The sequence below is a fragment of the Lemur catta genome, chromosome 13 (assembly GCF_020740605.2).
Source record: "Lemur catta isolate mLemCat1 chromosome 13, mLemCat1.pri, whole genome shotgun sequence".
Taxonomy (NCBI): domain Eukaryota; kingdom Metazoa; phylum Chordata; class Mammalia; order Primates; family Lemuridae; genus Lemur; species Lemur catta.
The window spans coordinates 10,318,517-10,390,605 of NC_059140.1; the positions used below are offsets into that span (position 1 = coordinate 10,318,517).

A 72,089-nucleotide genomic window follows, 5' to 3' on the forward strand; every position below is an offset into this window, starting at 1 on the left:
TCACTTATCCAATGTAAGAATCCTGATTTCTTTCTAGCACCAAGTCAAAAAAGTCACCAACTCCAAGGTTTTTGTCTGAAGCGTTCTTTGGCCAGGACGTTTGTATCACTTTTGCTCACTCAGCTGGAGCCCCATCTCTCTCTCTCTTTTTTTTTTTTATTTCAGCTCATCATGGGGGTACATAAGTTCAGGTCATATACATTGTCCATGTCCCACCCATCCCCCCGAGTCAGAGCCCCAAGCGCGTCCATTCTCATTCTCCAGACAGTGCGCCTGGCACTCATCATGTAGTCATACCTCCATCCCCTCCCCCCCCACCTCCCCGGGTCTGCACCTTCAAGCATGACCCTTCCCCAGAGGGTGTGCAACGCACTCTTCATGTAGGCATACACCCATCCCCTCCCCCCACCCCCCATCCCAGTCTGGTATCCAATTGGTATCCTTCCCCGATGTACATTTAGGTGATGATCAGGGAAACCAGTTTTCTGGTGAGTACATGTGATGCTTGTTTTTCCATTCTTTGGATACTTCACTTAATATCATGGGTTCCAGCTCTCTCCAGGAGAACCAAAGAGATGTCGTATCATCGTTATTTCTTATAGCTGAGTAGTACTCCATGGTATACAAATACCACAGTTTACTAATCCATTTGTGGATTGATGGGCACTTGGGTTGTTTCCGCATCTTTGCAATTGTGAATTGTGCTGCTATAAACATTCGGGTACAGGTGTCTTTGTTAAAAAATGACTTTTGTTCTTCTGGGTATATGCCCAATAATGGGATTGCTGGATCAAATGGTAGGTCTACTTGAATCTGTTTAAGGTATAGCAACAAAGAAAATAAAATATCTAGGAATATATTTAACTAAAGAGGTAAAGGACCTCTATAAAGAGAACTATGAAACGCTAAGGAAGGAAATTGCAGAACACGTAAATAAGTGGAAATCCATACCATGCTCATGGATTGGAAGAATTAACATTGTTAAAATGTCTATACTACCCAAAGTAATCTATAGATTCAATGCAATTCCTATTAAATTACCAACATCATTTTTCACAGATTTAGAAAAAATAATTATACACTTTGTATGGAATCAGAGAAGACCCCGTATAGCAAAAGCAATCTTAAGCAATAAAAACAAAATGGGAGGTATTGATTTGCCAGACTTCAAACTATACTACAAAGCTGTGGTTCTTAAAACTGCTTGGTATTGGCACAAGGGCAGGGACACAGACCAGTGGAACAGAACAGAAAACCCAAATATAAAACCATCCTCATATAACCATCTAATCTTTGACAAAATAGACAAAAACATACTATGGGGACAAGAGTCCCTATTCAATAAACGGTGCTGGGAAAACTGGATAGCCACATGTAGAAGACTGAAACAGGACCCACAGATTTCACCTCTCACAAAAATCAAATCACGGTGGATAACAGATTTAAACCTTAAATGGGAAACGATTAGAATTCTAGAAGAAAATGTAGGAAAGAGTCTTACAGACATTGGTCTAGGCAAAGAATTTATGAAGAAAACAAACCCCTAAGGCAATCGCAGCAACAACAAAAATAAACGAATGGGACCTGATTAAATTAAAAAGCTTCTGCACAGCCAAAGAAACAGCCATGAAAATAAACAGACAGCCTACAGAATGGGAAAAAATTTTCGCATACTACACATCAGATAAAAGACTGATAACAAGAATCTATTTAGAACTCAGGAAAATCAGCAAGAAAAAATCAAACAATCCTATCAAAAAATGGGCAAATGACATGAATAGAAATTTTTCAAAAGACATAAGAATGGCCAAAAAAGTATCAAAAAATGCTCAACATCCCTAATCATCAGGGAAATGCAAATCAAAACCACAATGAGATACCACTTAACTCCGGTGAGAATGGCCTTTATCAAAAAATCCCAAAACAACACATGTTGGCATGGATGCGGAGAGACAGGAACACTCATACACTGCTGGTGGGAATGCAAACTAGTGCAACCCCTATGGAAAGCAATATGGAGATACCTTAAACAGAGCCCCATCTCTTGCACTTGACATTCCCTTAGCACCTCGGAACACGCCCCTCTCTCCTCTCCCCAGCGCCCTATTTTCACTTTCTCTCACCCCAAACCACACACAAAAACGGAAACCCCAATTTCGCCAGGTTCTGGTGAAGATTCCAAAAAGTTTGAGGCCACAGACGCGCTTTCCCTCTTCTAACCAGATTCGTTTCCTCCAGGCACTGTTTTGCTCTCCTGGAACGCGCCCGCCGCCTGGGACCCGACAACCGCGCGCTCTGCGGGTCCGCCGCGCGGGCGAACGCGGCCTCCCGTCCTCTCGCCACCCCTCGGAGCACTTTCCTAACGCTCTCGCCCGCCCAGAGGCCCCGCCTCGCGGGCCTGGCGGCGCGGGACGCGCATGCCCGGTGCGCGCCGTCTCTCCGCAGGGCCCGCGCGCGGCGTGCGGCTGGCTCCCTCCCTCTCTCGCGCAACGCGCCCCGCGGGTCGTTTGGGGGCGCGCGCACCTCGGCTTGCGGGTGAGCCCCGGGCCGGGAGGCTCCCAGCGAGCGGCGACTGGCTGCGCATCCGGCCTGAGAAACTCTGGGTGAGCGAGTAGAGTCCGTGCCAGGCGCAGCTCAGGTAAACGGCGTGGCCGGGAGGTTTGGGCGCCCGGAGAATGATTGGAATGAGCCCTGGAATTTCCGGCCCAGACTCCTCGGAGATGGAGTTGGGGCCGTGCGGAAGCTGCGCCCAGTGAATGCTGGCCCCGCGGGGCTGGGAGTGATGGGGTTCCCTCGAAGGTCAGCCTCGTGGGGTCCTCTGGTGACAGAGCGCTCTTTCTGGGCGTGATTTCGGCATCGTCTGCAGTTTCGTATTACAAGGTTTCAGCAGCTAAGTATTTATTCAAGGGTGTAGGTTTTTGTTATTTTTTCCCCTTAAGTCGCCGGCGAGTTAGAGGGTTCCACTCCTGGCTCAGCCTCTGAGCCACTCATGTGCCCTTGAGAGGATCAGTCGTTTTATACTTCAGTTCTCACACTCTAAGTGCAGGCAAAGAATGCGGTGCTTCTTAAGGCGCACTGAGAGACGCTGTAAAAAGACAGCTACGATTTTTATTTGGTTCACTGTGTACGTGGGCCCACATTTCTCTAAATGGAAGGTGACACCACACAACAGTATTGCAAAGTACTTAACCTTCATGGATGGGGGGACCTGTATAAACACAAGATAGTCACATCATCAGAAAAACAACTTTCCACAAGCACAGCCTTTTGAAAAGGCTCCTGTGAGCATTTTATGCAGGTTAAATCATTGTGGCAGTAGGCAGACATAAGGCAAAACAAAGGGCCAAGGAAAACTAAATTTCAAGGAGTTTTTTTTCTTCCCCAGATAAATAATATACTATCACAAGTTATTGTCTTTTCGAAGTTTTTTCTTGGAATCTGGTATGAAACTAACCTAAAATGATGATTACGTAATCACTTGTGTATTATACAATAGTATACCAATAACATTAAGGCAAAGCTGCCTCTTCTATATAAGGTAATAGGAATTAAGACATGTCAATGAGAGGTAATGATGGCAAATCAGAAAAGTGACTGAGAGATGTACACAATTTTCCTTCAAAGGCATAGAGTTTATAGAAATCTTTTTAGTGTGTTAATATTTAAAGTATAGTAGACATATAGAAAAGTATATGAATCATAAGTGCACAGTTTATTGAATTTTCACAACGTATACATACCTGTGTATCTGGTAACTAGTTCTAGAAAGAACATTATTTGTATTTCAGAAGCCCCACTTTGTGGTCCCAAAGGTAACCATTATCTGGACTTCTAACATTATCAATGATTTTCACCTATTATTGGCTTTATGTAAATGGACTCGTACAGTATTTAGTCCTTTGTGCTGGCTTTGCTCAATATTGTATTTGTAAGATTTACATGAGTTATGTAGCAGTAGTTTATTCAATCTCATGTTGTATAAGTACTCCACATAGTTTTTGGCTATTACCAGTAGGGCTGCTATAAACATTTTTCTAAGTATTTTGGTGAATGTATGTATACACTTCTGTTGTGTACCTTCTAGTGAAATGACTGTTATAGGATACGCAGATGTGTTTTTGTGGTATACACTACTGAAAAGTCTTTCCTTTCACATTGATTGTGTCAGTTACACTCCTGCTGGCAGTGTATGGGAATTCTGTTTCCTCTAAATGCTTTGAACACTTCACATTGTCTTTTTCACTTTAGCCTTTCTAGTGGGTATATAATGATATCACATTGGAGTTTTTCCCTATTTCCCTAATGACTAATGATTGCTCTATAGAATTTCAGTTAACCCGGTACTGTGTGAAGCTAGGACTACCTGTGTTTTAGGTTTTATAGGCTGCAGGCTGTATATGATCTCTGTAGCATTTCCTTCCTCCCACCCTTCCTTCCTTCCTCCCTCCCTCCCTCCCTCCCTTCCTTCCTTCCTTCCTTCCTTCCCTTCCTTCCCTTCCTTCCTTTCCTTCCTTCTCTCCCTCCCTTTTTTCCCTTTTTTTTTGAGACAGAGTCTCACTCTGTTGCCCAGGCTAGAGTGCCGTGCTTTCAGCCTCACTCACAGCAACCTCAAACTTCTGAGCTCAAGCGATCCTTCTGCCTCAGCATCCCGAGTGGCTGGGACTACAGGAATGCGCCACCATGCCCGGCTAATTTTTTCTATATATTTTTAGTTGGCCCGCTAATTTCTTTCTATTTTTAGTAGAGATGGGGTCTCGCTCTTGCACAGGCTGGTATTGCACTCCTGACCTCGAGTGACCCACCTGCCTCGGCCTCCCAGAGTGTTAGGATTTACAGGGGTGAGCCACCGCGCGCCAGGCACTTTTCTGCTTTTTTCTTTTTTTCTTTTTTTGTCAGGGCCAGGATCTTGGTTTGTCACCCAGGCTGGAGTACAGTGGCACAATCATAGCTTACTGCAACCTCAAACACCTGGGCTCAGGTGATCCTCCCGCCTCCGCCTCCCAAGTGGCTAGGACTACAGGCATGCACCACCACGCTGGGGTAATTATTAAAAAAGAATTTTTGTAGGGATAGGGTCTCACTGTGTTGACCAAGTTGGTCTTGAACTCTTGGCCTCAAGTGATCCTCCTGCCTTCCAAAGTGCTGGGATTACAGGTCTGAGTCATTTCGCCTGGCCTTCTCTCCTCTCCCCTGTTCTCTCCTCCCCTCTCTTCCTCCCTCCCTTCCCCTCATATAAAAACCATTCTTAGCTCATGGGCTGTTCAAAAACAGTTGTTAAAAAATAACTTAGGCAGTAACTTCATTCTCAGGCTTTCCGCCCTTGGAACACCGTCCTCCACAGGGTCCAGGGAGTAGCGGGGTTTGGGATAGCTGCCTCCTTGGTGATGGGACAGAGGCCTCTGTGCCCCCTGCATCCTATGATTTCTTCTCCAGACCCTGGGAATCCAGAGTCGCAAAATAAACACAGCCGAGCCGCTAATCGCCAGTTCGGAAACAAAACAGCGCTGTGCTCGGGGATCTGGGCAAAATCAGCCCTCTCTCCCCCGGCTCCTTCCCGCTTCCTCCCCTCCTAGCGCTGCTCGGCTCGCTCAGCCGCCAAGCCGACGCAGGCACGGTCTCCCAGTCACCAATGCCAGCTCTGAGCTCCCTCTCTTCATCCGGGCTCCGCCAGGTCTCCCGTCCACGGGGACCACTTTGGGCAGGAGTCTCGTGGCGAGGGCCGGCGGCAGGGCACAAAGTTGGGGGTCCGCGAGGATGAGGCTGTCCCTGGCGTCGCTGAGGCTGAGCCTGAGTCCGGCGCTGCTGGCCCTGGCACTGCCTCTGGCTGCGGCGCTGGCCTTCTCCAAGGAGACCCCGGACAAAGCGCCAAGTCGGAGGGCTACTGCAGCCCCATCCTGCGCGCCCAGGGCACACGGCGCGAGGGCTACACCGAGTTCAGCCTCCGCGTGGAGACCGACCCTGACTTCTACCAGCCGGGAACCAGCTGCCGCGGTAAGTGGTCCGGGGTAGCGTTGGGGGCGCGGACCGACCGCGCGGTGCCGGAGGAGGGAGCGCGGTCCCCGGGCGGACGGTGCTGGTGCAGCCCCCCAAGGTCCTGGCTGCCATTTTCAGCCGCGAGCTCGGTGCGGATCACAATCAGCGTCTGGGGCCGTCGCGGGCCGTAGTAGGCAGGCAGCCTAGATGTCCGACGCGCGGCTCCAGGGCGCGGGCTGTAGCGGAGCCACGCGTCACGCCGGCCTGACTGGGAGGGAGTCCCGCTTCGCCCCCGGCGGTCTGCAGGAGGGACGTAGACCCGCCTTCCTCCAGGTCGGTCGTTCTCTAGAGTGGAGGGAACCTCGGCTTCTCTCAGTGGGGTCCCAGGCAATGCAGCGACTCCAGCTTTCCCCGCTTCCAACCGTCAAGGGGAGGGTGCCAGCTTCTCCACAGACTGGCTCCGTGCGGGACAGTCACTCCAGCTTGCCTGGCTAAGTCCCAGGGACTCCGGCTTCTCCCTAACCGGGCCAGGGCTGGGAAAGGAGGGAGAACAATAGCCTGAAGCTCTTCGAAAGGATCACTGGAAAGAACCCCAAATTATCCTCTCATGGTCCCAGAGGAGGTTGAGGACCTTGGATTTCCAGGACAGGTTCCCAGTGGGAATGGGGTCCCCAAAGAGCTTTGGGTTGGCTCCGAGCGGGAAGGGGAATTGGATGAAGACAGAAGGTAGAGTCCTGATTTCCGAGGCCTGCTCCCTGGAGGCCGGAGAACCTTGGCTCTGGCATCCCGGAGGCTCCGCGCCCTAGGGATGTCGCGCCTACGCTGCTCAGCTGAGAGCGGGGTTTGCGGAGCACTGAGACGTGTCCAAGCAGCCGAGCTCCTCCTGGGCAGGACAGGCCGCTCGACGGGCACAGACCTGAAGACCCCTGACTCCATCTCCACGGCCCACCACCTCCCTCCTCAGCCGGGTCATCTCTCCAGACATCTTTTCCCCATGCAGCCGCTCTCTGAGACAGGACACCTTGTAGGGAAGGAAGCCTGTCTGGCATCACCTGGGCACCCGCAGTTAGGCGTGTCCCCTCACCCTCGCCTCTTCATAAGTCAGTTCTGGGGCCAAGCAGGGAAAAGTGGGTCACTGGGGCCCCTGGTGGGGCAAATGGGCTCCCAGTGGCCGCCCTTCCATCGTCGCCTTCCTGGTTCCCTAGAGCGCAGCGGGCAGAAGCCGTGGGAGCGACACAGGAGAAAGTTTGGGGCAGTGTCAGCTGGCGCTGGGGCCACCTGGCAGACCAGAACCAGGGCGCCACCCTTCTCAGACGGGCTTCTCTCGTTTTCCCGGGATCTTGTCCCCGACTTTCTCCACCCTGAGCTACCCGGAGCCTTGGCGCGCTCAGCACTTGGCGAGAAAGAGTATGACCCCGGCGCGCAGACCCGCAGGATGCTCGGTACTCCACGGAGGAAGACGCTGGGCGGAGGACAGCCCGCCCAGCCCGGCAGGGGGCGCGCGGCTTGGCGCCGTGGCTGGAGTGAGCCGCGCTGACATGTGGCCACAGCCACTCGATAGAGCCCGTGGATGCCAGTCCTCCCCGGCGTGACCTCATTGGCCTATGCAATCCTCCCCAAAACAGAGGACCTAGGCTCACTGAGGAAACTGACCCAGCCCCACGTAGCAGGGAAAGAAGTGGCTCTGGAGTCAAACGGACTTGGGGTCAGTACCTGTGTGACCTTGTGCGAGTCATTTAATTACAGCCTATTTCCTAGCTGTAAAAATAGCTGTCTAACTTCTCTTGGTGGTTGTAGGGAGTAAATGAGTTTACAGAGGTGAGCTACAACAGGTCCACAATGCTTGTTAGTTTGAGTTGAATGTGAAGCCTTTGATTTAATAATCTTGTCAGAGTTTTGTTTTGAGTGTGTGTGTGTGTGTGTGTGTTTTAAGTTTGGAAGTAGGTTTTTTCCAGCACTCCTCCCGACCCATCTACCAGTGAATGGTGGTTAGCTGGGTCCTCAGGAATTAATCAAATGAGTGAATGAGTGATTTCTCCATGTTAAGAGACTTTCCTAAAACTGTCCCTAATTTAGGCCCAGGACGATTGTTTTTTCAGTGATTTAGGCTAGCCTGGGATTAGCCAAGTGTCCTACCTGGCAGCTCTTCCCACACTAATCCTCCGTGTTCAGTTGAGCATTGGCAGCTGGTGGCCCTGGCACTGGGAGGGATGCACATCCACTACTCATGTGTCTGGAGAGGTTCTGGAACTAACAGTGTGGGGTCAGCAGACAGGGAACTGGGACTGGAGGGGAAGGGCTCTGGACTTTCACCCTACAGGCCACTTCAGCCTAAACAGTCAGCCTTTTGGACTTTGACCCACTCCCCTCACCCCCCACTCCCAGGTTGTAGGTTAGTCAATCCTCTTTTCTCCTTTCTTGTGGCTAAGAGACCTTGAAAGAAAGATCTTGCAGGAACCCTGCTAAGGTCTTCTAAGTAAATATTCTGCAATTAGCAAACTGGATTCCACCACTCAAAGTTAGGAAAGAAAGGGCTCTGGCCTAGTTTGTGACATTTTCTCTTGGCTTTCACTTTCTTAGAATAATTACATTAAAAGTAAATCTAACACAGCTTGCTTGGTGTATTTATTGACTTAGGGCTGTGGAAGTTATCATTCCTGTGGTGTTCAATTTGCCTTTGCATTTTTTCCTGAATTGGGATTCCTCACAATCATTGGAATCAATGGCTTGTTTTCCTGCTTCAAATCTTTCCCTGTAGCATTCCAGTTCATCACCAAATAGCTTCTGCTGTCCATGTCCCCCATCCAAGTGCAGTCTTTAGGTATTCTAGACTGGAATAAAATGGTCACCATTAAAATAATACTGAAACATGGGGTTTCTTCCCCACAGCCTGAGTCCAGTTGAGATTATCATTTCGCCTTTTCCAAGTTGTTAGTGCTATATTGACTTCCTTTTCTCTCCCACCAGGGCCTCCTTTCAAAAGGAGATTGCAGTGATTAAAAATAACAAGTTGAGGATCCTCTAGGGGCTTCCCTTATAGGAGGACAATTTGCAGGACCAACTTTTCCCATATTACAATTTCAAGCCAAATAGAAGAAAATCCGCTGAAATGTTCAAGAATTAATTGAAAATAAAAGAGACTCTTTTGTCTGACCACAGGTCTGTTTATTAGGAAAATAAAGTCAAACCCTGGCTTATGAGAGTGGCTTTTCCTAGATGCCCTTTAAAGGGAAATTTCAAGGAACTTTATGGGAAAAGACTGTCCAGTGGAGATTTTCTTTAAGCATAATTGGGGGATTTATCCTAACGCAAGAAGTTTAAAGACCCCCAAAGCTGCCCTGCTTTCTTTTTCTTTGTCCCACTGTGGAACACATACTGCCTCTAGGAGTAGGTACCTCAGCCTAGTACAAAGAGCCCAGACTTTGATGTTGGATGGGTGGGTTTCAGTTCCTGCTTGGTCTCATATTCACTGTGTGACCTCAGGCAAGCCACTTCACCTCTCTGAGCCACAATTTCTCCATCTGTGAAATGAGGGTGTTTGGGTTTTTTCCAGAATTTCTGTGAGAATTAGAAATAATCCATATCAAAAGAAGTTGATAAATTTGCTAAAAAATATGTTATGAGATGATTATTTTGGAAATAGACAAATATTTATCAGGAAAGTACTGGATAAGATATTGTGTTCTGTTCTTCCTACTCATTTTACTTATTTCTTACAGTACATTGAGGTAGTTTATTATCATTATTATTTTACAGATAAGAAGACTAAGTCTCAGAGAAGTTTAGCTCCTTACCCATGGTCACACAGCTAATAGTCAGTGGAGTCAGGATACAATCTCAGGTCTAGCTGATTCCTAAATCTGTGATCCTAACCAGTCTTCTATGCTGACTCTGTAAAATTAGTGGGGAGTAGAATGAATTCACTGAGCTACCCTCAGCCTTCTGGATGGTGAGTCTTCCTTGAAAAAAACACAGCTGACAACAAATCAAGATAATAACTGACATATCTCAGGACACAAAGTAATGAAGTGGTGGATCTTTATTTACATTTGCATTTTTCTTATGGTTTCAGTATTGAATTTCCCCATAAAGCAGAGAATTAATTTAGAAACACGAAGAACCATGTCATTCTTTAGCCAATTCCTTTTGTTTGTGGGGAAACAGAAACAAATTGGACAGGGAAAAAAAAAAAAAAAAAAAAACAGATTTGACTGTTGTTTTATTTTTACCTATTATATATCCATGGCTGTAAAATTGCATGTTTGAAAAGAACATCGATAGGATCTGAGAAATTTAAGCTGAGTGTGGTCTTTTAAATAAACTATTTCTTAAATAGTGGGGTTTTAAAAATTAAATACTGCTTTTAATAGTATAGTTGATTTAAGTCACCCCTCCTACCTCTCTTCTCTTCTTCTACTGGTCCCCTCTTTTTAATTATATAATTTTATTTTTTTAACCCTTACTCCTTTTCATAAATATTTAGTTCGAATGAATAAAAATTAAAAGATGAAAAAAATAACTTAGGCACATTAAAATGTTAAAGAATTTATTTGAGCATTCAGCGATTTCATGCATTGGGCAGCACCAAACTGCTAGTGGTTCAGTGCTCCACCAAGGGGGCTTGAGGGGACAACTTTTATGAGGTATTTTTGAAAGCAAGACAAGGAGAATATTTGATTGGTTTACAGTGGAAAGTCTTTAGTTAGAAGTCAGCTGGTGGTTTCTGATTGGTTAAGCTTAAGTTTCATCTTACTGTTTACACTGAGTTGAGTTTTGGTTTGCTTATGGAGGATCCCAAGGTACTGGAGCCATCTCAGCTTAATGGCCTCCCAGTTAGCTATTTTAACACAGTTCACTGGGTGAATTTGGGCTGTGGGTCATAGTTTGCTAACCCCTTGCACTGTTGGTTGTTTGTGAAATGAATAACTGAGATGGGCTATATTGGAGAAGTATAGATACATAATAGTATTAGGCAGGATGTGCTATAGTGTTTTGGGGTTGAATTTCAAATTTCTGAACATACTTTCTTTGCTTTTTACCAGTTTTACCTCAAGTCTAATTAGAGACCTGTTTGAGACTTCTCTGAACTGTTCTTATTGCTCCTACTTTCTCCTATCCCTTTAAATCTAAAGAACAAAAGAGAAGCAAGGAGTGAGAGAAGAAAGGAGAGACAACCCTTTATGATATTTCATAAAAGGCTAGGAAAGGAAAGAATGAATATCTAAACAGTTCTGGACACTTTGAGTAAAAAAGCATTAAAAAATATACTCTTTGTAATACTTTGAGATGGATATTGTCTTTTGAGCTTTTCTATCTTGGGATGGCTCGACTGAAATTTTAATCTACTGATTGAGTACATTCATGACATGGGAGTAATAGCCAATGATTTGGACCATGAAGCTCAACTGGGACACTCCTGCCCAGCATGGAGGTCCTCTTTTCCTTAAATGCCCCATTGACTGTTAAGTTCATCTTCTCTTACTCTTGGCCTCCTGCCTTTTACTCAGTACCACCCAAAACTTTCCTTGACTACTGTCTCAGCCCACTACCCATGTTAACATTTTTAACTAATATTTTCTTGTTTTTAAGTAAGTTACAGAAGTGAATTTAGTATGTATTTAGATATGTGGTAATACTAATGAGGGGCTTGAGGGTAATCTTCCTCAGTGTGATCCTTTCTTTGATGTGGATAATTAAGTTTTATTTAGTCTTACCTGATTGATTTGCAAACAGATTTAAGATAGGCCCCATCTTTTACCACCAATCTATTGCTGTCCTTAAGCTTTTCTTATATAGAAATTCTGGATCCAGGACATTGCATTTGTACAGGCACACACAGACACATACACGCACGCACATACATTATGACTAATGTAAATACTTTCCTGCTTTATAATTGACACACAAAACGATTATACTCATATGCAGATGCTCGGCTGGCCTGGGGGTGTGTTTGCAGGGGGCAGCTATGGGGCTGTTTCTCACATCTGGGACACAGGTGCAAGGATGCTTGAACAGCTTAGGGGTGTGCTTGCTAGAGGGCAGCCTGCAGGGCTGTTTCTCAGGCCTGGTGTGCAGACGCATGGGTACTTGCCTGGCCTGGGGTGTGTGTGCTAGGGTGGCCCATGGGGCTATTCCTCAGGTCTAGAACATGGGCTCTTGGTTGTTTGGCTGGCCTGGGGGCATTCCTACAAGGGGTGGCCTGTGGATTGTTTCTCAGGCCTGATGCAGGGCCACTGGGGATGCAGGGCCATTGCAGTGTGTCTGGTGGGGCAGGGGAATATGAGGCTGTTTCTCAGGTCCTGAGTGTTGGTGTGTAGCCACTCTGCAGGCTCAGGGTGTTGTCAGCTGCTTGAAGGCTCAGGGGCCTCTCCTGCTTGGGGGAGGGTGTACAGCACTTTGGCTGGCTCAAAGGCAGGTTCCCTCTGGGTGGGTCTGGCAGACTGTTCCTCTGGCTGGAAGTGTGGTGGGGGTTGGTTTACCTGCTCTGCAGAACCAGAGTCACAGCCAATCCTGGGCCCAGGCTCTGCCCAGCTGGGGTTGTCATTCAGCCACCCATGTGGGCTTGGTGTAATGAAGATGGAACCCCAGTGCTGGAGAAGTACAGTGGCTACTGGCCCCCAGAGCAGGGTACACTCCAGATGTGACTCTGGTTTAAAGATGGCACTGTGTTGCAGCAGCTTGGCTCACAGGAGATGGGCTGGGGGGTGGGGAATGCATATCTTGTGCTTCTAACCAGGACAGTGCAGCTGCATGGATTCCCAGCTGCTCTCTAGACTGGGCTCATAGCTTGCGAGGATTGTGGGAATCTCCTGTTGTAAGGACTGTAGGTGTTTGCAGTGGCAGTGAGGGCCGGTGGGGGTCTTCTGCTTACCTATTCCCTGAAACGGGAATTCCCTCCTGACTCCAGGCAGATCTGATCTGGGCAGGTGAGATGGGGCTGTAGAGTCCAGGTGTCTTCACCGGTGCCTCTTAGACTTCCAGTCACCACAGGTGTGTCCCCACTTCCCTGCTGCACTCTAGTGCTCTCCCTTTGACCCTCCGGTTAAATTATGCCTATTTATTTGTTGCCTTGGTCCTTTCTTGTGAGAGGGACGAACAGAATATACTCTGAGAACCAAAGACTTTTTATTTTGAAAGTTTAGACACTGAAAAGTAGCAAAAATAATAGGGTTCCTGTATACCCTTCATCCTCCTTCTAATACTCACGTGATGCATAATGATAATACAATGATCCAAACCAAAAAATTAATATCACAATTTAACTAAATATCATAATTTAATTCACTGAATAATTCCCTAAATGTTGTATAAATTTGAATAAATTCAACCAATTCACTAGGTATTACAATTTAGTGAGTAATAATATTTACAAAACTGTAAATTTTATCTGGATATCACTAGTTTTTCCATTAATGTTCTTTTTCTGCACTAGGAACCAATCCAGATCCCACATTGTATTTATTTGTCATATTTTCTGAGTCTTTTCCAATTTGTGACTTCTTTCTATTTTTAGATAGCTATGTCAGCCTTCTTTTGGTTAATGTGTGTAGAGAATTGGATTTTAAAAAATCCAGTGGGCCATCTACATCTTACAATTGGAACATTTGGCAATTAGATCATTTATATTTTTTATTATTCTATTTTTCTTACCCTCTGTTACTTTGAAAGCTATATATGTACATGATTTTGGTTTGTTTGCTTTTTCATTTTATTAATGTAAAATGAGGCTGTTATGTTGGTTCATGACTGTAATCTCAGCACTTTGGGGGCTGAGGTGGGAGGATTGGTTGAGGCTAGGAGTTGAAGACCAGCCTAGGCAACATGGTGAGACCCCTCCCATCTCTACAAAAACCAGAAAAATTAGCCAGATGTGGTGGTATGTGCCTGTAGTCCCAGCTACTTGGGAAGTAGAGGTAGATTATTTGTGTCTAGGTGTTTGAGGCTGCAGTGAGCTATGATCATGCCACTGCACTCCAGCCTGGGCAACAAAGCAAGACCTTGTCTCAAAAAAAATGGTTATGCTCTATTATTTTACAGCCTTTCTTTGTTATTTAATAATATCTTATACATCTTTCTATGTCAATATATGTTTGCATAATGTTTATAGTATGTATGTACCATAGTTTGTTTAACCAAACCCTAACTGGTAGACACTTGTGCTGTTTCTAATTTTTTAGTATCATAAATAGCATTGCAGTTTATATTGTTGTACATATATGTTTGCACTCTTTGCTAGAACATAGATTTCTAGAAATAGAATTGTGGAATCAAAGACTTTGTACGTTAAAGCTTTAATTGGCATTGTGGGACATTCTTACTATTTTTTAATGGTGTAATTTTTTATACAAAATGATAAATGTTCATTATATAAACTCTTTCAGGCAACATAGATAAGTAAAGAGATGACAGCAAAACATTATCCCAAATTCTAACACCTCAGTGAAAACCACCTTTTTTAAAAACTAGGTTTATGGCATTCTGTTTCTTTTTCTAAGAATGCTGGTTTTTTTGTTTGTTTGTTTGTTTTTGTTTTACTTTGTTTTTATTTATTTATTTATTTATTTTGAGACAGAGTCTCACTCTGTTGTCCAGGGTAGAGTGCTGTGGCGTCAGCCTAGCTCACAGCAACCTCAAATTCCTGGGCTCAAGCGATCTTCCTGCCTCAGCCTCTCGAGTAGCGGGGACTACAGGCATGCGCCACCATGCCTGGCTAATTTTTTCTATATATTTTTAGCTGTCCAGATCATTTCTTTCTAGCTTTAGTAGAGACGGGGGTCTTGCTCTTGCTCAGGCTAGTCTCAAACTCCTGACCTTGAGTGATTCTCCCACCTCAGCCTCCCAGAGTGCTAGGATTACAGGCGTGAGCCACCGTGCCCGGCCTCAGTATTTTTTTTAAAGCCTATCCACTGACACATTATGAAATTTGATAACACTAATAATGAAGAAAATCCTGAAGATTTTTAGAGTGAAAACAGACAGGCTGCCTAAACAAACAAACAAACAACAAACAGAAAAAAACTTGTCAGCATCAGTCTTTGAGAGCAGTATTGGCTACTAGAACACAGTGTTGCAATGATTGCAGAGTTTTGAGGGACAAGACTTTTCAATCCCAAAGCCCATGACTAGTCAATAATCACTTAAGTATAGGGGTAAAATATAGACTTTTTTAGACATGGGAAGCCTCAGAAATTTCTTGAGGTTATGTTCTACCACAGTAAAGAAGTAAAAGAAAGATTTGTAATATGGTAAATCTAGCCCAGGAAAACAGTTCAATGATGTCGTAGGAGGGACAGCTCTATAGCAGGTCTGGAGAACAATCGGTCCAGATTAGAAAGAAGCTGATAAGAAAGGTGGTTTGTAGGAAATAAAGGTGATATCTGTCTGTAATTGAGTTAGCATTGTTAGATTGTGTCTTTCAAGGAATTTGTCCTTTTATTTACATTATCAAATTTATAGATACAAAGTTGTAATGTTTCCTTTTTATCTTTTTAATGTCTGTGGGATCATTTTGATGTCTTTCTCTTTTTGCGGATATTGGTAATTTATGTCTTTATTTTTATCTTGATCAGTCTTGTAAGAAATTTATCAATTTTCATTGATCTTTTCAAAGAACCAGCTTTTGCTTTCATTGATTTTCTGTGTTGATTTTACATTTTCAATTTCTTTGACTTTTGCTCTTTACCATTTTCTGCTTGCTTTGGGTTTAATTTTCTCTTACTTCTTTTTAAGGTGGAAGCTTACATATTGATGAGAGGCCTTCTTCCTTTTTTAATATATGCATTTAGTATTATAGATTTCCCTCTAAGCATTGATCTAGCTACATTCCACAAATTTTGATATATTGTATTTCCATTTTTATCTCGTTTAAATATTTTGAAATTTCCCTTTTAACTTCCCCTTTGAACTAAGGGTTATTTAGAATTGTTTGGGGATTTTTCAGATATCTTTCTGTGATTTATTTCTAGTCTATTTCTAGTTATTATAGTAAGATATAATGATTTCAGTTCTTATAAATGAGTTGACATCTGTTTGATGGACGAAATTTGGTCTTTTTTGGTGAATGTGCTGTGTGTACTTGAATAGATTGTATATTCCATTGTTGGGTGGAGTTTCCTCTAATTGTCAATTAAGTCAAATTAATGTTTAAAGAAACCAGAACTGGATAGTAGTTAAAGTGGTTAAAACAGATTTTATTCAGGAGCTCTTGCAGTAGGGGAAAGAGACCTTAGTGTAGAACTGGGCTTGAGTCCCATGAGCATGGACAAGGGGGAATTTATAGCTAAGAAGCAGGGTGGGTGTTTTGGGGATGGAAAATTACTAACAGGAATCATGAGGGTTAGGAAAGGTTCAGGTTAAACCAACTTGATAGGAGTCTTGCTGAACATAGGCCAGGGTGATCAGATATGAAGCATGCGGGTTCTCAATAAACTGATTTAGAAGGATTCTTGCTAAAACTGGGTGATACAAAGACAAACACAGAAGCTCAAAGGTTGAGGCCTAGTTTAGTAACGGATTCAAAGTAGCCTGATTAAAGTTTGGTCAAGGCGAGAATCTTTGTCATTGATGGTATTAAGTCACCTATATCCTTACTGATTTTTTGAGTACTCATTCTGATTACTGAGAGAGGTGTGGTGAGGTGTGGTTGCCGACTGTAACTATGGATTTGTCTTTCTCTTTTCATCAGTTTTTACCTTAAGTATTTTGATCTGTTGTTAAGTGCTTACGCATATAGGATTGCTTATGTCTGTTTAGTGAATTAGCTCTTTAATGCACTTCTTTAGTTTTGGTAATATTATTTGTTTTATTTTGATATTATAGCCACTCCTGCTTTCTTTTGATTAGTATTTGCATGTTTTTCTCACTGTGCTCTATTATCTTAAATAATATATAATTAAGAAAGGGTAATTTGTTGGATATTTTCATTTTGCTTGCATTTTGTTATTTTAAATAACATTTTTAATTTAGGAAAAACTGTCTTATTAAGTATGATCTAAGATCCCATAATTTTATGTTAAGGTCTGAAGATATGAGTGTTCATCACATAATTAGAAAGAAATTTACTTTCTTGGATGGAATTTGAATGGTGATTTCATAGAGATACTATTTACACTTCAGTGCTGAAATGCTGTTTTGCATTGTCTCCGCCATACACATATAACCTAAATAAAATTTAAACATCTAAATTCCTTCTTTTTAATGAATTATTTTCTGAGGTATAGCAGACCACTTCTTTCAGCAGCATGTCTTTAAACTAATTAGTACTGTAATACTTTTATTATCTTTTAAATTTAATATAAATTGAAGCTACTTCCTTAATTTATGTCAAACAGCATATTGCCAGCATGGGAGCTGCAGATATTCAGTGTTATAGGTTATGATATCCCAAAGTAGAACATATGATTTAGAGGCATGAGCTGGCACAGTGGGCAAGATTATTCTAATTCATTTGGGAACTGCAGCTTAGGAAGTTCATGTACAAAAATGCACTGTCAGAGTTTCTTTGTGATTTTTTACTGATAAGAAACTCTGGGTTTATAATTTCAGTATCTTAATTTCTATTGTCTTTATTTTATACAGGTGATTAATTTTAATCCTATTTAAGCTAAAATCTGTATACATATCTCTACATGCCTATGTTTTGTCTGTCAATATTTAGAATTAAAATCTCATTAAAAATATTTTGTCACATGATTACTATCTGGTTTGTTCTGAAAGCTCATATTCCACATGTAAACATATCTGTCTTAGTCCTTTGTATGTTGCTACAACAGAATATCAGAGGCTGGGTAATTTGGCATGAACTGGAGACTGGGAAGTCCAAGAGCATGGCCCTGGTATCTGGCAAGGGCCTTCATGCTACATCATCCCATGGCAAAAGGTGAAAGGACAAGAGAGTAAGAGAGGGCTGAACAAGCCACTCTCTGGATAATGACATTAATCCATTCTTGAGGGTGGAGCCCTCCTGTCCTAATTACCTCTTAACAGTCCCACCTATGAATACCATTGCAATGGTAATATACATAAGTTTATGTCTAACTCATACAAAGTTTAGCTTAGAGATCAAAGTTTCTTTTGTCTTGTGATGCCATAATGACAAGTTTCTCAAAATTGTGGTGGGGTTGGGGAGAGAGCTAAAGTATCTCATAAAACACCTTTAAGGGCAAGTCCTGAAATTGGCTTATATTACTTCTCCCCACACTGGTTTGGCTGCAACTCAAATGACCCATATGTAAAGATGGCTAGGAAATGCAATTTTCCTGTGCATTGGGGAACGAGAAGTGATATGGTTATAATGTACACAGTCTTGGGGTTTGGAAAGGGAGAGAGTAGAAGAGGAAAAATGATGGTTAGATCTCATCTCTTTTTATTACCCCAGTAGGATTTTTGCCCTGCATTGGCATTACCCTATGGCACTTGCAGCTTGGGCTGTTGCTGCTGAGTTCATAAATATTGGTGGGGCAGACAAGAATTGTCCTAAGGCAACATGGGGGATGTAAGAGCCACACATATTTTATTCTTTCAGCATCACCAGAATCTGCCCTTTACCTAAGGAGGCCCTTGACCTATTTGAATACAGATGACTTATGGATTTCTTGAAGTTTTCGGTTGTTTCCTCAAGTCAATGATTCCTTCTTTTGGAGCTATTCTAGGTTGGTTTTGGGGAAGAGAATCAGCAACCTATTGTAGTTCATTGTCTTAAGAGGAAGTAGAAGCCTTCCTAATTTCTGAATAAAGCATCTTTAGGAAAAAAATTCAAACCTTGTATTAACTAAGAAGGAAACAGTTTAATTTCTTGTCCTTATAAATAGAATAAGTAGTTTATTTCTAGGATCTAGGTATGATGGTAATTTCCATAAACCAGTAACTTTGGTTATCTGTCAGTGACCCAGAGGATAGCAGAAAATTTTGTGTTAGGTTACCTGTGAAATGTGATTCTTGCTTAGAAAGAGAATTTCCTTTTTTCCAATTACTGATACTGTCCTCACCCTCTCCCTCAGGTCAGGTTGAAATAATTTAAAAATAAACTTATCAAAGCAAGTACATCACTTCAAATTTTTTAGTGTGTAATTAACCTCTCAAGGCACCCAAAATAAGAAATATTAAAAACACATTTGATTTGATAAAATAAGTACCCTGACCAATAAAGAAAAGTTAAAAGACTGAAAGTATTTAAGCTTCCAAAATAAGCTGACAATTTCCTAAAAAATCTTTATGTTGGGTAAAGATATATGATATATGTCATTTAAACATATATACTCTTCTGCAGGGTACTGTGCAACTCAGGCACTAAAGAAATGAATGAGTGCATTGTTAAATTTATAAGTATTATTAAAATATTAATGTATTAAAAACCTGTTATATGAATTAACTTCACAGAGTAGTAATGAACATTATTAGTTAAATGAACAACATAAAGAGAAATGCACTTACATTCTATATTGACTTTATGCAGAGATGTGGAAATAAAACTATTAGGAGGAAAAATCTGTTACTGTCATTACCAATTGGATACCTCTTTATACTTGTGATTGATTTTAGTGAGTTAAATTTACATGCTTTGTATCATGATTCAAAAATAACTGAGTTTGACTGGAAGTTTAGTTACATCAATGATTAAAATGTTTTTACATTGTTTAAAACAACATGTAGCAGAAAGACAAATACTACATGATCTCACTGATATGTGAAATCTAAGATAGTTGAATGCAGAAGTAGAGAGGAGAATGGTGCTTACCAGGGGTTGGGGGTGGGGGTGACTGGGGAGATGTTGTTCAAAGGGTACAAAATTTCAGTTGGATAGGAAGAATAAGTTCAAGAGATCTACTGTACAATATGATGACAATTGTTAATAACAGTGTATTGTTTTCTTGAATATTACTAAGAGTATAAAAGTGTTCTCATCACAAAAAAATAAAGTTTGTGAGATAATGTATATGTTAATTAGATTGCATTAGTCATTCCACATGTAAGTATATTTCAAAACATGTTATACACAAACATATACATTTTTGTCAATTAAAAATATATATATTTAAAATAGTTATTAAAAAGAATTTATAATAATTTAAAATATATAACAGAATTAAAATTTTTCATCAGATTTTTAAAATTACAACATATCTTTGCTATGTTATTATTTGGGAAAGGTCATCAAAGAGTTTAGAGACCCTGCTTGTGCTTTTCTGTATGTCTCCCTGTTTGTTATGATGACCATAGGAACTTTGAAGAGAGTTTTACACTGGAATCTGCTTACATGATATTGCTCTATATCTGTATCTTTGTGTAGTAATTTCTGCACATTTTATCCTCTCACTTAAAGGAACAGTGTGAATACAAAGTTTTTATTTTAAAAAAATCAGCTGCCACTATTCTTTTTTTATGGGAAAATTTGTTATAAGATGTTGAAGAAAACTCAGGTATTCATAAATATAACTTTTACCAAATGAAAAAATTTGATCAAAAGGGCCGAGTACGGTGGCTCATGCCTGTAATCCCAGCGCTTTGGGAGGCCAAGGCAGAAGGATTGCTTGAGTACAGGAGTTTGAGACCAGCCTGGTCAAAATAATGAGTCCCCATCTCTACAAAAAACTAAAAAATCTCCAGATGTGTTGGTGCCCACCTATAGTCCCAACTAATCTGGAGGCTGAGGTGGAAGATGCTTGAGCCCAGGATTTTGAGGCTGCAGTGAACTATGATCCTGCCATTGCACTCCAGCCTGGGTGGAGCAAAACCCTATCTGTTTAAAAAAAAAGAAGAAGAAGAAGAAAAGAAATTTCAGTAGGAATATTAAATAGGAAAAATGTGGGTAATTACATGTTATGAGTGAAAAGCTGGCTTTTCTAAAAGTCAGTTTTGTCAGTTTTGCCAACTTAGTAAAAAGGGCTGAAACATAAGCTCTGGAGATGTTAGTCTATTTCTCCACTAGATGGAGCTGTATACTAATGGTAATGCTCTACTGTATGGCAAACAAGGGCATGTTATCTGATGAGATGAGATGATTAAGATTAAGTAAACCAATATATTAATACAATTAAATAATTTGCCTATTTGTTGTATAACTGTAGGTAAGACATAACCTTATCCCTTATGTATAAAAATGTTGTTATTTACCAGTCATCTGTGGGAACTGGGTACAGTTGATTTTTTTTGGTAGAGCTGATAAGTTTCTATTGGTCTTTCCTTATGCTTTTAGTCAGTACTATAATTACCAAAAAATATAAAATATTTGCAATATACAGTTGAAATTAAATGGCTTCCACTCAACAATTTGCTAAAATAACTGAAATTCTGCATTTCCTTTTGTATAAATATACTGACTGATGCCTATGGTATGCTTAATACTGAGGCTAGTGGATTGATCTCTTGTAGATACTTCTACCAGTTTAGTTGACTGATATATTTACCCAATGTCAGCTTCATTTGTTTCCAAACTTGTTTATACTATATCGCTATCTGTGATCACAATTATCTAATTAAATTAAATTGAAAAAAGCTAATGGAAATATCGTTATAAAAAGCATTCTTCCTCTGAGAACTAAGGTGAACGCTTTGGAACACTCATAAATGTGAATTCTTAAAAAATAATCACTTAACTAGGTGTGAGTGAGAAAGCTGTGTAAAAAACTTAGAAAGGTTTGGTACTTGCTTATGGGACAGAACGTACTTGGAATTCTGCAGGTTCTATACCAAAGGTGCTTTTATTTAATAGTGTGATTATAAATGTACAAGTTTCATATTTAGATGATTATCACTGAGAAATAACTCACCAGGAAATATTATTTGAAAATGCTGAATGTCCTGGATGAAGGTTATTTTAAAGTTAAAGAATTTACTTTGGTGCTTAGTAGTTTTAAAATTTGTTTCTCTTTTAATATCACTACCTTGTTTTAAATGCTCGAGACATCTAAAGGGTATTAATAGACTACAAATGAAAGAATCAATAATCTAAGTAAGATATATAAATTTTTCTTGGGGTCCGTGGGCAGAAAGGGCACCATGCATGCCAGGTGGGAACAGTGTCTAGGCAGGGCCAGGGTGACCAGACTATCCTCACTACGGGTTTTGGGGCATCTCTTCCCCCCAGTTCTAGGAATTTCCTGGTAGCTTCATCTTTGGCTCTGTCTGACAGAGTAGTTTTCAGTGGCTTAGAACAAGCCCCTAATGATAAGAGGTGCTGACTCAGCTCTGGCTCTGGGCCCCACTGTGTGACTTTCACTCAACAGGTGTTGAGTGCTGACCACGCACCAGGCCTGATGGGAGCATTGGGCCACAAAGAACCAGGCAGAGGCTGGGGGTGGAGCAGACTCTGGACAGACAAACAGGGTGGATCAGGAAAGTGATGTGAGGGCTTATTTAAAGATAAGTAGATAAAGAGGTTGTAATGGATCCACAAACAAATGTCACTGACCCCCTATATTTTTTTTATAATCCTTTCCCTTAACTAACTGCCTGAGGGCAGACTTCCTGAAGCCAAGACTCACCATCCCCTGGGACCTGCCTCAAGGCACATGGCCCATCCTTAAAAAACCATTATCTCCGTTAGAGAGATGGATTTGAGGCAGCTTCTCCTGTTCAGAGAAGATGTCGTTTGTATTAAAAAATCCCTTTCTTCCTTGGTAGTCCTCATTGTCTCAATAATTGGATTTTTGTGCGATGAGCAACTGGACCTAGGCCGAAACCCCCTTTTGGTTTTGATAACAAGAGAATGGCATTCCTTCGTTAAAGTATATTATGAGCTGGGCATGTTGGCCCGTGCCTGTAGTCCCAGTGACTCAGGAGGCTGAGGCTGGAGGATTGCTTGGGGCCAGTAATTTAAGGCTGCAGTAAGCTATGATCAAAAATACATATACACATACATAAATTTTAAAAATTAAAAAAAAATTTTTCTTGGTATTTAAGTAGAAGATAATAAAACTATACCTTATCAAAGGCTCCAGATAGGTAACCTACCAAATCGTATAGCGTTTTTAGTATTGATTTTGAGTAAATGTAGTGGTTTGTATCTTTCTGTTATTCTTCATTTTATGATTTTTTGTTGAATGTTTTTGTAGCTAAAAGTTTTGAAATTTGGCCCTTAGGTTCTCTGGCCTCTTCAGGTTTCACTAGTGTGGGATTGTCTTCCTCCAGATACACAAGACAGGAAGTTTCGGTTCAGTAGTGAGTTCTTTTCTAACAGGAGTTTCTCCTTCCCCAATATAATCCTCTGAGAGCAATTCCATGTTTTAAAAAGGTAGAAGATTTTTTCTTCTAGTATTATGGAAAAAATACCACACTAGGAGTTAAAAGGTCTAGGTTTTAATCTGGGATCTAGAACAATAAATATTTGCTGAAGAAATATTTGAATGAATGGCTTTGCTACTTATTAGTGATGATATTACTAATATAACCTACTCAGTGAACCTCTTTTAGAGCCTTATCTATAAAATGAGAATTTATTAATTCAACACACATTTGTGAGTCAGGTAGGCCAATGAGAGATACAAGCTTCCTTCAAGGCAATCAGACTGCTTAACTGGGAGGAACACATAAGTAAATAATTAATATGTACTGTGACAAGTGCTTTGGTAGAGATATGTATAGGTAGAGCTGGACAGAGACAAGTGGATTGCCTCTTTAAACCTGTAAATATTAGTCAAACATTTATTTACTGGTGGTAGGGAGAGATTGATTTTATATTCCTAAAATTATTATAAAGAAATAGATTAAAATGCAAATTTCCTCTCACTAGTTGAAGAAAACATTTCTGAAAAAGACATTTGAAAACATGTTTCCTTTTTCTGTAGTTCCTATTTTCACTACTGAACCAACAGTTTTGGGGAATCATCATATTCATGAATTTCAAAATTAAATAATAGTATAATTTATCAGAAAAGTTATCATGCCATGGAGGCTTAAGCAACTCTATCTTGGATGCTAATCTGCCATGTTGACTTCTGATTAACCCCTGTTCCAAAAATGCCTCTGAATTTTTACTTTATCTGCTATTTCTGTAAATCCTGCCCTTAGGTGAACATAACCTTGACCTTAAGTCCTGCCCTTAGACAGATTCACGTAACATTCTTGACTTTCTCTGAGGGGTGGACTTCAATTGTTCTACATATTCCTTCCCTATGGTATGTAAGCCCTAGGTCTAGGAGTAATTGCGCAGTGATCCACCATATTGTCTTGCAGCCCCCTGGGACATGGCTTCTGTTCCTAAGTCCCTATTAAATGTTTCTTTCCAAGACGCTGGATATGTCAAATTCTTTCTTTGGCCTCTCAGCTTCCTTGGACTTTGGGAATAGGTTTGCATAGACCTGTCCACCATGGAACACATGCATTATTTTCTGAATTTTAACTGAGTGCAACTCTATGTGTAGTAGATATTGCCAATGTTTTTAAATGTCCTTTTAAAAGGACATACGGTGACATATGCAAACCTTAGTAAACTGGCATTGTATTTCTAGTTTATTCCAATGATGTTTCAGTGGCCTTCATAAATTGTTTTACCCACCTCTCTGATCCTGAATCCTAGTTTGTTTGCATTTAATTTGAACAGAACTGACACTTTATAATTTTGAGTTTTCCAGTCTCTGACCATGGCAAATGTCTCCTTTTATTTAGGTTTTCCTTTATATCTCTTCATAAAATTGTATTACTTTCTCTCTAGAGGTTTTGCTTTGTTGTAATGGCAAGACTTTAAGTATAAATGTTGAAAAGAGACATAAACAGTGAAGATTCTTGACTTGTTCCATTATCAAGGGAACAGTACTTAATGTTTCACCATTTCTAGAGGATTTCTTTTGGTTGTTTGTTTTAAGATATTTGTTACCAGATTATTATATTTTAGAATGCATAGAGTTTATTTTAAGGAAATGCATGTTGAATTTTTTCAGATGCCCTGTCTCTCTCTACTTCTCCCATCCTTTGATTTTCTTCTTTAATGATAGGGTAATGAATGCATTAATATCTTTTGAAATATTAAATCTATAATGGAATAAACATATCGGTCATAGTGCCTTATTGTTTTTCCTATATTGCTGGTTTTTGTTTGCTAATACTTTGTTTATGATTTATGTATCTGTCTTCATTAATGGGATTCTCGTCTAATTTTTATTTCATATACTATTCTTATATGGGTTTGGTATCAAGATTTTTCTATCTTCCTAAATATTTTGATGTTATTTCCTACTCTGGAAATTTTTAAGAAAGATTGAAATAATTCCAGATAAGATTGGCATAATAATTTCTGGAATATGCTTTTTTCCATGAGTTTTTCCAATTAGTTTCTTTGAAAGTTTTAGGATTTTTCAAGTTTTCTTTTTCTGCTAAATCAGTTATGATAAGTTGTTTTTTTTTTCCCCTGGGGTTTGTCTATTGAATCTAAATTTTGTAATATATTATCATAGTATGTTAATATTCTCTTTTTAAAATTATTGATACTGTTTTATTTGTATATACTTTCTTTTCTTCTTGGTAAGTTTTCCCACATTTTTTCAGTTTACCAGTCTCTTTGAAGAACCAACTTTTGGCTTTGTTAATCCTCTCAGTGGTATGTTTATTTCCTATGTAATTAATTTCTGCTCTTAATTTTTTTCCTTCTAATTGCTTTGGGTTTATTTTGATTTTGTTCTAATTTCTTCTGATGGGTACTTAAATCATTAATTTTCTATCTTTCTTCATAATACATGTATTTAAGGATATAAATTTGCCCCCAAGTAGTACTTTAGCTGCATCTCACAACTTCTGTTTTGTGGAATTTGTTATTATGAATAACACTACTATGACCTTTGTTGTACAGTTTTTTGAATTTTAACACAAGTGAAGATTCATATAACCACCACTATAATCAGAATACAGACAATACTGTTTCCCAAACACTCTCTAGTGCTGCCTTTATTATTATTATTATTATTATTTTGGAATATTACGGGGGTACAAGTGTTTTAGTTATGTGGATTGCTTTTGTACTGCTTCAGTCAAATTTATACATGTGCCCATCACCCACATAGTGTACATTGTACCCATTAGGTATTTTACCCATCCCCTCCTCCCTGCTCCCTCTAATGTTGTCTTTAATAGTCACATCCTCCCTCTACCCATGCTCCCTGACAAGCACTGATCTGTTGTCCATAATTATAGTTATGTCATTCCAAGAAAGTTCTACAAATGAGAGCAAAAGTGTGTAGTTTTTTGATGTCAGCTTCCTTTGCTGAGCTTAATGTTTTTGAAGTTCATCCAAGTTGTTGCATGGATCAATAGTTCGTTCTTTTTTATTGCTGAGTAGTATGCCACTGTATGCATGTATCAGTTTGTTTATCCATTCATGCATTGAAGAATAGTGGAGTTGTTTCAAGTGTTTGCTACAGATCTTCGTGTGGACATAGTTTTCATTTCTAGGATAAATACCCAGCTGTGGGGTTGTGAGGTCATATGCTAAATATGTGTCTAACTTTATTAGAAACTGTCAAACTACTTTCTTGAATGCCTGTAACATTTTCATTTTAACCAGCAATGTATGAGCATTCTAGTTGTTCCTTATCCTTCTCATCAGTTGATATTGTCAGTATTTTATTCAGTCATTCAGTTGTATACAGTAGTATCTCATCATGATTTATTTATTTATTTATTTATTTTTTTGACACAGAGTCTCGCTTTGTTCCCCGGGCTGGAGTGCTGTGGCGTCAGCCTCGCTCACAGCAACCTCGAACTCCTGGGCTGCAGCAATCCTACTGCTTCAGCCTCCCGAGTAGCTGGGATTACAGGCATGCGCCACCATGCCCAGCTAATTTTTTCTATATATTTTTAGTTGTCCAGCTAATTTCTTTCTATTGTTTTAGTAGAGATGGGGTCTCGCTCTTGCTCAGGCTGGTCTGAACTCCTGATCTCAAACGATCTGCCTGCCTCGGGCTCCCAAGTGCTAGGATTACAGGTGTGAGCCACCATGCCCAGCCTCTCATCATGATTTTAACTAGCATTTCTCTAATGACTGATTATGTTGAAACTCTTTGCATATGCTTATTTGCCATTCCTATATCCTCTATAGGGAAGTATCTGTTTTAAGTACTTTGTCCACATTTTTTATTGTTGAGTTTTGATAGTTTTTTTATATTGTGGATACAAATCCTTTGTAGATGTTTAATTTACAAATATTTCCTCCCAGTCTGTAACTTGTCTTTTAATTATCTTGGCAGTTCTTTGGCAGAGCAAGTTTTAATTATTATAAGGTCTCATTTATAATTTTTTTCCTTTATGAATTATGCTTTTGATGTCATTTCTAAGAACTCTTTGCTAATGAAGATTTTTACCTTTTGTTTTCTTTTATAAAGATTTGCTGCTTTCATTTAGATCTGTGACCCTTATTTAATATTAAAAACATTTTTTTTGAGATGGGGTCTCACTCTGTTGCCCAGCCTAGAGTACAGTGGCATGATTATAGCTCACTGCAGCCTCAAACTCCTAGGCTCAAGCAATCCTCCTGCTTCAGCCTCCTGAATAGCTGGGACTACAGGCATGCACCATTGTGCCTGAGTAATTTTTCTTATTTTTTTGTAGAGATGGGGTCTTGCTATGTTGCTCAAGCTGGTCTTGAACTCTGGGCCTCAAGTGATCCTCCTGCCTCGGCCTCCCAAAGTGATGGGATTACAGGTGTGAGCTACTGTGCCCCACCTGGAACCCTTAAAAAAAATAGACTTTCTTTTAGAGCAATTACAGGTTTATAGAAAAATTGAGTGGAAAGTACAGACAGTTCTCATACACCTTCTCATCTCCTTCCTCAGTTTCCCCTATTATTAATATCTTGAATTAGCTTGGTACATTAATTACAATCTGACTTCCAGTACTATGCTTCATAGAAGTGTTAAAATCAGGCATCCTTGTCTTGTTCTTGATTTGATAGAAAAGGATTTCATTTTTTACCACTTTGTTTGATTCCAGTTGTGGATTTTCCATACGTGTTCTTTCTTAAGTTGAAGTAGTTCTTGTTTACATCTAGTTGTTGCATGATTTTAACATGAAAGCATGTTGAATTTTGTCAAATCCTTTTTTCTATCTCAATTGAGATCATCATGTGTTTTTTTCTCTGTTCAGTTAATGTGGTATATTTCATAGGTTTTCATATTTTCAACCAACTCTGGATTTCACCATTAAACCCCATGTAGTTATAGTATATAATCCTTTTGATATCCTGCATATTTTGGCTTTATAGCATGCTGTTCATGGTTTATTTATCATTATTCATAAGGGACATTGGTCTGTGGTTTCTTTCCTTGTAGTGACTTTATCCAGCATTCGTATCAGAGCAATGCTGACCTTAAGAAAATGAGTTAGGATGTGTTCAGTTCTGTTTGATTTTTTCAAAGAATTTAAGAAAGATTGTTGTTAATTCTTTAAATGTTGGTAAACTTCACCAGTAAAGCCATCTGGTCCTGTGCTTTCCTTTGTCGGAGAAATTGATTAATGATTCAGTCTGCTTACTAGTTAGTTACAGCTCTATTCTAATGTTCTATTTCTCCATGATTGACACTGGGCAGGCTGTGCATTTCTAGAAATTTTCCATTTTATTGAGGTCATCGAGGTGATTGCTGTTCAATTTTTCATAGTACTCTCTTGCAGACCTTTTTCTTACTGTAAAAGCAGTAGTAATACATCTATTTTTATTCCTGATTTTAGTTATGTGCATCCTGTCTCCTTTTTTTTTTGAATTTTCCCACTTTTCATTTATTTTGACATTACTGATGATTCCATAAACTTGCAAGCAGAAGATAGCTGTTCAATAAAATACTTTTCATATATATAATATACAGAAATTATTTTAAAAATCTGTTCATATAATGGATTCTTTTGGTACTAATAAAAATTGAGATACAAATAATTGACTAGAAATGAAGCCATAGCTAAACCAAGATACACAGGACTTTCTTGCATTTCATTTCAGAAAAGAAACCAAATAATTCATACTATGTTAGAAGAATAATGTACATTTGTCATAGTATACATTATTGTATTTTCTTAAAGCAGAGCCTATTTAAGGTTTTTAAATTTAAAAATGTTCAGGCTTACTTCTGTAAACAATCATATCACTAGTTATACACATTTCTCTCATCTTGCAAAAAAAATGCTTATTTAGTTGTCTAAAGTCTAATGATGTCAAAGAAACTAATAACAGCAACTTAATTAGCAAGCTATAAATCAGGTGTAGAAATTCAGCAGTTGAGCTCTATTTTCTACCTACTGTACTGCTGCTATTCAATCTATTTTCTTCATGCATTAGAAGAACTAATAGTCATTTATGGTCAAAATAAGAATTTCTTTATTGGAGCAAATAACAGAATATGTGAGAGGAAATGAATTTCTAATGTCATGACACTCTTTATGATCTTTTAAAAGGTAAAGGATTATGTGTGTATGTGTGGAAAGGAGTAGGAAACGAGAGTAGAAGGTTAAGACAGGTGCTTAAAGAAAATGCTGGGATAGCTACATTAGAATTATATTTATTTTAAAAAAACTGATCTGAAGTCTGCCCAGTGTACCAAAAAAAAAAAAAGAAAGCAAGAAAAGAAAGAAGAAGAAGAAGAAGAAGAAGAAGAAGAAGAAGAAGAAGAAGAAGAAGAAGGAGGAAGAAGAAGGAAGAAGAAGAAGAAGGAGGAGGAGGAGGAGGAGGAGGAGGAATAAGAGGAGGAAGAGGAGGAGGAAGGAGGAGGAAGAGGAGGAGGAAGAGGAGGAGGAAGAGGAGGAAGAAGAGGAAGAGGAGGAAGAGGAAGAGGAAGAGGAAGAGGAAGAAGAAGAGGAAGAGGAAGAAGAAGAAGAAGAAGAAGAAAAAGAAGAATAAGAAGAAGATCTTGGTGCAAGTTTAACCTGATAAGGTATTTGTGGACAAAAGCTGGTAGTGATCAGAAAAAGTTCAATACTTGAAAACACAAAGAAACTCAACAGGAATTTTAAAGGTAGTAGTCCAGAAAATGTAACAGTTAACTCTTATAATCTTTTAAACTGAACAGACAAATCTAGTTGAAGCCAACTATTAAAACACTTTTCGGTCTGAATATTTATCAGCCGATATATTCTGTTGTAGCAATTGGCTTTTTTTTTTTGAGACAGAGTCTCACTCTGTTGCTGGGGTTAGAATGCCATGGCATCAGCCTAACTCGCAGCAACCTCAAACTCCTGGGCTCAAGCAATCCTTTTGCCTCAGCCTCCCGAGTAGCTGGGAGTACAGGTACATGCCAGCATTCCTGGCTAATTTTTTTTCTATATATGTTTTTAGCTGTCCAGATAATTTCTTTCTATTTTTAGTAGAGATGGGGGTCTCTCTCTTGCTCAGGCTGGTCTCGAACTCCTGACCTCGAGCGATCCTCCTGCCTCAGCCTCCCAGAGTGCTAGGATTACAGGCGTGAGCCACTGCACCTGGCCTCCAATTGGCTTTTGAGAAATAAAAAAAAAAGAAACGTTTTGTTAGAGCTACCACATCCAAAAGTGATGAAAATAAATTAGTTCACCCCACAAAGATATTCTTTAAGCTCTAAAGCATAAAAAGCTATATAATACCTTACACAAATTAACCAGTGTTCTTAGAAAAGTAATGCAGTTTTTGACTGATGACATCACAGCTGTATTTGTGGTGAAGTACTAGACACAAGAATGTATGTATCAACTAGGCATTTTCAGGCTACTCAGTCTGTAAGGTTATCATTTAACTCTTGTCACTATATAATAAGTGGTATGCATGTTGGGACTTAAGTCATGAACTGTGGAGAATAAGCAGTGTATTATAGTAAGATTTGCATCTAACAAATAATTGCAGTATGGAACAAACCTCTTCTATGAACTTTGTGATTTGCTGTTGGTCGCTTGTAGTAGATCCTTGATTTGATTCTTCCGTATTCATGCTTTCTCCATCTGCACTAACATTTCTTCATCTTCCTCATCATCGTGTAGGTCTTTTTAAATTAATTGTCTAGCTAGTTTAATATTCAGTCTTTCATTGTAGTGAAGCTTTCTTTTCATTTCAAATTGTAGCTTTATTTCCTCGTTCTCCAGGTGAGAGGTGGCTGTCGTCCTCTCCCCTGCTTTCTTGTTCCAGAACCCGATGCTTTGGCTCCCAGCCTTCAGCAGCAGCGCAGTTCTCAGCTAAGACATCTGGAGTCCTGGCTTCAGCGGTTTCTGAATCACTGGGTGCACCTTCCTCATCACCTCTCACACCATGGTAAGGAGTGCTTGGTTCATCTATCTTCATTAAACCACAGTGTGTCTGCTGGAGGATGTGTCACCAGGATGCTCGTTCCATCCCACTTCTGGGATTTTTTACTCAGCTCTGGGTCAACACTCCCAGGCTGTTCTGCCGACGCCCTGGTAGAGACCATGGAGGTCTGTTCATGCTCCCTGCTGGGCCGGCGCTGGGGCTGGTGGCTCAGAGTCGCTGCTTGGCGCGGGTCCGCGAGGAGAAGCATCCAGCGCTCTCAAAGACCCGCCGGGCAGCCGCGGAGCAAGCGCGTGGACAAGGCAGCCGCCCCTGCTGTCTTGGAAAGGGCTCCCGCCTTGTCCTCACACCACCACCACCACCAGGACGCCAGAGCCAGCGCCACGTGGGTGGCGGCCCTGCTCTGCCCTTTGTCGCTGATGCTTTCTCTGCCTCCGGAGAGACACTTGCCTAGTGCCCTACCCCCGCCTAGCCACCCTCTAGCCTTTTTTTTTTTTTTTTTTTGAGACAAAGTCTCACTCTGTTGCCCAGGCTAGAGTGCAGAGGCGTCAGCCTATCTCACTGCAACCCCCTGGGCTCAAGCAATCCTTCTGCCTCAGCCTCCCCAGTAGCTGGGACTACAGACATGCGTCACCATGCCCGGCTAATTTTTTTTTATATATATTTTTTAGTTGTCCACTAATTTCTTTCTACTTTTAGTAGAGAGGGTGTCTCCCTTGTGCTCAGGCTGATCTCGAATTCCTGAGCTCAAAGGATCTGCCTGCCTTGGCCTCCCAGAGGGCTAGCCTTTTTCTCTTTCTTTTTCTTTTTTCCTTTATTTTTTGGTGGGGGTGGGGGCCATTTAGCTAAAGGTTTGTGAATTTTGTTAATCTTTTTCACCAAGTGACTCTTGATTTTGTTGATTTCCTTTATAATTTTGTGTTCTTTATTTTCTTTGTTTTGGGCTCTAATATTTATTTTCTTTCTAACTATAGCTTTGGGTTTAGTTCTTTTTAAAATACTTTCTTAAGGAGTAAAGTTATGCTGTTGATTTGGGACTTTCCTTCTGTATAATGTAAGCATTTGTAGGGATAAATTTCCCTTTTAGCATTGCTTTCACGGCATCCATAAATTTTGTTGTGTTTTGTTTTTATGTTCATTTGTATCAGTAAAATTTTGTGAATTTCCTTGTAATTTTTCTTTGACCAGTTGTTTGAGTGGGTTACATCACTTCCATATATTTGTGAATTTCCCATTTCTCATTCTTCTGTTTTCAAGTTTCCTACCAGTGTGTCCAAAAAAGATACTTTATATGATTTCCATAATTGTTAATTTATTAAGACTCCTTTGTAGTCTGACATATGGTCTACCTTGAATAACGTTCTATGTACACTAGAAAGAGTATTATCCTGCTGTTGTTGGGTAGAGTATTCTGTATACAACTGTTTGTTCTAATTGGCCTATTGTGTTGAAGTCTTCTCTCTCTTTGCTGATTTTCTGTCTAGTTCTCATTATTGAAAGTGGGGTATCAAAGTTTCCTAGTATTATTGTAGAGTTGTCCATTTCTCCCTTCAATTCTGTAAATATTGGTTTCTTGTATTTTGTAGGTCTGATGTTCAGTGTATTTGTGTTTATAATTATTGTATCTTCTTGGTGAATGGACCATTATTTACCATTATGTAATGTCCTTGTTTGTCTTTTAAAATAGTTTTGGCTGAAGTCTTCTTGTTCTGATGTTAGTATAGCCAGCCCATCTGTCTTTTGGGTACTGATTGCATGAAACGTCTTTTTTCCAAACTTTCATTTTCAACCTATATGGGTCCTTGGATTTAAAGTGAGTCTGTTACAGACCTTATATAGTTTAATTTTTTAATTTATTTTTCCAATTTTAATTTCTTTAATTTGTGAGTTTAATTCTTTTATATTTAAAATGATTATGGATAGGAAATGATTTACATTGTCATTTTTAATTTGTTTTCTGTATGTTACAGCTTTTTTGTCCCTTATTTACTCCATGTCTGCTTTCATGTCTTTGTATTTATTTTATTTGTTGTGACGCATTTTGATTCTCTTTTCATTTCCATTTGTGTATATTATATCGATATGTTCTTTGTTATTACCACGGAAATTGCACACAACATTCTACAGTTATGAAAATCTATTTTAAATGTATACCAACCTAAATTACGTACAAAATCTCTACTCCTTTAAAGCTCCACTTCCTCTCTTTATTTTATCGATGTCACAAATTACACCTTTGGGGTGGAAGAGTCCTACGGGGCAAGGGGAAGCGATTGGACGTGTTCGCTTGAGCTTCTGCCGCCGCGGCCGCCTCGCGATCCCTCCGCATCGACCGCGGCTGGAAATCCACTGACAGCGCGGGGGCGCGTTGGGAGCTGCGTCCCGGCCTCACACCCCACGGGGCTCCCGTCCGAAGGGAGCGGGTCTCGGCGCACGAGCGCCTCAGGCGCGGCGCAAAGCGCGACCGGCCGGCGGGGGCGGAGCCTCTCCCGGGGGGGCCGCGCCCGAGGAGGCGGAAGAGCCCCGGCCGCCGCGCGCTGGCGTGAGCCGCCGCCGCCGCCCCTCCCGCTCTCGCCCGGCCGGGCCCGGCCACTGCCCCTGCCGCGGAGGCAGCGGCGGCGGCAGCTCTCCTCTCCTCGGCGGGCGCTCGCGACCGCCCGGCTGGCTGAGCCCGTCGCTTAGGCTCTGCTCGACTCCCTGCTCTTCCCCTCTCCCCTCGCCCTCTTCCCGTCACCCTTCCCCGACCCCACCCGGCCCGGGGCCTCGGCTGCCCCCGGCCATGGCGTGCGGAGCCACTCTAGAAAGCACTCCGGATGCCGACCCGCTGTTGAGCCCGGCGTCCCCAAGCGGAGGCCATGGGCGCCAGTGTCGGAGCCCCCCGCCGCCGCCGCGTCCGTCTCGGCTGGCTGGGCCGCCTAGCCACAGAAGTGTCTCCGAGTGGGGCCGCCCCCTTCGGCGACGTCTTCTCCCGCCTCACCACGGGTGGGACTGGGCCCCGCGGCTTCCGGGGTGGGCGAGAGAATTGGGGTCCCTGGGCGTGGGGTGCGGCAGCGGGGTGCGGGTGCCGGGCTGTGGTTCTCGTTCTTTGCAAAGTCACTGGGCTACCACATTTCTTTTAATTAGCTCTTTGGGCTACGGAGACACAATAGAAATGGCCTGATGTCAAGGGAGGAGGGCGGTCCGGAGGTAAGGTGGGTAGGGGCGTATTGTGGGAAAGAGGAACAGCCTTTCCTTGGGGCCCCGTGATCGGAATTGAGTATTTCCGTAGTCGGTAGAGCCCCAGCGGAAAGGGTCCGAGAGGGCGATATTATTCATAAATTGAGGCGAGAGAAAGGTCACGTTTCACCCGAATCTCGGTGTCTGTTTGCCTTAATGGATTGGTTGCAGCTATGAACTCTGGGACTGGGAGGTTTGAGACGAGGCGAGGCGACAGCCCCTCTTCCAGTTCAGACGTGGCTGATTTTAGTATAGAGGGGTTGGGGGTGAGGATGGATGTCACTGGGCGAGATCTAGGCCTGTCGTTAATCACCCACAGGAATGCCACTTTGGCTGAGTCCAGACCTGTTTCCCTAGCAGGGTCAACAACAAAGAAAATGGTCTTCTCGAGTACTGTAATATGATCACACTATATGTCTAGACCTAGAGAAATCTTGAACTTTTAATGAAAAGCAAATTGTATTGAAAATTGGGGCTGAGTAGTTACTTTTATTTGGAAATGCTTTCTTTCTGCCCAACAAAGTATGTTGGGAGAAAACAATCTAGCCTTGAGAACTAGAAATCAACCCAAGATTCCAAGTTGACTTCAGACTCTTACTCTTCATCTTGAAACATTTCCTGAAAGAGTCTATGAGGAATGTCTTTTGGCTGCTTTGTATAGCATGTGTATACCCAGTTTTTTCAGAACTTTGAAATCCTTTTGCTCCTGGCGCAGTCCTAGGATAGGCTTTTGTGGACTTGAAGTGTAAATCTGTTTCCTTTGTGTGTAGCATGCAAAGGTTTCTGTGTGAGCCTTTGGTAATATCACCCTCAGACAAAGCCTTTTTTCATAGCTTGATTTAAATGTGTCATTATCATTAGCTTAAAAAGTTGGAAATATAGACCACTGTATTTATTAACTTCCATTTGAAATTGACTTAGTGTTTTTTTTTAATATAAGATTTTAAAATATCCTTTCCTAAATCCGTGGGGGGAGACTCTAAAATACCCAGGCTACCATTTTTGCTGTTAAATATTTGATCTGACTTACTGTCTTGGAGTTGTAGCAAGTTTTCACAGGAATTCTCAGATAATTTTGTTTAATATCATATCTAAACTGCCTTTAAATAAAGGCATTCATTGATTGATTGTTAGAATTTTTTTTTAAAAAAAGGAAACAACCAGTGTCAAGAATGAGCTACTGGTGGTTGATATTTTCAGAGTTTGTCCTTCAGTGAAATGGTATCATTAAAAACTGAAATGGTATCATAGAATCTGCGTTTAACTAATAAGGCCATTTCAAAATAGCTGTAGCAATAAATTTCAGTTAAGGGAGTGAATTAATACAGTGCTAGGTTTGGGAATTAAAGTACTACATGTCATTGCTAAAATAGTCTTGAGCATGTATGTAAACCAGCATGGGACTATAACATGCTCTCCCACTTTAAAAGGAATTTATTCAGAAGGAATTGTTATCATCCCTTGTAAACTTGTCATTTCATTGATATATTTGTAGCGTGGGTTAATGCAGTTGGCTCCACATTATCCCAAGTTTCAATTAAGTGGACTATAATAGTAAAATGACTGGAATTACTGGAATTGTTTAAGCCAGCTGCTTCACATTCACATTTTCTGAAATATTGCTGTCTTCTGTTCTTCCAGGTGTTTTTTAACTTTAGAACTTTGATCATATCCTGAACCCTAAAATCACATCCTAAGTGATTTTGAGTCTGCTAAACATTATTTCAACTAATTTGAATATTAACATAAAAAGTTGACTTGAAAACCAGCTGTAATTGCTGGTTTTGACTGCTAAAATGTACATTTTTAACCTGTGATTTTGGATGATATCCTACATGTAATTTAATTTGGCTTTGTGTTTATATGGCCAGTTTGGGGTTTGCTCCTGTATAGTTTTTGTAATAATATTGTCAAAATGGGAGCTGCAGTGTTGTGCAGGTAATCAAAGAGCTTCCCAGTTTTTGTGTTAGCAGACTTAGAAATAATTTTTGCAAGCACCTAATTTTTAGATTCCTGTTAATATTTTAACACTGATGATTCTTAAACTTCACTGGAGTGAATACCCATATATCCTTAGCTGAAATAAGTAGCTAGGATTGGAAGGGGACCATGGTTTACCAAATTGAGATTGACTAGAACTCTGTAGGAACCTCTATTTTCCTCTCACTCCTGTGAGTTCAAATATAATTTAAATAATGTATAACTAGAGTACTGAAGTGAATTTTTTTCAGAGCATGTATACAATTATCTTTGTTCTCATAGTTTCTTCTGGTGGTATAGCTGAAGTCATGTTGTGGCTTTATTAGTTTCAGGAATTTGGACATCTGTTTTAAACCCTAGCTATTATATTAGTCATCCCAGGAAGGTGATTCCAAAGTCTGACCTGATGACTATTCTTATTTAAATCAATATTCTTCAAACTTTTACAACTTAATACTAGGAAAAAGGAAAGGGCTATCTGAGCTAAAAGAAGTAAAACTTGCTTTCTCAAACCCAAGACTAAGACCCTTTATTATACTAAGTAGTACTGTGACTTTTTTAGGGGCACCTTAACACACAGCATATCCTAAACATGGTTCTGGGGGCACCTGGAATGTTACTAATTCAGAAATGCTGTCCAGGGTCTAGGGCAGGGTTGACAGCCATAGTTTTGTATAGCCTGAGAGCTAAGAATGTTTTTTATATTTTTAAATGGTTGGAAAAGAATCAAAAGAATTAGTTCTTGACATACAAAAACTATATGAAATTCAAATTTCAGTGTTCATAAATAAAATTTTGTTGGAAAAAAAATTACACCTTTATATATTACATAGTCACTAACATAGATTTATGTTTATTATTTGTTATTTTTCTTTTAAAGTACTTCAGGAAATAAAAGTCAAGTTACCAACCAAAATGACTGTAATAGTTTTTAAAATATTTGCTCATGTATTTAACTTTACTGTTTAACTTTATTTTTTATATGGCTTTGAGATACTTTTTGCCAGCCCTTATTTCAACCTAAACAACTCTCTTTAGCATTATTGTAGGGTAGGTCTAGGGGTAGGAAACAACCTCTCAATTTTTGTTTGTCTAGAAATGTCTTAACTTGCCCTCATTTTTGAAGGATAATTTCACCAGATATAGAATTCTTGATTGATTGTTCTTTTTTTGTTGTTTTCTGTTTGCCTTTTGTTTGTTTGTTTCCCTTCATCCCTTTAGCCATATCATTGCACTACCTTCTGCCTGCAATATTTCTACTGAGAAATCTGTCAGTCTTTTCTATGAATCCTTGCATGTTATGAATCACTTTTCTATTGTTAGTTTTAATATTCTTTTTATATTTGCCTTTTAACTGTTTGATTTTTATGTGTCTTGGTGTGCATCTCAGGGTTTTCCTTATTGGTAATTATGAAACTTGTACTTGTTTATTCATGTTCTTCTTGAAATTTGAAAAGTTTTTATCCATTATTACTTTAAATCAATATTCTTCCCCTTTAAATCTCTCTTCTCATAGTGGGACACCATAAAGCCTGTATTGGCCTATTGGATGATGTCCTTAAAGTCCGTTAGACTTTGTTCAATCTTTTCCTTTATTCTTTTTAAATCGTTTTGTTTCTCAGATCCAGTAATTTCAAATTATCTCTATTTCAGTTTTCTTTTTTTTTAATTTTTTATTTATTTTTTGAGATAGAGTCTCACTCTATTGCCCCGGCTAGAGTACTGTGGCGTCAACCTAGCTCACAGCAACCTCAGACTCCTGGACTTAAGCAATCCTCCTGCCTCAGCCTCCCGAGTAGCTGGGACTACAGGCATGTGCCACCATGCCCGGCTAACTTTTTTCTATATATATTTTTAGCTATCCAGATCATTTCTTTCTATTTTTAGTAGAGACGGGGTCTCACTCTTGTTTGGGCTGGTCTCGAACTCCTGACCTTGAACGATCCTCCAGCCTTGGCCTCCCAGACTGCTAGGATTACAGGCGTGAGCCACCGCGCCCGGCCTATTTCAGTTTTCTGATTGTTTCCTCTACTTATTCAAGTCAACAGTTGCATACCTGTAGTAAATTTTTCAATTTATTTATTGCCTTTTCCAACTCCAGTATCTCTCCTTGTTTTTTAATAATTTCTATCCCTTTAATTGGTAACACTACATTTTATATATTTATATAAATACATATTTATATATATTTAATATGTTAATACAATACTATTTATGTAAGTATTGGTAGAGTATATTTTCCTACAAAATTTCTATGTTAACTGAGATTGAGCTTGTGCATGAGTCCAATAATTTCTAATGCATACTATTGACATTATGTTTTTCTTTTTACTTGCAACTTTTGGAAAGTCCTTCTTAGATATGTAATTTAATATAATCCTTACTGATGGGATTGTTGATATTTTGTCCATGTGATAATAAACTCTGAGTGTTAAGGTCCTTGAAAACTGTAACTCTGGAATCTTTACACTAATCATAAACATGGTTGTTAGAATTCCCATAGTTGCACCTATATCACTTCCATGCTGCTGATAAAGAATAGTATAAATCCATAATAACTATTGGATTCTCTGTGCAGAATCAATGTATTTGAATAGCAATTGTTGGAATAGAATATTTTCTCAAGTTCTGGTGTACAAAGTGCTAGTAGAGAGTAATATCTCTACTGAAAACATAGTGGCATGTCGATTATGGTGAGGCTATTTTCAGTCTTGAAGTTAGGGAGGCAGCATTGAAAGCAGAGGTCACTTTATAATAATGGGTTTCAGACAGCATTTTCTAGACTCAATGTATCAAGTGACTATTTGTCTAGATTAAAAACTTCTAATATCAATTCCCAAATCTACCATGTCAATTTATAAAACACACACGTTTCCATGCCTCACAGATTTCATTTTCCATATTTGTCTAATGTTAATATTGTTCACAAGCCTCGCCTCTTTGCAAATTGTTTTACTTACATATTTTTCAAATGATGAGTATATAAACTTAAATGGTAATAATTTAGTTTCTACCCTACATTATTTTATCATGTACTAGTGTTTTATGTCCCATTGTTTAGGACATGATATGAGATTGTTTAATAGTTCTTGTAGTAGTTGCTGTTGTCTTTTTGTTCCTGGCATAAGACAAAATGAGTTTTTCTGTGGCCATCCTAAAATAAAACCAATCTTGTAGTCTTTAAATCCAACTTAATCATGGTGCAGGTTCTTGGGATATTATATTGCCATCAGTGTATGTACATTTTATCTAAAATTTTAAAGGTTTATTCATAATTAATATTTATCATTGGAATACTTTTTTACACATTCATAGAAACTTGTTCAACCCAGCAATATAAAATTAAATATCCCCAATGTGAGATATAATGACATGTAAAATCAAAACTAAACATGTATCTAGACAATTGAAATAATTCAGGTAGCTAGCTTTGATAGTAGAGCATGGTGGATGAAACCACTCCTTGAAATCAGCCCAGACAGGGTCAAGTTTCCACTTACCGCTGTCCAGTGTCTGAATTTAGACAAAGCACTTGCCCTCTCTGTGCTTAAATCCTCCCCATCATTATAATGGCAGCACATGCCTCATACACTAGTGAAAACTAACAAAGTTACCACATGCCTGCCCTTGACGGCAATGCAAGTGTACATCGCAAGTACACTTTAAATGGTACACATGTACATATTGGAAACCTGTTAATACTAGAGAAAATTTAAGTAATATTTCTGAGTAGGCACTGATGGTCAGTGGAGAATGTTGCATGTTAGTTGATATTTTCAATGTAGCCCATGCCTCATGTTCCCCTGCAGGTCCTTTGGCTTTGAAGGCAAATATCAGTCTGTAGGACCTGAAGAATGGCTGTCAGGGATTTGGCCACGGGAATGACCATCCTAACACAGGCCATACTTGGAACCCTGGAAAATTTTTGTCTTTTTTACCATTTTTTTTTTTTACTTCACTCAGTAAAGGTTTACTTCACTCATTAAGGTCCACAGAGTTGATTATTAAGCACCTTATTATTATAGCCAAATCCTTGTTCCCTCTCTCTGGAGGAGTTCTACTGACAATGGCAGCTTTGGGGTGGAAACATTCCCTCAGTGATTTTAGATAAAAACTACTTTTCTATGTTCGCAGAGTGGGCAGGGGTGTGTCCACTGCTACCACTTTCCTCTTGAGTGTCTTCCAAGGAGTCACAGTCAGTCTGAGGAATTCCAGGTGGGCAGGGCTTACAGTGAAAACTACCAATTATATTGGCTCCTCCATATTCCTGTGATGGATCCTCCAAATTCTGGTAAACATTATTTTTTCCATGTATGTGACTGACAAAGGAAGTAACAGAAAATCACAAAGACAGAAGATTTGGGATACTGCTCTATCATTCATCCTGGCAAAGCTGGAGACACTCCATGCAGCATTGTTATCCTTCTCTGGTGCTTTATGTTTGGGGACCATGCCCTGGGTGAGTGGCTCCATGATTTTTATTCTGTATGGGCAAAAGTAACAGGTCAAATTCATACATATGACTAATTTCCCCCCAGATGCTTCTCTGAGTCCAGAGCTACTAAAATTTCTTCTGGTGGGCACTGTTGTATCATTTTACACTCTCTCCTTCATCTTTCAAATTTGTTTGGCTCTTTGTAATAATGCTGATGGTGCACATCTCCCTGATAACCAGTGAAGGTTTCCCAACTGTCAGCCGCTTGTTCTCAGGAGCAGAGACTCCAATGTATGGAAGCTTTGCATTGCCTACGTAAGTAATACAAATCCCTGATCTTCTCAGAAATATGTGAATTGTGTGTATTTTTTCAATATTCAGTTGTTTATTCACTCATCTTCATAGAATTGTAAAAACAACTATGAAATATTCTCATTTCAAGAAACTGTACACACAGATAAATGCATTTGTGTTAGTGTAAATGTGTGTGTACATGAGGGTATGTATTTGCATGTGTTGGTAGCAATAAGGTTATTCTTATCTATCAAGCAATAACATTGGAAATTACACATGAAGAATGTAAAAATAATACCAATTACAATAATGGCAAATGCTTTGCCATAAAGTCTATTACATTTGATAGTTATATCACTGTGGTGATTGTTAATTTATCTCTAAATTATCCAACTGAATATAGCCAAAGTATATTGTCTTTAATAGGAATTATTAGTTTGTTTTTTGTTAAATATAACTATGAGTTTATTTGGAATGTGTTCTTCCTGATAACCTGCTCTATTTTCTTATATTTTATTATCTTAGTTTGAAACCTAGAAATTAAAGCTTTCTTTGAAACACTAATCACGGTGTCAAGTGACAATACCTATGCCCTATGAAGAATATTACATTAATCTATTTACCTTTCTTCAACTTTTAAGAAATTCTCAAGGAGGGAGCCCGCAATGGCGGGGGCGGCTGCTACAGCGAAACGGCAGGGGCCGTGGTGGACACCGGCTGATCACCAAGCAGCCAAACCTGAATGACGCCTATGGGCCGCCCCGCAACTTCCTGGATATCCATGTGAGCAACCCGCAGACGGTGGGGGTCGGCCGGGGCCGCTTCACCACCTATGACATCAGGGTCAAGACAAATCTTCCTATTTTCAAGCTGAAGGAATCTACTGTGAGAAGAAGATACAGTGACTTTGAATGGCTGAGAAGTGAATTAGAAAGGGAAAGCAAGGTTGTAGTTCCCCCGCTCCCTGGAAAAGCATTTTTGCGTCAACTTCCTTTTAGAGGAGATGATGGAATATTTGATGACAATTTTATTGAGGAAAGGAAGCAAGGGCTGGAGCAATTTATAAACAAGGTCGCTGGTCATCCTCTGGCACAGAATGAACGTTGTCTTCACGTTTTTACAGGATGAAATAATAGATAAAAGCTATACTCCATCTAAAATGAGACATGCCTGAAACTTGGCAAGAAGAGGCAAAACGTGACTATTAATGATTCATATGCACCAGTCAAGAAGTTTTAACTAACTTGTAGCATGCTGCACAGAAACTGGTATAACATGCCTTCAGTACACTAACGCTCATGCTCAGTTTTGTTTTGTTTTGTTTTGGCAGTTGACAAGAAGTTAATTTGCTTTAGTGAAAAATCTCTCCTTCCAGCCTTTCTATATAAATAGCTCTTCCTTACTGTTTTAATGTGGTGCACACTATAGCCTTACAAACTTGTTATTCCAATGTAATCTGCAATGTCCTAACTAAAGTTACTGACTTGGTCTTATTTGCACAGTTTTTGTGTCATGTTTGCCTCTGGAATCTGATTAAATAGAATATTTCTCTTTCCCCCTTTTAATATGTGATGTTACTTGACCTAATTTATGTGTAGGAGCACTACACCACTGGTTTCCAATACCACACATGTAAGATACACACTTGTGTGCAGAAGGTATCTTCCTTCAGGCTTGTAACCCTTTACATGGAAGATTAATGAGAGAAATCTTTATATTCTGTAAAAACAAAATCAAATTTATATACTAAACTCATTTGTCTAAAAATTTAAGTTGTTTTCAGATAAAAATTAAAATGCATTTCTGACATACAAAAAACATTCTCAAGTGTTTAAAATATTCAAAGGTAAATACACAGGTCGTAAATGCAAAGCACAATGAAATATTAAAACATCTCTGGCATAATTATGTAAGAGGCTTTTTTTAAAAGGACATCTTAGCCACAGATATATTCTTATGATCTCAACCAGTCACTATACTCAACAGTAAGCACTATAGTGACATCTAATGGCAGAGGTCACTTTTACCTCTTTTATACTTTATATAAATATTATGAAGCAGAAACTCTTTAGTACATGACTTTTTAAATTGCATAGGTTGTTTTAAGTTTATTTGTATTTTTGCATGTTGTAGTCACTCATTTTTTAGCGTTGAATTCTGTTGTGTAAATATCAGACAACTAACATAATTACTCCACTGCTGATACACATGTGAGTGTGCTTTAGTTGGGGCTGTTAGGAACAGTGCCAGTATATAAATTCTAGAAAATGTGTCAGTGACACACATACAAGTTTCTGTTTGGAACATATGTAAAGTAAAATTTTTGTGTCATCTGTTTATATCTCTTCATCTATAAATAATATGCCAAACAGTTTTCCAAAATGTTTGTACCACTTTTCACACCCACCAACAGTATATAAGTTTCCTGGTGTATCTACATGCTTGCTAACATGGTATTTTCTGTTATTTGTACTTTGTCTCCTGCTTGCTATGTGATTATATCAGGCTTTATTTACATTTCCCTGATTACTAAAAAAGTTGAACATTTTTTTACACTTCTTAAGATATTAAATTACTTCTTTTTGAAGGACTATGCTGTTTTATTTTAACCATCCTCCATTGTTTTAGCCATATTTTTTGTATGGGCTTGTAGGAGTATTTATATATGTTGGATAGGAGTCCTCTCTTTGCCCTCTTCTCTCTCTCTCTCTCTCTCTCTCTCAATGAGAAGTTCTAAAATTTAATACAATCTCATTTGTTACTTCCCCCAGTATTAAATGTCTTTTCTTTCATTTAATGATTTTTTTCTATTTTAAGATCATAGAGATGTTCTTTTTTTAAAAAGACATTTTGAAATTTGGTTTCACAATCCATTCAGAATTGATGTTGTGAGGCTAGTTATTTAATTTTTTTCCAGCAGCATAATAAAATTCAGTTTATTCTTCAAATGTTGTTTTATCCTTTTTATTTGCTGTCACATGTATTGCCTCACCCAATTTAACCTCACCTCTCTCTTGGAGCTGGCTTTTCTATAACACTGATAGTATAACTTGTTGGCTTGCAAATAGGAAAAAATCTAAGAGCTTCACATTTTTGACAATTTTGGTGATGAGGGTGGATTTCTAAGATATTAAGGTTATAAAGTATGAAATGTCTGATTTCCTTAAGTACTAAGTTTGATAGTTGACATCTCTGACATTTCACTTTGACACTTCTTGTTTTATTTTTATTATGAAGGTAAATCTTCATTCTTTCAAAGGTATAGTTTGGCTTGTGATTTTCTTTCAAAAATTTTTTGGAACAATTTTTGTGAAACCATGGATAAGTCAAAAATTTGTGTTATTTTCATATACAGGTTCTGTTGTGGGACCAATGCAGTACAGACAGCTCAAATATCAACAGAGAGTTTGGGAAGGGTGTGGCTAATGAATGCACAGTGTGTTTATGGTTTGAGAAGTTCCATTCTAGTGACTTTAATCCTGATAATGAGCCAAGTGGGCAACCTGAGACCAAAGCGGATAAGGATGAGCTGAAAGCTTCATGGAAGTGAATTCATCTCAACCCACACATGAATTAGCAGCAAGGTTTGACATTACTATTCCAACAATATTGGACCATTTGAAACAAATCAGCAAGGTAAACACAATGTATAGATTGGTACCACATGAATTAAATGAACATCAGAAGAGCAATCATCTAAAAGCTTGCCTTTCTTTGTTGTCACAACATAAAGGCAAACGATTTCTACACCGTATTGTTACGTGTGATGAAAAACAGGTACTCTTTGACAATCACAACCATTTGGCACAATGGTTGGATAAAGATGAAGTGCTAAAACACAGACTAAAACCAAATATTCTTTAAGAAAAAACTAATGGTGTCTGTTTGGTGGTCCAGCACTGGTATAATCCACTACAGCTTCATGAAACCTGGTCAGTCGATTACAGTGGATGACTACTGCAACCAGCTGGATGAAATGATGAGGATGCTTACAATTAAGCAGCTGAGATTGGTCAACAGATACAAGCCAATCCTCTTGCAAGACAATGCTTGACCACATGTCACACAAACGATGCTGCTCAAACTCTCTGTCATCCACTATATTCGCCAGACCTCACTACCACTTCTTCCAGGCTTTGGACCACTTGTTGCAAGGAAAATATTCAAGTCCAACAAGCTGTGGAAAACACCTTTTGTGATTTCATCACCACTAGCTCTCCAGGCTTCTTTGCTGCTGGCATAAACAAGCAGTAAAACAAGATGGCCAAACTGTGTTGATAGTTTCAGTGAATACTTTGATTAACTATACTGCTTCTTGCTTGAGATATAGTAAACTAAACTTTTGAGTCAAAATTAGACATTTCCTATTTAATGTAATATAATGTTGTATAAAAGGAAAGTAGAAAGATTCTTCAGAGGCATGCTTAGGGGATATGAGAAGGCTCCCTGGAACAAGTAGCAAAGTCTCTCACCCAAGTGAAAGTGGAGTGAAAGTAACCCATCCACTCTCTGACCTGATATGAAGGCTGTGTGAGGGGGAGGATTGAAATGAGCCATCTGAGCATGCTTCATTTGTTGTTTATTCTCCTCCTGTCAGGAGAAGGAAAGGACAGAGTCCCCACAGCTGATACAGCACTTTGGATAAACCAAAAATATCTTAAGTGTTGTGGTTTTGTTGACAGCAGTAAACTCTAAGGAAATGTGGCAATTGGTGTTCTGCCTCCTAGCAGGGAGTCACTCTCTCCCTGTTCCCACCAATCCCTCTCTCCATGCATGCTCCATTTTAGCAGCTTTATGGAAAAAGTTGAATCTAATTGGGAGGTTTTTTGGAGGAAGCAACTCAAAATTTTATACTTCTGTTTCATACAAGCGCCCAAGTCACTGTCTTCTATGGTGCCCTGGGCAGGAACAATAGGTAATAAAGGTGGGTGAAAATGCCAAGGACAGAGGGATGAAGCATGGCTGCAAAGATAGAAGCTTCTGGTTCTGAATGCTCTCCAAATAAAGGAAGGTACAAAGGTAAGAGGAGAGCTCAGACTTTAGGGTGACAATATTAAAGAGAATAACACCTTCCCATGTCCTGATCCTATCCCTTACACACACCTATTGTACCCTGTTCTGCTCCCTTGCATTCCCCTGTCTTAGAAATTGTGTAAACTCCTTATTCTGTGTTTCCATAGAGAAGAAAATAAACAAAAGCAAGCTCATAAATAAAAAAATCCAAAAGTCAACAAGTCAGGTTTGGGTAGGATTCACAGGGAACCCAGAGAATTGAATGATGCCATCTCAATGAATACTGGAGTCAGGATGACGGACTCAAGAATAAACCTTAGAGACAAGTTGAAAGTTGTCACAGGAGAGCATCCAGGAGCTCTGAAGGTGGCAGTGCCAGGGAAACGGTGGTGGGTACCACGAGCTTCTAAGCAGCAACATACATTTTATCAGGAAGAGAGGAATAATGATCTTCAAGAAATCAGAAGAAGCAAGGAGACTCTATAAACCACATTTCCTCCTTAGTGCTTTAGAGTCTGAGAGAATGAGTTCTCTTTACTTGAGATACAAGGCAGCAATGTCCTCAAGGGAAATCCAGTAGATGGTAGAAACTGTCACTAAAGAAGAAGTCTAACAAAATAAAGCAGTTTCCTAATCATGTAGCTTGATTTCCAGAGAATACAACAGAAAGTTCTGTGTCATATGGGAGGAGAAGGATGCTAGGTTAAGGGAGAAAAATCAGAATATTATAGTAATAATACAGGAGAGAATTTGGTACAAAAGGGGCTTATGATTTGGATTGTGATCAAAGAAACCAGGAATGTTAAGCAGAGAGGGTTGCTACGTGACACAGAAGTAAGGAGGAGAATGCAGTAGCCTCCTTCATCTTCTGACATGAAGTTAGGCATCTCAGGTAGTGAGCAAGAAGTCCAAATCTAATCATGACACACTCATTCATGTTACCAGCTTTGGCCCTATGTTTGTGGTTCCAGCTCAAAGTAAAGCATCAACCAAAGACAACAGGGACCAAGAAGTAAGGTACAAAAAGTAAAATTTTGCTCTGGAGAATCCCCTACAGGATCTTGCCTGGAGGGATAGGAGGAGGAAATGCTTCTGGTCAGCACTTGGTGTCATTTTGCCCTCCTTTCTACCTGCTCCCTCCTTTTGACCCAAGTTTTAATCCTACCTGCTTTGTAACCCACTGCCTTGCCTATAATAGATCCTCCTTGGGTCTTCAGCGTTTTCATTGGTAAAGTTGATATAACATCACTTCTCTAATCAGGCATATTTACACAGTGATAACATGATGTGAAGGGCTTTGAAAAATGTAGTAAGTTGAAGAACTGGGCCACCTGCTTTCACCCATTTTTTCAATTGCTGCTTCAGAACCATTCCCTTAGGCACCAAGCCCCTAACTCTCTCCTAGCCCTTTGATCAGCCTTTGCCTCATGAGGGGCAAAAAGCTACATGGTAGTTAAGGAAGAGAGAGTAACTTTATAGCCCCATTTCTTCTCATTGCTATTTACCATACTGCATTCTCTACATTTGTAACTGGCTTCTTGACAGAACTTAAACCTAGAAACTGGAACCATTTTCCTGGCTGTTGGGTCCTACTGACCAGACCAGAGGGAGGGAAACGTACATGTCATAATGGGTGTTCAGTAATGGGATGACATGACAGCTGGGTGTGAGATAAATGCTGAAGGAAGTGTGAGCATATCCCATTACTCGTTTTGACTCCTTTGGACAAGTGAGTAACTAGAGCTCATATTGGAAAAAATAGCAAGAAAGCTACATTCTGCATTTCTTTCTCAATCCCAGGATCTGCCTTATTCTGTTTCTTTATGTTTTTATTACCCAGCCCTCCTTCCTCCCCTTTTGTCTCAATCTTCTGGCCTTCAGTGTAGCCTCCATATTTGTCCAACTTCTTCTGTTTTCTACCCTACCTGTTTACCTTCTCTGTCCTTCCTTCCCACTACTCTATGTTGAAGATCCCCGTGCCCAGTTCTTCGTTTCTTCCTTCCAGGTTATTGTCCATTGGATGCTGCCATGGTTTTCAGCCACAGCATTCCTCTTACTTCATTATTTATGCCTGTCCTTCTCCTCCCAGCCCTGCTTTCTAGTCCACTTATTCCAGTACCCACCCCCAATGACACCTGATGATTCACAAATTGCATCCTGGAGAGATGGTTTCCCTACTACAGGGATGGTTCTGGTGCTGTTCATAACAGCCAGGACTGCGGATTCCCAGCAGCCTGATCTGGTGGACACAAGAAACGCAAGATGATGGCAAACTAACATTAAGCCTCAGTAAGCTAGAGAACCCCTTTTCCATGACCACATCCTGGTTACCTTTCTACTATTTATATTTTGCCTTTACCCCATGTTGTTAATCCCCTTTGGATGCTAGAGAAACTTTTAACAATTTACTTTTTCTAGATGATCTGATTCTATCCTCTCATGTCTGATCAGCCAGCCTGCATCCTCTACATTTGTAACTAGCTTCTTGACAGAACTTGATCTGTAACCACAGAGAAAACTTCAGGACCAGTAACAGAGAAGGTACAAGAGAAAGAGAAGTAGAAGTCATCTATTTTATTGTCGAAGATGGTAAGTTCTTTTGATTTGCCCTACATTAAAGTGATTTCAAGAGAAGGTGACCCCTGAGAACTCAGACATGGGGCACAAGGTTCCTACTGTAGATATTTGCGGACTCAGGTTTGTTTTTGTGGGTTTTTGATGTGGTTCTTTGCAGACTTCTTTTTTAAATCCTAGGGTTCCAGAAGCATGCCAGGGATTTTCCACTCTTGAGAGATGTTGCCCCAAAAAGGGCTGGGGGTCCTCCTACTCTGCTGTCATTAAAGCTTTTAGGGTTGAGCCTAGTGAGCTGCTTTTACCCTAGAATAAAAAAGTTAGCAAAGTCTACAAGGCAAGAACATGTCCACATTCTACCAAGAAGATAGCATTTGATAAATATGTTTTTAAATGCTCTCGTGAAACTGTTGTCTAGTTTGAAGAAATATCCATATTCAAGAGAGGACTTGCAAATGCAATGAATGTGGTAAAACTTTTAATCAGTCCCCAATACTTACTCTACATCAGAGAATTCATATTGGAGAAAATTCATACAGATGTAATAAGAGGAAAAGTCTTTAATCAGTTATCACATCTACATAGACATAAGAAAATCTACACTGGAGAGAACCCATTCAAATGTAGAGAATGTGGCAAAGCCTTTAACTAGTACCAAACCCTTACACATGTCATAAAATCCATACTGGTGAGAAACCCTACTAATGTAAAGAATGTGTGAAAGCCTTTCACTGTCACTCAAACCTTACACAACATAATAGATTTGTTTTAAATTTTAAGAATATGGCAAAGGCTTTAGGCAGTGCACACACCTTACACAACATCAGATAATCCATACTGGAGAGAAACCCTACAAGTGTAAAAAATGTGACAGACCCTTAATTTTGGATCAGACCTTACTAAATACAAGAGAATTCATACCACTTACAAACCCTGCAAGTATGAAAAAAATGTCAAAACCCTTAAATGGTGCTCATACCTTACTCAACATCAAAGAATTAATACCGGATAGAAGCCCTATACATGTAATAATTTTGGAAAAGGCTTTGTCCAAAATATATACCTAAGACCACAGTATTTATACTGGAGAAAAAAATTACAAATGTAAAGCAGATAGCAAAATCTTTAACTCTTGCTCATACCTTACTTGACAGATGTTCCTGCAAAAGAGAACTCTTAAAAATGTTATAAATATGGAACAACCTTTGTACAAAATATATACCTTAGAAAATAACAGAGAATTTATACTAGGAAGCAATTTTATAGGTGCAATATATGTGGGAACTTATTTAATCAAAAATTATGTCTAAATAAAAATCAGAGGAATCATCCTAGAAAGGACTAACACACTAACTTGGAATGCTTATTATAAAGAATAATCCAAAGTCAAAACAATTAGATAATTTAATTGTATGTGTCAAAGGAACAAAGAGATTGATGTTTCAGTGGGTATAACTATATTTTTAGTAATGATAGTATTTGAGATTTGAACAAATACTATTGATGTAATTAAATTTGATACCATTCTTTCATTTCTACTATTTATGTAAAGGCATGTGGTTGATTGTTGATACCTCTGAGCTATGAGAGGTTATTCTATATTAGGTGGGCATCATTCACATCAACTCTCTCATGGAAGATTAAGAGCACTGAAACATAGGGTGTAAGATGAAAATCTGAATAGAGAAGCTGCTCTTTTTCTTATAACAGTGTTGTAAGTCATGTATAAGTTAGGTGTTCAGGGTATCGTTCTTCTTCACTGAAGTATCAGATAGGAACACTGAATTTTAGAAATAAATGCTTTTACCAATTATTCATTTAGAAGAAGAGTCTAGCCATTGCTTTAATATATAGATATTAACATATATTCATAGTAGCAATAATTAGAAGTAATAAGTATTTGTTGATATCATAGCAATAAAGAAATCTTTACAAATATCAGAAATAGGTACAGAAAACTCCTCTGGTTGGACATGGCCTTATTGTGAATCCAATTTTCTAAATACTTAGCCTTAGTTTAAAAAATAAAGGAAGCACGCTTTTCACATATATCATGGTATCAGGAGAACAGGAATGCTTCTTGGGTGTCTGTAATCTCTATACTAGCCATTGACGATAACACTGGATTTTAAAATGCTTTCTTCAGTCTATGTGTAAACTGGGTTGTTATAATAAATAAAACTGAATGGTTGTTGTATGTAGAACAACATATTATCCTGCCACAAATATTAGCCTGTTCCACCCTGCTCAAAATTGTAGGTAGTATTATTATATGGCAATAATGTACTTTTGGGCAATACAGTCCAATGATATTTCTAGCAATCCTTATTCCCAGTGGTATTAAATTCCAAATAATTTGGAGAACATTTATCTCATAAGTTTTTTTAATTCTTTTACCCTTTTTGTAACTTGTGTGGCATAATGATGGTTATAACACAAATTTTATGAGTGCAATAATAATTGGTATCTTTATTAATCAAGTATGACTATTTACAACATTTTATCCCATAATTTCCTTTTTGCATGCCAACCCTCTGCGCCTACAAAACACACACAGACTTTTGGTTTTGATTTACACTAACAAAATACAAATATATCAATCTAAAGATAAATTTCAGGAGTACAAGAACTATGTAGGAAGTTATTGGTATGTGTGAATGTGTGTGAGACAGAGAAAAAGAGAAAGAAAGAGAGGGAGAGAGAAATGGAGAGGGAGAGTGAGAAAAAGGGAGGAAAAAAATATTGAAACAAAACATGTAATTTTAAAAGAGTTGATGGTACACTAGCAAACTAGAAACTAGAAACCTCACAGATTGTGAAAGAAAATACATTTTCTCTACACTGAATTCATTTCTGAAAAATATCATGGCTCCTTGTCTAGAATCTCCTACTGCAAATTCTGTGTGTGTGTTTCTTGCCTGTTACTCATTGCAAGAACTGTCATGATTTACTTGTTCTAGCATTCAGAAAGTATTTTCTATAACCCGCTCATGGATTTTAATAATGCTTTTATAAAATTTAATGATATTCAGATAGTAACTTAAAGATGTAATTCCACAGCGAGTGTATTAAGTTACATTTAATTTAATTGGTCCATTTCATTTTTTCTTCTCAATTAAAGAACACTATTTAAGCCACTTAAAAGTTGTCTTTTTCCCTTTTTATAAGTACCATCATCTGTTTGGACTGTACTCGGACAGGTCATTTGCATCAAAAATGGGGAGGCCTTGCAAGGCAAGGGGTTGTTTTGACATTAAATATGCAAGATAGAGCAGGGTGTGTAATATATGCTGTAAAATTAGGAGTAAAATATTTTTATTAGAATGACTTTGTACTTCTGGATAAAATAATAAAACATCCAAGGTGAGGCAAAATTAATTCTGCACGCAGGGAGAGTACTTTGCAGGCTTCACAACTGACTCTCTGACCTTAGGAAAAGAAATTCTTGTTTTATATCCTAACGATCTCCTGTTCCTCACTTGCTCTTAACTTTCATCCCCAGCTACACATGCATCCCAGCCCCGCCCCCCTCCTCTGCCTGTGCTCTCTGTATGGCTGCAGCTTCCTCACTGCTCTCCACACCCCATGCTGCCTCACACAATTCTATCAGTTCTGAGGAGTAGTTTGGATTTTTTCCAATGCAATGAGAAATAGTTTTTAAATGGAGCATTTGAGTCCGTTTACAAGTTTTAAATACAAAAATCTGACCACTTAATTCAGACAAGAGGAAAGTAGTCCCATGGTCCAGACCATTAAGCCAGGCAGTCAGCACGGTGGCAGATGTGGAGACAGATAAGACGTGATGGTGGGATCTTTCTTAGGTTGACGGGATGTGCTGAAAGAAAATATGGAAAACAGTTTTGAAATGTGGGGAGAATATTGGAAATATGCCCACTTTAATGACCCTGAGGTCTTAGAGTAGCTACAGGTGGTGTCACTTTATAGACAAATGTGATGGAGATGAGATGGGGACATGGGGAATGCAGTCTGAGAATCAGGGAAGGGGATGCTGTTTCTATAATATGAGGAATTACTGGGCCATGGTGCAGAGCAGCTACTGTGGGGAGACAGAGATTGTTGTACTTTTCCAGGCCTAGGTTAGTGGCAGTGGGAAGGAGATGAGGTTAAATGTCAGGTTGTCAGTCTAGATGTTTGAGATGAAGATGCCTTTGGGAGAGTGTACTAGGCAGAATCAGGGTGTGTGCTGTGGTTACCCACAGCCGCAGTATCTCAAGGAGCAAACAAAAGTATATCCCCAATTTACGTTACATCAACTGTAGATGGGTGTCCTTCCATGGAACCTGAATCACAGGTGGCCGGGACCACCTGCACTTCCGCTCGCCCATTCGTCAGTCTTGTCATGTGGTTCTGGCTCTGTGAGAGGCACTGGGAAAGGTGAGCCAGCAGTTTGCCAGTCAGAGGCAGTGAGCATCTCAACCACAAAAGTTACACCCTGATTTCAGTCTAAAAGTCTCTAAGTTCTTTCACAGCCCATGCTTTCCTTCTACCCAACCTGTGCAGAGTGGAAACTTGAGTGTCATTTGTGAAAATAAATACAATGAAGTTGGGTATTAGATTATGCTCACCTATTTAACACTGGTGCCACTGAAATATAATACTGCATCCCATTCTGTATTAGTTTGCATTCAGGTATCCTAAGACTGCTGTATAGTATCAAAAGATAATGTATGTATTTTGTGTCACGAACATGATGGATACGTAGAAGCACAAAAGTGATGAAATTGTGCAGTGATCTCATGAGGTACTAGTTTTTTTCTATTTACTCTCTCTGATATCGTCTATACTTAGGCACTTTGCTCATCTTTACTCCTTGTGGGCCACGGGCTGGCTGCCCCACCTCCAGGCATCCATCCACAATCCAAACAGCAACAAGGAGAAAATGTGAATCTTATAGGACACAGGGAATTAGATTGGAAGCCATTGATTTTTACTTCAAAGAAGGCCATTCTCTCAGGCACTTCTAAGTCACATTGATCAGAATTCTATCCTACAGCCACCCTATGCAAAAACATGTATCTGAAGCATAGAAGAACACATGAGAACATGATTGGTGATGGCTGTTGTTACCTGAATTGTTTTATAAGATCTGAAACTTGTAACACCTTGTGCACTTGCCATTACCTTGTGCACTTGAATGGGGATTTTTTAAAAAAACTCTCAAAGCCAGGTGTGGTGGTACATGACTGTAATCCCAGCTGCTCAGGAGGCTGAGATGGGAGGATTATTTGAATCCAGGAATTATAGGCTGATGTGCACTGTGACTGTGCCTGATTGTGAATAGCCACTGCGCTCCAGCCAGGGACACATAGTGAGGTCCCATTCCAAAAAAATAAATAAATACCCCTGAAAATTAGAATACACCCATCCCTGATCCACAAGAATGTAATTGTGTATGCAAATGGAGTGCTTACTCTTTGGACGGGTGCCCAAAGGGCTGTTTAATCATTTGCTTGTTAGTTATAATTCTATGGTGAAATTTATGAAACACATATGATAGTGAGAATGTTATATTACTTTGTAAGGGGATAATTCATTTTAAGTAATTCTCCAACAGAGAAAAACTCATGAAATACTCAAATTAGTTGAAATAGAAACAAAGATTGACTAAAACTAAAAATGTGAAACCCATTAATAATTTCGAAAGTGTGATCAAATATAGGTTTAAGTGTGTATTTAGTGAAATTTACCCAATCAATAGGCATTAAAGATTTTCATAACATATTTGTGAGGCTGTCAATTGAAAGAATATTAAAGCTAGAAAAAATGGAGAAAACCGCCTGAATACGATTCTGCTGTTTACAGAAACTGGAATCTGAGAAAGCTCACTTGGTGTAAAGAGCAGAGTCAAGAGAAATGAGGACCGTCTTGCACATCTGGGTGTAAGTTCATCCCCTAAATCTCCAGTGCTATTACCACCACCTTCCCTGCAACTTCTCCATGTATTCCAATGGCAGCAGGAGAAATTCTGATTAAATACTCCCTCAAGGACCTTATTATTAAATTCCCTTTCCTCTTGGACTCCCAATGGTTCATCCAGCTGCGTTCACACATACCAGACCTAAAGGCTCTGTGACTTCACAGTTTAGATCCCAGCCCAGGCTACACGCTATTATCCTGAGTACATATTGAAGAACTTATCTCTGTAGACCAGCAACAGTACTCAGGCTTCCAAGGTAAAACGACAGGAGAAATCCAACCCATATATGACCCCACTTTGACATCGGGATAACTGATACCAGACTCCACATAAAACGATTCACATTATCTATATATCTAACTGCATCCCAGGGGAGCAATGTCCTTACTAGAGAACCCAATCCGAAATATGCACCATGCCATAGTTCTAGAACGATTCTCCTACACAAGCAGCATTAGAAGCACCAGAATAGGTGAACTGTTAACTGGCACATCTCCTCGGGCCTCAGGTAACTCCTTGTGCCCCACAGGCCCCGTCCCCGCTCACCAAAGTTCATCCCCGCGGCCTTGGGCAGCCATGCCTGTCCCCAGTGGGTCTCATGTCAGCTCAGATCCCAGAAGGAGGGATCGCAATGTTCCCCTCTCACCCTGAGGCCGGCCCTCCCCTGGGAGCTGGGATCCCAACCAGAGCTCTGCGCAAAGGGGTGTGAGAAGAGGACAGGAAGGCTGTGTCCGCCCACCTCGCGCCATCCGCCGCCATCTTGGTCCCGGTCCGGTCCGGCTCTTGTTCCCTCACAGCCTCCTTCCACCCTCCCACAAACCCTAGGCAGCACCGTCTCGCCCTCCATCGCCGCTGCAGTAGGGCACCCCCGTCGCCAGCGTCAGATCGCGAGGCCAAAGCCGCCATGGCCTGCTGACAGCCTTGCCCAGCGCAGGAGCCAACCTCACAACAGCGCATGCGCAAGCCACTGTCCATTCAAAGCTGCCATTGCCTACTGGCGCCACCCAATGGCGGGAGCCCCATGAGGCAAGGCCGGGCGCGTCCTTGTCAGGCTCTGGCCTGTCCTCTCAGGGATGCCTGCCAGGGGATCGTCCCCGCTTCCAAGGAGAAGGAGGAGGAGGGCTCAGCGGGCTGAAGAAGGCTCCGTCCTCGCCGGATCCAGGAAGCAACAGCGGGATCCACAGACCGGTCGCCCATCGCCACCTCACAGCCGCCTGCTGGCTGTGTATGTGAGTCTCCCCGAGAGTCCAGACTCTTCATACCCGTGACTCGGAAGGCTCGACTACCCGTATGCCCGTGTGTCCCTCTGTACTCAGGGGTCCTCTTTCGCTGGCCGCAGAGCATGGCCCTGTCGGGACCTGGCTGAGTGCCTCTGGCTTCTGAGAGAGAGAGGGACAGAGAGGGGGAGGGGGGAAGATTATATGTATGTGTGTTCGCAAGTGGGAGTAACTGGTCTGTGGTGTTCACCATTTGCCTCGGGGCTCCTTGAAGTCACCTTTCCTCGTGATGAGCCCCTTGGTGCAGTTCCGCTCGGACTAGGGAGCCAGGTGCCATTCCTTTACTGTGGGGTTCCTGCATCGGGGTGGGATGGTCTGGTTCCATCGTGGTCGGGGTGGCGTCACCTGAGACCGCCAAGAGTAGGAACGTGCTCGCTGACAGGAGGTGAGCCAGCTTTCCCACCCAAAGAGGATGACAGCCAAGCTGACGACGACCACCACCTCACCAAGGACTCTGGAGGCCAGAGAGATGTGCAGGGAAGGCCAGGAAGGAGATTCTGCCACCCCTGGGCCTCATGCCCTACCTATGCTCACGCTACCTTCTCTGACGGAGGCCAGAGGGCAGAGAAGCAGAGATAATGGAGGGACAACATCTGTCCCTCCACAGGGGCCTTTCTGGCTACCTCAGCCATCCAAGGTGATATCCCCGTGGCGGTTGGCAGCTCTTTCTCCTGCCGGGGTGCCAGCTTGTACACCGACACCATGCCCCCACCTGATTTCTCTTCCTCCATGGTTTCCGAGGGCCTGGACCCTTCTTCATCTGGATGAACCGTGTGAGCCAGAAGGTCAGCATTGGGGCATCCACTGCGTGAGGCTTTCCTTCTCCACATTGTATTCTTAGTGACTGTGTAGGCATGACATCCGTGCCCATCCACCCAGCCGTTTCTCCCAGCAAGGGAGTCAAGTCTTGGTGTCAGTGCCCCATCGGTCGTTCCCCATGATTCACATGGGCTCAGCGGCAGCACACCTTGTCTGGCCTTTGCCTTCTGAGGAAGAGGCTGTTTCACTTGGCATCCGCTCTCCGTTCATTCCCTTCTTGCAGGGAGATCTATGCTTGTCTTCTAGCTGGGGAAGTGTGGACAGGGGTGGGCAATGGCTGCCAGGGGCCATTGCCTACCACTGTTTGCACTGACGGGGTGGGGCAGGAGGAGAAGGGACTGGCTTTTGTGTGGCTGCAGGGTAGGGGTGGTCCTGTTCCACTTCGCTGAGGTTGAGGGGCTGAGTGCACTGCTCGGATGACCGTTTTCTCTTCAGGCAAGAATGCCCAGTCTTGCCCAGGCCTGCAGAAGCGGGCCTGTGCATGTGGTCCTAGGTAGGCTGTGCTTTCCCCAAGCTCTCTTGGGGCCCTCTGGGCCCTTGGAAAGGGTGCCTTCTCCTCAAGGTCGGTCTTGGAGCGGGCCGGTCTCCCTGCCGAAACACTTTCTCCCTCCTCGCACCCTGCTGGGCTGTCAGGTCTTAGCCAGGCACCCCTCTCTGGTCATACATGCTGTCCCCTGGACTTGCCAGGCTGCACCTTACCTCCTACCCTGAAGAGCAGAGGGGACAGGCCGCAGCCCCTGCCAATGAAGACTGGGCCTGGCGGGCTGAAGAAGGCTCCGTGGCGGCATCCAGGAAGCAGCAGCAACATCCACGGACCAGTCCTCCATCGCCACCTCACACCCACATGCTGGCTGTGTTCGTGAGTCTCCCCGAGAGTCCAAAGTCATCACGCCCCTGACTGGGAAGTCTGGACTGCCCAATGGCCGTGTGTCCCTCTGTACTCAGGGGTCCTTCTTCTTCCACCGTGAAGCCTGGCCCTCTCAGGAACTGCCTGAGTGCCTTTGGCTTCGGAGAGAGAGACAGAGAGTGAGAGAGATGTGATATATTTGTGTGTTGGCAGGTTGGAGCAACTGGTTTGCCTCGGGGCTCCTTGAAGTCACCTTTCCTCATGGTGAGCCCCTTGGTGCAGTTCCACCCGGGCAAGGGAGCCGGGTGCCATTCGTTTACCGTGGGTTTCGTGCTTGGGATTGGGATGGTCTGGCTCCGTCGTGGTTGGGGAAGCGCCACCTGAGACTGGCAAGAGTAGGAACGACCTTGCCGACAGGAGGTGAACCAGCTTTCCCATATGAAGAGGACGACAGCTAAGCCAATGACGAGGACCACCACTTCAACAGAACTCTGGATGCCCGGGAGAGGTGTGCAGGGAAAGCCAGGAAGGAGATTGTGCCACCATTGGGCCTGATGCCCTACCTAGGCTCAGCCTACCTTCTCTGATGGAGGCCAGAGGGCAGAGAAGCAGAGACCATGGAGGGAGAACATCTGTCCCTCCACAGGGGCCTTTCTGGCTACCTCAGACATTCAAGGTGGCATCCCCGTGGCGGTTGGCAGAGCTTTCTCCTGCTGAGGTGCCAGCTTGTGCACCGACACCATGCCCCTACATATTTTCTTGTCCTCCATGGTTTCCGAGGGCCCAGACCCTTCTTTATCTGGATGAACCGTGTGCGCCAGAAAACATGCCCACTCCATCAAGGTCAGTATGGTGGGGCATCCACTGTGTGAGGCTTTCCTTCTCCACAGTGCCTTCTTAGTGACTGGGTAGGCCTGACGTCCCTGTCCATCCACCCAGCTGTTTCTTCTGCCAGCAAGGGAGTGAAGTCTTGGTGTCAGTGCCCCATCGGTGGTTCCCCATGATTCACATGGGCTCAGTGGCAGCACACCTTGCCTGGCCTTTGCCTTCTGAGGAAGAGGATGTTTCACTTGGCGTCCGCTCTCCATTTGTTCCTTTCTCGAGGGAGATCTATGCTTGGCTTGTTCCTGGGGAAGTGTGGGCAGGGGTGGGCAATGGCTGGCAGGAACCATTGCCACCACTGTTTGCCCTGGGTGGGGGGAGCAGGAGGAGGGACTGGGTTTTGTGTGGCTGCAGGATGGTGGTGGCCCTGTTCCCCTTCGCTGAGGTTGGAGGGCTGAGTGCACTGCCCGGATAACCATTTTCTCTTTGGGCAAGAATGCCCAATCTTTCCCAGGCCTGCAGAAGCGGACCTGTGCATGTGGTCCTAGGTAGGCTCTGCTTTCCCCGAGCTCTCTTGGGGCCCTCTGGGCCCCTGGTAAGGGTGCCTTCTCCCCATGGTCGGTCTTGGAGCGGGCCGGTCCTGCTGGCGAAATACTCCCTCACTCCTTGCGCCCTACTGGGATGTCAGGTCTTAGCCAGGCACCCCTCTCTCTTTCTGGGACTTGCCTGGCTGTGCCTTTCCTCCTACCCTGAAGAGCAGAGGGGGCAGACCGCAGCCCGTGGCAATGAAGACTTGGTCTTGCGAGCTGAAGAAGGCTCCGTGGTGGCATCCAGGGAGCAGCAGTGACATCCACGTACCGGTCCACCATCACCACCTCACACCCACAGGCTGGCTGTGTTCATGAGCTCCCCGAGAGTTCAAAGTCATCACGCTCCTGACAAGAAAGTCTGGACTGCCTGATGGCCGTGTGTCCCTCTGTACTCAGGGGTCCTTCTTCTCCCACTATGAAGCCTGGCCTTGTCAGGAACTGCCTGAGTGCCTTTGGCTTCAGAGAGAGAGAGAGACAGAGGGCGGGGGGGGGGGGGGGGAAGGTGATATGTATGTGTGTTGGCAGGTGGGAGTAACTGGTTTCCCTGGGGCTCCTTGAAGTCACCTTTGAACTTCCCGAGAGTACAAAGTCATCACGCCCCTGATTCGGAAGGCTGGACTTCCCTATAGTCGTGTGGGCCTCTGTACTCACGGGTCCTTCTTTGCCCACCGTGGACCCTGGCCCTCTGAGGAACTGCCTCAGTGCCTTTAGCTTCAGAGAGAGAGACAGAGAGTGAGAGAGAGAGTGACAGAGAGATGTGATATGTTTGTGTGTTGGCGGGTCGGAGCAACTGGTTTGCCTCGGGGGTCCTTGAAGTCACCATTCCTCGTGGTGAACCCCTTGGTGCAGTTCCGCTCGGGCTAGGGAGCCAGGTGCTATTCTTTTACAGTGGGGTTCCGCTTGGAAGTGGGATGGTGTGGTTCCGTCGTGGTCGGGAGGGGTGCCACCTGAGACCGGCAAGAGTAGGAACGACCTTGCTGACAGGAGGTGAACCAGCTTTCCCATACAAAGAGGATGATAGCCAAGCTGAGGACGGCCACCACCACTTCAACAGAACTCTGGATGCCAGGGAGAGGTGTGCAGGGAAAGCAAGGAAGGAGATTCTGCCACCCTTGGGGCTCATGCCCTACCTAATGCTCATGCCTGCCTTCTCTGACGGAGGCCAGAGGGCAGAGAAGCAGAGACTATGGAGGGAGAACACCTGTCCCTCCACAGGGGCCTTTCTGGCTAGCTCAGCCATCCAAGGTGGCATCCCCGTGGTGGTTGGCAGCGCTTTCTCCTGCTGAGGTGGAGCTTGTACACCAACACCATGCCTCCACATCATTTCTCATCCTCCATGGTTTCCGAGGGCCTGGACCCTTCTTCATCTGGATGAACCGTGTGCGCCAGAAAACATTCCCACTCTATCAAGGACAGCATTGGGGGCATCCACTGTGTGAGGCTTTCCTTCTCCACAGTGCATTCTTAGTGACTGGGTAGGCCTGACGCCCATGCCCATCTGCCCAGCCATTTGTTCTGCCAGCAAGGGAGTCAAGTCTTGGTGTCAGTGCCCCATCGGTCGTTCCCCATGATTCACATGGGCTGAGCGGCAGCACACCTTGCCTGGCCTTTGCCTTCTGAGGAAGAGGCTGTTTCACTTGGCGTCCGCTCTCCATTTGTTCCTTTCTCGAGGGAGATCTATGCTTGGCTTGTTCCTGGGGAAGTGTGGGCAGGGGTGGGCAATGGCTGCCAGGGGCCATTGTCCACCACTGTTTGCCCTAGGGGGCGGTGAGCAGGGGCAGGGACTGGATTTTGTGTGGCTGCAGGGTTGTGGTGGCCCTGTTCCCCTTCGCTGAGTTTGGGGGGCTGAGTGTACTGTCCGGATAAGCATTTTCTCTCCAGGCGAGAATGCCCAATCTTGCCCAGGCCTGCGGAAGCGGGCCTGTGCATGTGGTCCTAGGTAGGCTCTGCTTTCCCCAAGCTCTCTTGGGGCCTTCTGGGCCCCTGGAAAGGGTGCCGTCTCCCCAAGGTCGGTCTTAGAGCCGGCTGGTCCTGCTCGGGAAACACCGCCGCCTCCCTCCCTGCGCCCTGGTGGGCTGTCAGGTCTTAGCCAGGCACCACTCTGGTCACACTTGCTGTCCCTGGGTCTTCCCTGGGTGTGCCTTTCCTCCTATCCTGAAGAGCAGAGAGTACAGGCTACAGCCCCTGGCAATGAAGACTTGGCCTAGCGGGTGAAGAAGGCTCTGTCACATTGTCTAGGAAGCTATAGCAGGATCCAGGGACCTCTCAGCCATTGCCACCTTAGGCCCAGCTGCTGACTGTGTAAGAATAGTCTTGAAAAGCAGACACAATTAAAGATCGGGGAGATATAAAATATAGATCCTTTTATGAACAAATATTTGCCAATATCATCAAAAACAAGAAAAATTTAGCACATTCCTAGAAAAATATAAACCACCTCGCTGACTGAATAAAAAATTTACAAATCTAAATCATTACAGAACTATTAAACATTTTCAATTAGTTGTGAACGTATTTCTGCAAATAGAATAAACCATTTCACATCGGCTTTGTGATTAAATTCTAGCAAATATTTAATAAATCTAAAATTCCACAGCCAGGCATGGTGACTCTCACTTTTAATTGTGGCTCTTTGGGAGACGAGGTTGTGGATTGCTTAAGATCAGGAGTTCAAGACCAGCCTAAGGAAGACTGAGACCCCTTCTCTAAAAAAATAGAAAAATTAGCCGGTCATGGTACCATACACCTCTATTCACAGCTACTCTGGAGGCTGAGGCATGCGGATCACTTGAGCCCAGGAGTTTTAGGCTACAGTGAGCTATGATGACTCCACTGGATTCTAGCCTTGGAATCAGAGCAAGACCCTGTCTCAAAACAAAACAAAACAAAACAAAACAAACAATATATATATATATATATATCCACACTTACAGAAACTCTTTCAGAAGACAAGAAAGAAGAAACTCTCCCAAATTATTTTATATTAACAATATATCCTTGGTACAAAACTAGAGAAAATAATTTTAAAGAACATTGATGTTGATAAAAACAAATGAAAATGGAAATACAACACACCAAAATCTATGGGATACAATGAAATGCAGTACTAAGAGAGAAATTGATATCAATAAACCTCTACATCAAAAAAAAAAAAGTAGAAAGATGTCAAATAAACAACCTAGCAATGCACTTTAAGAAACAAGAAAGGAAAAACAAGTGAAACCCAAAATTAGTAGACAGAAAGAAATAATAAAGATCAGAGAAGAGATAAATGAAATTGAGACAAAAACACAATAAAAAGATTAGCAAAACAAAAGGTTAGTTTTATGAAAAAAACAAAATTGACTAAACTTCAGTTAGACTAAGAAAAAAAAGAAGATCCAAATGCATAAAATCAGAGATAAAAAAGGAGACATATTGTTACCACAGAAATTCAAAGGAACATCAGAGACTATTATGATAGTCTATTATGATGCCAATAAATTGGGAAACATAGAAGAAAAGGACAAATTCCTAGACACATACAGCCTACCAAGATTAAACCATGAAGAAACAGAAAACCTGAAGAGACCAATAATGAGTAACAAGATAAAAACAGTAATAAAAATTTCCCATCAAAGAAAAGCCCTGGGCCTGATGGCGTCACTGCAGAATTCTATGAAATATTTAAAGGAGAACTAACACCAATTCTACTCAAACTATTCCAAAAACTTAAAGAGGAGGAAATACTTCCAAACTCTGTTCTAGGCCAGCAATACCCTGATACCAAAACCAGACAAGGACACAACAAAAAAGAAAAATACAGGCCAATATCACTGACGAACATAGATGCAAAAGTCCCCAATAAAATACTTGCAAACCAAATGTAACCACACATTAAAAAGATTATTCTGTATGATCAAATGGGAGTCATCCTGAAGATGCAAGGATGGTTCAACACATGCAAATCAATAAGCATGGTACATCACCTTAAGGACAAAAACTATATGATCATGTCAATAGAAGACAAAAAAAGTATTCAATAAAATTCAACATCCCTTCATGATAAAAACTCTTAACAAAGTGGTTATAGAAGGAACATATTATAACTCAAAACAGTAAAGGCCATATATGACAAACTCACAGCTAGCATCATACTGAATGGGGAAAAATTGAAAGCCTTTCCTTTAATATCTGGAACAAGACAAGGTTGCCCACTTTCACTGCTTTTATACAACAGAGTACAGAAAGTCCTAATCAGAATAATTAGACAAAGAAAGAAATAAAGGGCATCTGAATTAAAAAGAAGTCAAATTGTCCTTGTTTACAGATGATATTATCTTATGTTTAGAAAAACCTGAAGATTCTGCCAAAAACCTTTTAGAACTAATAAATGAATTCAGTAAGATTGTAGGATACAAAATCAACATATAAAAATCAGTAGCATTCCTATATCCCAATAGTGAACACTCTGAAAAATAAATCAAGAAAGCAATCTCCTTTATAATAGCTATAAAAAAGTTAAAATAAAATGCCTAAGAATAAACTTAACTAAAGAAATGAAAGATCTCTACAATTCAAACTATAGAACACTGATGAAAGAAATTGAAGAGGGTACAAAAAATGGAAAAATATCCCATGTTCATGGATTGGAAGAATTAATATTGTTAAAATGTCTATAGTATCCAAAGTGATCTACAGATTCAATGCAATCCCTATCAAAATACCAATGACATTTTTCACAAAAATAGAAAAAGCAATTCTAAAATTAACAGGGAATGACAAAAGACCCTGAATAGTTGAAGTAGTCCCAAGCAAAAGGAACAAAGCTGGAGGCATTCCATTACCTGATTTCAAAATATACTACAAAGCTATAGTAACCAAAATGGTCATGGTACTAACATAAAAAGAGGCACAGATCAATGAAACAGAATAGAGAACCCAGAAATAAATCCATTCACTTACAGCCAACTCACTTTTTACAAAGGCACCAAGAACATACATTGGAGAAAGGACAGTCTCTTAAACAAATGGTGCTGGAAGAACTAAATATTCCTACACAGAATAATGAAATAAGACCCCTATCTCTCACTATATACAAAAATCAAATAAAAATGGATTAAATACTTAAATGTAAGACCTGAAACTATGAAACTACTAGAAAACACTTAGGAAACACTTCAGGACTTTGGTCTGGACAAAGATTCATCAAATAAGACCTCAAAAGCACAGACAAACAAAGCAAAAGTTGACAAATGGGATTTTATCAAGCTAAAAATCTTCTGCACAGTGAAGTAAACAATCAACAAAGTGAAAAGAAAACCTATAGAATGGGAGAAAATATTTGCAAACTACACATTCAACAAGGGATTAATAACCAGAGTGTATAAGGAACTCAAACAAATCAATAGCAAAAATCCAAATAATCTGATTTAAAAAAGGGCAAACATCTGAATAGACATTGCTCAAAATAAGACATACAAAATGCCAAAGGTATATGCAAAAGTGCTCAACATCACTAATCATTAGGAAAATAAAAATCAAAACCACAATGAGAGATCATCTCACCCTAGTTAAAACAGATATCAAAAAAACAGAAAACGAATATTGGCAAGGATTGAGAGAAAGGGGAACATTCATACACTGTTGATCAGAAAGTAAACTAGTACAGCCACTACGGAAAACAGTATGGGGGTTCTCAAAAAACTAAAAATCAACTACCACGTGATCCAGCAATCCCACGCTGGGTATATATCCAAAAGAAAGGAAATCACTATATTGAAGCAATATCTGCACTCCCGTGTTTATTGCAGCACTAGTCACAATAGCCAAGATATGGAATCAACTTAAGTGTTCATCAGTGGATGAATGGATAAAGGAGATGTGGTACATATATGCAATGGAGTAGTATTCATCCATAAAGAAGAATTAAATTCTGTCATTTGTAGCAACATGGATGGAACTGGAAGATATTATGTTAAATGAAATAAGCCAGGCACAGAAAGACAAATATGGCATGTTCTCACTTGCATGAGGGAGCTAAAAAAAATTGATGTAATGAAGGTAGAGAGTAGAATGATGGCTGGGAAAAGTAATGGGGATGGAGAAGAAGGGGGGTTAGTTAAAGAGAACAAAACTACAGTGAGATAGAAGGAATATGATCTAGCACAAGAGAGCAACTATAGTTAGCAATATTGTATATTTTAAAATAGCTAGAAGAGAAGAATTGGAATGCTCCCATCACAAAGAACTTATAAATGTTTGAGGAGATGGATATCCTAATTACCAGATTTGATCCTTACACATCTTATACTTGTATTGAAATATCACATGTACCCTAAAAATATGTACAACTAATATGTATCAACAAAAATTAAAAATTAAACTGAAAACAAAGGATGAGGGAGGAAGAAACCTACTAAACCAAATGTTAGCAAACCAATTCCACAAGGCATGAAAAGATACTACCTCATGTTCAGGTTGGATTATTCTAGGAATGCAAGATGAATTTCATATTAGAAAATTCACTTAGATAATTTACCACTTTAATGTGTTTTTAGAAACCACCCCTTGTATCTGACATTGGATTCTGGCAATCCAAATAAGACAGTAAAAAAAAAAAAAATAAAGCATTTAAGTTTTGGAAGTGAAAAAATTTAAAAATATCTTTATTCACAAATGATAGTTTTCACTAAAAGATTCTATAAGGCAATTATTAAAAATTAATAGGAGAGCCTGGCAAAGTTACATTGATATGCGATCAATTCACAAAAGTCCATTGCATTTCTGTACACCAGGAGCAAACTGAAATTCAATTTTTAAAACATACTGTCTACAAGTGTAACAAAAAATAATGTTTCTAAGAATAAATGCAGCAAACATGTACAAGACCTTAATGTAAGAAATCCTAAGACTACGTTAAAAGACATTTTTAAAAAAACTTAATTAATGGAAACACATGTCAGATGTATAGTTGGGAAGACTCAATATTGGAATCACATCAACTCTCCCACAAATTAATTCATGGAATTAATTAAATCCTAATTAAAATGCAAATTAATGTTTCACAGAATTTGATAATATGATTGCGAAGTGTATATGGAAGTTCAGGTTGCCAATAGTTAAGACACTTTTGAACAAGGAAAACAAGGTGATGGTACCTGTGCGACCCAATATCAAAACATATTAACACAACCATGTGTAGTATCGGAGCAGGAATAGACAAACCAAGCAATGGGCCAAAAAGAGAGCGAACAAACTGACCTGTGAGTATAGTATGGAAACCTGATTTACTGCTGTTTCTATGGGAAAATCTGGGCTGCTCACTAATTTAAGGGCATGAAAATGAATCCACACTTCACACTATACACGTACAAAAAAATCATTCCAGATAGATCAAAATTTTTAATGTCAAAGGCAAACTCTAAGACTTTGAAAAAGGGGGAAAAAAAAAAACACACATAGGCAACGCAACCTGCAAAATACAACTTAGATTCAGAGAAGCAGCTCTGGGTGGGTTAGGGGCTGTGGCCCTGGAGTTTTGCTGCCTCAGTTCCAATCCCTGCTTCACTACTTCCTAGATGAGTGGTCTTCGGAAAATTACTGAATTTCCCCAAGCAAGTGTCTTCATCTGCAATAACGGGGTAATATTAACACCCCCCTCCGGAGGTTTTTGTAAAGCTTCAGTGAGATCCTTTCTGTAAAGTGCATAGCACAGGATCAGCATGTGGTAGAAGCTCAGGAATGCCACCAGGACAATGGCCCTGGCCGTTTGGACAACTGTGGGAGAATCCAGGGAACCAGAGCCGCATTCCCTGGAGAAAAGCAGGAAATTCAAGATTTGATGCCCTGGGGAAAGAGGCCTAGGATTTTGTGGTGTTCCAGTAGGAAGAGCTAGTTCTGAGGGAGTCGGATGCCAGAATACAGAAGAAATGTTTAGCCATTTAAAATGGACCAATGGCTGTTTACTCCAGCAGATTTTGCTATAAGATGGGGCAACTACACAGCCCATTTCTCTTTAACCTGATTTCTTTTTAATTTCATATGTCACAGACATCTCATCATGTCAATAATATATGCAGATCTGCCACATTCTGGATTTGCCTAACATCCTGTACTGCAGATATAATATAATTTATGTAATTGATCCACTCTTGATGAACATTTAGATAGCTTCCCTTTTATGTTTTTTTACTTTAAAACCATAAGAAAAATAATGAATCAATACAAATGTAAAAACAAGCACACATAGGTATCTACATGTGTGTGTGTGTGTAGAGAAAGCATTTCAAATTGGAGTGGGGATGAAGAGACCCCATTCTCTACCAATTTCTCTGTAAGTGAAATCATAGAATCATTGAATGACAGGGCTAGATGGGGCCTTAGAAATATCCAGTGGGATGACTTTAAGTTTATAGTGTTGTCTGTTGCAACACCATTCAAAGTAGCCAAAATATGGAATCAGCCAAAATGCCCATCAAAGAATAAACAGATAAACAAAATGTGCAGAGCACTAAACACAAATGGAAACATGTAATTGCTGAATGTTATAAACTCCTACTCTAGGCTTGGCTGGAGGTAGGCGCTCTGCACATGTCACTTATGCTTACAACTCTCTTCTGGCAAGTACCGCTAGAGTGACCATGTGACGAATAAGGAAACTGAGGTCGTATTGTTAGTAAGTGGCACACTTGGCAGTCCAACAAGTAAAACGGAGAAGCCTGAATTATTCTGGTGAAGCATGTATGGGACTGCACAGGCCTACCCGACCTGCTCTACTCTGTACACACACCTCTGGCTTTTCCACTACCCCCAGAAGATTCCCAGACCCAATTGCAAAATCAGTTCTTCAAACTGAAGATGAGGACCAGAGCCCTTCAGGGATCCAGCCAGCAGTAGGTAGTGGCCAAGGACAGGGACACCGTGGACCGGCGGCTCCTCGGCAGACTGCTGCCTATGCAGGGAGCAGCCAGGCGGGCCCGTGGGAGGATGGAGAAGGGGAGCTTTACCCGGGAGAAGCCAGAGCAGATGCTGATGAAATCCCCGAGGTTCTGTGATTCTCTGACAAGGGGGGTGAGGTCTTACCTTCCCTGCCTTTTCTTAGTCCTCTTCAAATTGTAGCAGAGTGCAGACACTAAGACACATAATTTATCACCACCATATTCTTCTTCCTAAAACATTCTCATCATCTAATCACATCACGGCTCAAGAATGCAGAGGTGTCGCTCTCGGCCTGCAGAAAGGCTGCTCCAGTTGCCCCGGGAGCCTCTGCTTCCTCGGAGACAACCTGGGCATCACGGAAGAGGAGTGAAGGTCAGGGCACAGCTGACCAGGGATATCTGGGTTCCCCTGCCCTCTGTTAAATTTGTATTTATTAATTTTTAAATTCACATACTGTAAAATTCACTTGTTGGGTGCACACTTCTAGATTTGACCAATGCATGGCATTGTGTAACCACTACCACAATCAAACACAGAGCGGCTCCATCACCCCCAGTGACCTGCGTGCCACCCTCGGCCCTTCCCTGCTCGGTGGTCCTCGGTCTTTTGGCCTTTTCCAGAATGTCAGTTAACTGCAGCCACACAGAATGAAGTCTTTGAGTCCAGCCGCTTTCAGCGGGCATAAGGCATATGAAATTCATACATTCAGTTGCATAAACCAACAGTGTGGTCCTTTTTACTACTGAGAGGTATTCCGTTGATGGATGAGCCACAGTTTGTTTATCCGTCCACCCACCGAGGACTTCAGTTTAATCAGTTTGCAGTTTGAGGCCATTATGAATAAAGCCACTATAAATATTTGCACACTTTACAAATGTAAGCACAGTTTTCCTTGTTTGTATTTTTAACTTGGGTATATTCCTAGGTGGGATTACTGATTTGGTAAATGAATGTTTAACTTTCTAAGAAACTGTCAAACTTTTTGAAAGTGGCTGCACCACTCTGTATTGCCACCTGCGATGTGTAAGTTTCAGTTCTACACCCTGACCAGGACGCAGAATTTCTGATTTTTAACTTTACCTACTTGTAGCGACATCACCTTGTAGCAGAATTGGCATTTCCCTAATTCCTTGTAATGCTGAGCATCTTTTCACGTGCCTTTTGCCATCAGTGTATCTTCTTTGATGACACGTCATTCAAGTCTTTTGCCCATTTATTTTTAGAGAGGTTTTAGATTCACAGCAAAATTGAGTGGAAGGTATAGAATTTCCCATATACCCCTTCCTCATATATCTAAAAATTTCAAAATTTTACATGTGATGCTTAGCTCTATGATATACTTTGCATTTATTTTTATATCTTTGCATAGAGTTTTCTGATTATTCTGGCATCATTTTTTTTGAAAAGGTTATCCATTCTCCATTGATTTGTTTTTGCACTTTTGTCAAAAATCAATTGATCGAATTTGAGTGAGTCTCCTAACTCTCCACTCTGTCCCATTGACCAAAGTGTCCATTCTTTTGCCAAACCCAGACTGTCTTGATTACTGTTGCTTTACAGTAAGTCTTGAAATTAGATTATATGAGTGCTTCAAATTTTCTTCTTTTTCAAACTTTTTTTGGCTATTTCAGCAGCCCTCTTTTAGTTGTGCTTTTACCTGTTTCATCCAATGAAAACCACTGGCCTGCACTGGCATCGCACGTGATTCTCCAGCCTCCGGCCCAGCTCCCCTTCTCTGGCCACACACTCCCGCCTCAGGCGGTGAGCCTCCCCCAGAAACAGCCTCCGCCCACCTCCTGCTCACGAACTCTCCCCAACCTCCCACCACCCTCAGCAGCACCCTCACCATGCAGTCTCCTCTGACACTGTCACATCACAATGCACAAGAACCTTTCCTTCCTGAAGCTTCTAAGGCACTTATTCTACGATTCTCCTTGATCCCTTAGTGTGGATCTGTGGCCTGGCGACATGAGAATCACATGGGGAGTTCTGAAAACCCAGATTCCTCCCTTGCTGACTGGCTGTCCGAGAGCCTCCTTGGTCATCAGTGGGGCCTGAGATTCTGATGATTTCACATTGGCCAGAAGATTCCACAGCAGTCGGGTGCGGGGACTTCAGTTACGACACGTATCCTGAACTACTCGTGTTGCTGGTCACTCTATCGTGCATCTGTAAATATATCTCATGCATAGAGACCTGGTCCTGCACTTCCGTTCTCCCCAAGCTCTTTTGTGCTCTTTGAATGTTTAGAAACCATGTTTTTAGAAGTGGTTATTGACTGAAGACTTGGTTGTGATCCAAAATTGCACAGCAGAGCTGAGTAGTTGCCGAGGAGACTGCATGGCCCTCCGAGCCAATGGCATTCACTATCTGGCCTTTGGCAGGAAAGTGGCTGCAGTTCTAGAAGAAGCAGTGGGTCACAATCCTGGTTGAGCAGCAGAACCCCGTGGAAGCTCCCAGAGCTCAGACCTACTGAATCCCCTGCTCTGGGGGAATCAGTTAACTGTGAAAGTTCTCTGGGTGGTCCCGGTGCAGCCCACCCCCTGCCAGAACCACTGAATGGGGGAGGGGCCGAGGCCATCCTGGCTCCACTCTAACCTGCCTGTCACCTTGGGCAGGTCCTCATGCCTCCCTGCACTTCAATTTTCTCATCAAGAAAAGGGCTGATTGACACAAAACATCTCTGAGGGCCCCACGATGCTAACATTCTGTGATCCTATATTCTTCTAACATTTGTCATAATTAGGCCATTTAATGGTGAGATGCCTGATACCAGTGGACGTCCACTCAGGGTGCACTTGCAGGGTGTGGGGATCACAGTGATGGTTTGGGAATGCTACGGCTGAAATGTGCCCCTTCCAAGTTCATGTGTTGAAGCCCCAACCCCCAAGACCTCAGACTGTGACTGTATTTCGATCTTTACTGTATTTGGGGTATCTAAAGAGGCAGTTAAGTTGAAATGAGGTCATGAGGGTGGGTCCCTATATGCCTGGAGTCCTTTTAAGAAGAGGAGATTGGGACACGAGCACAGAGGACACGGGCACGGGAGAAGCCCACCCTGCCGACACCCTGACCTCAGAGTCCGGCCCCAGAACCGTGAGACAGCAGTTTCCACTGCCTAAGCCACCCAGTCAGTGGCACTTTCTCCGGGCAGCCCTAGGAAACTAACGCTAGCACGGGGCTTTGGCTGAGAGAAAGTGCTGGATTTAGGGCTGCAGCATGCTGACATCTGGCTCCCAGAGTTAACCAGAATGATTCCTCTTGTGTGACCCCTGAATCCGGGCTTCCGCCCGCAGACCTCTCTCGGGATTGCACAATCCTTTGTCAGTCAGGCCTCAGTGAGGCCAGCCAGGTCTGTCTGAAATGGTAAACAAAAGCTCAGCCCCACACAATAGTGACATTTACTTCCCTCAAGTTCATTCTCAGAATCTTCCATTGCAGCAGGGAACATGTTAGTCAGAGTCCTGTGAAAGCTGATGCAACATGGGCCTGGAACTCTCAGAACAAGGCGTGATCATGCCGGAGCTGGATGCAGCTCAGCCTGCGGGAGCCAGTACCTGCGCCTTGCCCGCCCCAGGGTCCCCTCTGCTCCCTGCAGTGCCCTGACACCAGGAGCTCATTCATGCTGCAAGTGAGCCAGCTGCAGTTCATTGTCACGCCTGCGCTTGTCTGCCAAACATTCAAAGGCTGATGTGACCAGCATTCACTTCTGTTTGGTATCATGTCTGAGCATCCTTCCTGCTCTGCCCCTGGGGTCTGGTGGCTGGGACTTGTACTCAAAGGTTTAAGGAGTTTAGCAAATTTCTTAGAACTGGGTTATACTTATCTTGGTCCCTAAGATTCCCTCTATCAAAAATAAGAGACAAAGCCTTTGTGCTGTGGAGAAAGAGCCTTGCTTCCTCTAGAAAGTTCTAAGGAGATTTCTTTTTCACACACACACCCTCCCCATAGTAAATAACCCCAAGTGATTTATTCCAGGTACCAGATAAACACCTGTGGTGTGAGCAGGCGGTCACCTGTATTTGGCATCCCCTCCGGCTGTGGCTCTGGTCACTGCCCACGTGGTGTCCTGGCCCACGGGAACATGGAAAATGCAGAATCTCCCCAAACAATGGTCTAGTTGAGTTTTTTGTCATCTTAACTCCAAGTAATTAAGGGATGTCTGTGAATATTTAATATTGACACTAGAAACAATATAATCTGAGAAAGTGACTT

General features: G+C 41.3%; 1 protein-coding gene across 1 annotated transcript; it reads left to right on the forward strand.

The window, feature by feature from the left end:
* Positions 1-5,439: 5,439 nt before the first annotated feature.
* LOC123648950 (sorting nexin-4-like) lies at positions 5,440-42,888 on the forward strand. The gene is given in 5 exon segments (XM_045566889.1): positions 5,440-5,991; positions 40,678-40,808; positions 41,025-41,099; positions 41,720-42,190; positions 42,192-42,888. Coding segments are annotated over 5 exon segments (975 nt in total). The 5' UTR covers positions 5,440-5,754; the 3' UTR covers positions 42,253-42,888.
* The last annotated feature ends 29,201 nt before the right edge of the window (positions 42,889-72,089 follow it).